Source organism: Oncorhynchus masou, chromosome 10 (genome assembly GCF_036934945.1).
Source record: "Oncorhynchus masou masou isolate Uvic2021 chromosome 10, UVic_Omas_1.1, whole genome shotgun sequence".
NCBI lineage: Eukaryota > Metazoa > Chordata > Actinopteri > Salmoniformes > Salmonidae > Oncorhynchus > Oncorhynchus masou.
Window position 1 is genome coordinate 35188806 of NC_088221.1, and position 72089 is coordinate 35260894.

At 42.5% G+C, this 72089-nt stretch overlaps 1 protein-coding gene across 1 annotated transcript; it reads right to left on the bottom strand.

Annotated features, from left to right (window-relative positions):
- Nucleotides 1-2266: 2266 nt before the first annotated feature.
- Nucleotides 2267-30399, bottom strand: LOC135547569 (zinc finger protein Helios-like). Its single transcript, XM_064976683.1, is given in 9 exon segments — nucleotides 2267-3592; nucleotides 3595-3773; nucleotides 4971-5102; nucleotides 5504-5641; nucleotides 12816-12983; nucleotides 14569-14757; nucleotides 17471-17578; nucleotides 25803-25849; nucleotides 29989-30399. Coding segments are annotated over 8 exon segments (1626 nt in total). The 5' UTR covers nucleotides 25837-25849; nucleotides 29989-30399; the 3' UTR covers nucleotides 2267-2914.
- Nucleotides 30400-72089: the final 41690 nt, after the last annotated feature.

Below are 72089 nucleotides of genomic sequence, written 5' to 3' on the forward strand. Positions count from 1 at the left end.
ATTCCAGTTGAAGTTGGTTGAGAGAATGTCAAGAGTGTGCAAAGCTGTCATCAAGGCAAAGGGTGGCTACTTTGAAGGATCACAAATATAAAATATATTTAGAATTGTTTTTACTAAATGATTCCATATGTGTTATTTCATAGTTTTGATGTCTTCACTATTATTCTACAATGTAGAAAATAGTACAAATAAAGAAAAACCCTTAATTGAGTAGGTGTGTCAAAACTTTTGGCTGGTGCTGTATATTCTAAAAAACATCTCTAAAAATGATTTCTTTGCATCATGCTTGCTTCATAGCGAGCTGTTATGTTTGTGGATTTGTTTAGACAAAGAAAATAGGCAGACATACAATAGATTTAAGACAATTATAACATAGAATAGGCCTATACCGTTGCATTAGAACACCTATAGAAATATATGTTATCAAAGATAAAGGTGTGATTAAATACAAAAATAGGGGCGCTTATTTAATAAGAATAATGCAGTGTGGGAATGTACAATGTACAATAGTATATGAGATACTACAACAACTAAAAAGTGTAAACAGATACTATTGCCTATACTTTACAGTAACAATAAGCTGTTGCAATAGAAGTACCGTATGTCCGTTGCACTATGAGTAGATATATCATTTGTCCACGTCGCTGTCATCTAAACAGAAATAAGCTGCTACTTTGACCAGGAAGGTTACATAGACCAGGCAGGAGAGCAGAAGTTTGAATTGAACAGTGAACTGTTCCTGGCCATATACATAGGGCCATTCCAATGGCCAAAGACTATCAAGACAAAAGACAGTGTCAATTCAAAATATGGTATACGCTGCAAAATAAACAGAACAACAGCGACATTACATATTTTGCCAGCAAAATATGAGTTATCTAAAGAGCAGTATGTACATTGTCTTATGCATTTGTCCAAGTGCACCTAGATTATCATATTTGATCCAAATCAGTGCCATCTTCCTTCATTGGCATTATCCTTCTAAAAAGGCTCTTCGTAAACTCTAAACCACACTGCTTTCTGTCTACTTGACAGTAGCAGTGTATCAGTTTAAAGTGCATTGCCATTTGTACTGGGCTAAATGCTTTCCACATCATTCATATCCACTGTACAGCAAAGTTCGGATCAATTCTATTTGAATTCTATCAACAAAAAAAGTAAATTCCAAATTCCAATGCCAATTTTCCTCATTGCTTTTTTTCATTGACTGAATTGAAATGGTATTGATCCCAACCCTGGAGTACTGTGGAGTACATGCACTGACATGTAATCTGCAGAAAGCAGCCTGTTCACTAAAGACACATGAGTGGAATAAAAGGCAAGTTGCGAGAAAGATATGTGAAGTTGCTATTGAACCAGGGAGTGCCTCATCCATTCCTCCACATCCCTCAAGGCATCAGGCTGCTAGTGCAAGAACAGGTTTAGGGAGGCAGGTTGCAGTGCAGTGCTTTTCCTTTCCTCTGTGAAGGGTTGTGGAACTGATAAGGTTAAAGGAACTGTTCTAAGGACAGCAGATAGTTAGCTAGTGTAATGAACAAAACTTTAATAACACATTTGTATACAATGTCTGGAAAAGTAAATCAATGTCTGAGTAAGTCTCTCTCTCTTTCTCTTTTATTTTCTTTCTTTCTCTCTTTCTCGTTCTCTCTCTCTCTCTCTCTCTCCCTCTCACTCGCTCTTCTCTCTCTCCCTCTCTCTCTCTCTCTCTCTCTCTCTCTCTCTCTCTCTCTCTCTCTCTCTCTCCTCTCTCTCTCTCTCTCTCTCTCTCTCCCTCTCACTCGCTCTTCTCTCTCTCTCTCTCTCTTTCTCTCTCTCTCTCTCTCTCTCTCTCTCTCTCTCTCTTCTCTCTCTCTCTCTCTCTCTCTCTCTCTCTCTCTCCCTCTCACTCGCTCTTCTCTCTCTCACTCGCTCTTCTCTCTCTCTCTCTCTCTCTCTCTCTCTCTCTCTCTCACTCGCTCTTCTCTCTCTCTCTCTCTCTCTCTCTCTCTCTCTCCCTCTCTCTCTCTCTCTCTCTTCTCTCTCTCTCTCTCTCTCTCTCTCTCTCTCTCTCTCTCCTCTCTCTCTCTCTCTCTCTCTCTCTCTCTCCCTCTCTCTCGCTCTTCTCTCTCTCTCCCTCTCACTCGCTCTTCTCTCTCTCTCTCCCTCTCTCGCTCTCTCTCTCTCTCTCCTCTCTCTCGCTCTCTCTCTCTCCTCTCTCTCTCTCTCTCTCTCTCTCTCTCTCTCTCTCTCTCTCTCTTCTCTCTCTCTCTCTCTCTCTCCCCTCTCTCGCTCTTCTCTCTCTCTCTCTCTCTCTCTCTCTCTCTCTCTCTCTCTCTCTCCCTCTCACTCGCTCTTCTCTCTCTCCCTCTCTAATGTGGCTGGTGTGACAACATGTCTGAGCAGTTTGCAGTTAGCAAGGCTTTTGACATAAGACAGAGGAGATGTGTATTGCATGAAATGGTTTGGGTGGTGGAGTCAGGGAAAGCCCCTTGACAAGTTGAGCTCTTCCATGGCAGTCTGTGTTGCAGCAAACAAGTGCAACAATACAGTATCCAAGACAAGGACAGTGAAACGACTTATAAAACTATAATATAACTACTCACAGTATTAGTTGCTCTTTGACAATCTCAGAGACAGACCACAACAAAACTGAATAGGTGTACTTGTTCTTTGTCCTCTTTTTCCCACACGAAGAAGTCCCTCACTTCAGATGCATATCTCAACAATCTTCAAAACACCTTAAAAAATGAAAATGTGTATTTGGCCCAGACCTTCATATATTTGTTTGGAATTATATAGTCAGTATCATTATGCTGCAGCAAATGTTAGATAGTTTTCTCTGCCTTGGTTCGATGCATTGATCACACACAGTTAGTTCCACATCACAGTCCTGGGGTGGGGATGGGGAGGGATGGCTCCTGTCTTGTCCAGCCCTCTACTGGGAGGTGTGTTCCCCGCGGACGATGTGAGATGAGAACTCGTAGCGGTCCTTACTGTGGTGGCCACAGATGTTGCACTCCAGCGGGTCCCTGTAACCATGACAGCCCATGTGGATGGTGTACATAACGTGGTCCAGGAAGAGAACACAGCAGTGCTCACACTGGAACACCCTCACCTCCCGGCCTTCTCGCCCAAACACACGCACCCCGTCCCGACTCGTCTCTGCCGCCTCTCCCCGGACCACCTCCGCTGTCAACCCCACCCCACCCATCTCAGCCCCACCTTGCCCCTCCTCTCTCCCGCCATTGGCTGGGCTGGGTCTGGACCTGGGTCGGGGGTGGGGGTTGTTTCGGTGGTTCCTGTAGTAACCCAGCCTCTCCTGTGGGCTGCTCCGTGTAGATTCGGCAGAGTCCAGCCCACTGTTGCTAGGACACTCTCTCTCCTCTCTGGTACCCTGGAGCTGGTGCTGCTTGGGTCTGGTGAGGGCGATGGGCCCGTTGGACGAGGGAGTAAAGTCAGGAAGAGGAGGGTGCAGAGGTGAAGGATGAGGTGGGGCGTCCCGGCTGCTTGGTCTGTCCATACGGTGCCCTGGCCCTGGTTCCAGGGGGTAGACGTGGTGGAAGAGGGGGTTGCCCATGTTTACCACCTCAGCCATTGAGAGGGATGGGTGTGGACCGTGTGGTGCGGATGGGGGTGGTGGACCAGAGGTCTCAGGGAGTCAGAGCCCAGGTAAGAGATGGCATTGTTGATAGCCTGGTCCATCATGTGAGCCTGCATCAGCTCTGCCTCCTTCTCATACTTCAGACTCATGTCATAGCTCATCTCTGGGTAACTGTAACTCATCATCTTCTCACCTGCACAGAGCACAGAATACATATTACCACAATGAAACTATACATACAAGTGTAAATATATACTGTAGTATACGAATATGAGTGTCTGTTGAACCTTTTCCCTTTTGAGAAGCTAAGCATTATTTTCTTGTTTTTCTTATTGCATTATCTCAGAGGTTTTGTGTTTAATAGTGGAAATCCCCATCTATCTGAATGCACTGTTTAACCCTTCCAGAACAGGGATGCGGTGAGCTGTTTTGCCCCTCTCTCGATAAGAGTTATGGCAGAGATACAGGTGTAACAAACCACAGAGTGAAAAACATGCCCTCGTCTCTCTCATCCGCTCTCTGTGTCTCGCTCTATCTAATAGTGCAGTGAAGTATACCTCACAAACAAAATCATTGTGTTCAACGCTAATATCCCCACTAAATGTTTACAACTGTTTCGTAATACAAAGAAAAATAATGTTTTTGATGATAAGTATCGATTGTAATTGAATGTAGAAATACAGTGAATAAGACCAATGGATCTGAAACCTAAAACAATCGAAAAGGCTGAAATCTGTGATTAGTGTGTTCATTTCTACCGTTAAATCAAGGTAATATTTGTGTTGCTAAACCTCTGCCCAGGCACGCAATTCCCTTTTTTGCATGCATAAACTCATCCTGTAACAGTTCGGTCAAACTGAACATAAAAAATCAAAACTGTAAACTGAATTTAACCTAACAGGTAAAATTCAATCAAAAAATGGAATTAACTAAATACCCCACAAAATACTCAGTGATATGAGGTAGATGCAAAATGTAAACAATATGGTGGGTCAATTTCTGTAACAACTAAGAGTGTTGACGTGAGAGGCTGAACTTCTCAGCTGTTTTGGTGCCCTGGCCATCATGCTGTAACAGCATGAAACACCCATGCGCATGCACAGACACTGTGTGTGACTGTGTGAGAGCGAAGTGTTGCATCTCACTCATCTCAATATCTCCGGTGCTGCTCGTGGTAACGTAATTTTGCTGAGTCTACCTTTAATAACAAATGAATATTTATCAAACACTGAAATATTTCAAATAGTGATTGTAAAGAAAAATGAAATGATGTATTGTCATTTAAATACGATAATTATATAAGCTTATATGAGTAATTGTGAGTTAGTGATCCTTGGGGTCAACACATCATTGTGCTCCCCATCACAGGAAATGATGTAATGATTCTTACCCACAAACTTTTGTGGGGTGGTGCTCTTCCTCTTCCCCATGTTACTCTGCAGTCTCTCGATGACTGGTGGTCGGTCGAAGGTTGCCCTGGCAACAGCCTCGGCCAGGGGCCTCTGCTCTTTAGGGACCTCACCTAGGGGTCAGAGGAGTGTGTGTGTGTGTGTGTGTGTGTGTGTGTGTGTGTGTGTGTGTGTGTGTGTGTGTGTGTGTGTGTGTGTGTGTGTGTGTGTGTGTGTGTGCGTGGATAAGCAGAATTAAAGTCTGCACCAACGCTTGTAGGTAGTAGGTGGCTGGTGTATGACTGTCAAATAACTAAGTAGAGTTTACAGGGTACTCGCACTTACTCTACAATAAGGAGGCAGAGAAATACAATTGGTCTTCAATTGAACTTCATGCTTGAATGATCATTTATAAAAAGAGAAGGTGCAAGGTGCAGAAAAGTGACAAACAAAGCAGATGTTTCCACATCTATACCATCAACAGTGCTGTACCATATAGCACGTCTCTGTACCAGAGCAGGACATTGACACTCACCTGGATAAGGTCCGGTGATGGAGGTGGGATCCATGGCAACACTCTGAAGGTAGTTATGGCAACGCTCTTTATGCTCCTCCAATGAAATCCTCTGTTTGTAGCTCCGCCCACAGTAGTTGCACTTGTGTGGTTTGCCCACTAAACGAGAGAAATTATATCAAAATAACAAAATATTATTTTAATAGACAGGTGGATGGACAGAGACAGAGAGTGGGCATGGTCCAAAGCATTTTTGTGGTGACGCAAATCTACAGTATGTGAACTCTCTAGGAGGTTGTAGTAAACGCATGGAACCTGTGGAGAACAGAGTCTATGTGAACTTTCTAGGACAGTGTTCCCAACTCCAGTCCTCGAGTACGCCCAATAGTACACCTTTTGGTTGTAGCCCGAGACAAGCACACCTGATTCAACTTGTCTACTAATCATCAAGCCCTCAATGACTTCAATCAGGTGAGTTGGTCCGGGGCTAAAACACAAATGTGTGCTGTTGGGTGTACTGGAGGTCTGGAGTTGAGCAACACTGCTGTAGGAGGTTGTAGTAAACAAACAGAGCCCATGGAGAAGACAGAAAATAGAGGAGGGCTATGATGCACTATGGAGTAATTATGCTCCACAGCTAGTAGGATCCCTCACACAAACCAGACTCTCCAATACAGACTTGTCCCTTTCATACGCCAACAACTGGGAGGAAAATAACTCCAACATTAGACCTAAACAACGCATGTGTTTCTCCTCAGCAGCTGGAGGTGGGAAGTGATTCATGCTGCCAGTTCCATTCAGATGGGGTTTATGCTGGTGAGACAGGCCAAAACCTCACCTAGCTTTCCCACAGAGAAGATCCATCCATTGATCCTTCCTTCCTTCCTTCCTTCCTTCCTTCCTTCCTTCCTTCCTTCCTTCCTTCCTTCCTTCCTTCCTTCCTTCCTTCCAATCTTTCCTCATTAATTTATTAATTCTACTTCATTCATTCATTCATGAATTAATTACTCATTGATGAATGAATGAATGAATGAATGAATGAATAAATTCACAATGAGTTGGCGGTCTAGACAACACCCACCAGTGACCCAGACTCTGGCCCAAAATAGGAGCAGTTGACGTGATAAAATGTATAGCAGAGGTGACTACGTCACTAGAAACTACCTGACCTGTTACTGTGGGAATAACATGTTTCAGTCTGATAACGAAGATACTTTTATCTAAAGCCACTTACAGTCACGCGTGCATACATTTAACGTCTGGGCGGTCTTGGGAATCAAACCCACTACCCTGCATTATAAGAATACAATGTTCTACCAACTAAAGTAATATAATGTCACGGTAATGGAAAAACACTCTGAACTGTCTGTCTGCTCCAATGATCGAGGCCAAAGCGCCTGCGAACTGTCACCAGCTGCCAGCCGCAATGGGCAGTTACACTTTCATGTTGGAATAGGCAACACACACACACACACTTCATTTACACAACCTCCCCCACGTGGCCTTTTGCAGATGTTGGATGTATCACCAAAATCCCGCTTTCAGCAGCTATTCTTGGACATGCAAATAGACCTCAACGCTCCCAGCCTTTAGACTCAGTCATCTATTTGGGTGACAAACAGGAACCTATTGTTTCTTGTCTCGGAAACCTTTTATTGTCTCGTATAATGTCAGAAATGAGTGACCCCATAGCTCTCCATGTAGCATCTAAAACACCTACAAGAACAACCAATCACATGCACACTACACATTTTCACAGCAATTCTAGGAATGATTTCATATTGCCATTCAACAATGTGTTTGTGATGGTTTCAGATACTGTACAACACAATCCATGCAGTGCCAATCTGTGACACATACAGCACCCAATGTCACAGGAAGGTCAAAAAGATCATCAAGGACAACAACCACCCGAGCCACTGACTGTTCACCCCGCTATCATCCAGAAGGCGAGGTCAGTACAGGTGCATCAAAGCTGGGACCGAGATACTAACATAGAGAGGATGCTGCCAACATACAGACTCAAATCTCTGGCCACTTTAATAAATGGACTTAATAAAGGTATCACTAGTCACGTTAAGAAACAACACTTTAATAATGTCTACATATCCTACATTACTCATCTCATATGTATATACTGTACTCTATACCATCTACAGCATCTTGCCTGCGCCGCACGGCCATCGCTCATCCATATATTTATATGTACATATTCTTGTACATTATTTGTAAGATATTACTGCATTGTCTGTACTAAAAGCACAAGCATTTCCCTACACTCGCATTAACATCTGCTAGCCATGTGTATGTGACTAATATAATATAATTTAATTTGATTTGATTTTGATTGTACAATCCATTGTCACTGTCTCTCTCTCTCTGTGTTTCTCTGTCTCTGTCTCTTACCCTCTCAATCTCTTCACCTGTGTCTCCCAGGGGGCAGGGAGGAACAGAGAGAGAGAGAGAGGAGAAGGGAGAGGAGCCCTTTCAACAACAGCCTTGTACGTAAGAGAACGGCATGCGAACCTACTCCGTATGCCACAGAAGAGTGCCTAACATTCCATTCAACGCTCAGGTTGTGTGGTAAGTAGGTTGAGGGGCGGAGGGGATTCATATAGTAGGTAGGCTGAGGAAGGATTCATGTAGGTAGGAGGATTCTGAGGGGTGAAAGGGGATTCATATAGTAGGTAGGCAGAGGGCCAGAGGATTCATATAGTAGGTAGGCTGAGGGGTGAAAGGGGATTCATATAGTAGGTAGGCTGAGGGGGTGAAAGGGGATTCATATAGTAGGTAGGCTCAGGGGGAGAAAGGGATTCATATAGTAGGTAGGCTGAGGGGTGGGGATTCATATAGTAGGTAGGCTGAGGGGTAGGTAGGATTCTGTAGGTAGGCTGAGGGGAGAAAGGGGATTCATATAGTAGGTAGGCTGAGGGGTGAAAGGGGATTCATATAGTAGGTAGGCTGAGGGCCAGAGGGGATTCATGTAGTAGGTAGGCTGAGGGCCAGAGGGGATTCATAGTAGGTAGGCTGAGGGGGAGACAGGATTCAAATAGTAGGTAGGCTGAGGGGAGAAAGGGGATTCAAATAGTAGGTAGGCTGAGGGGCAGAGGGGATTCATATAGTAGGTAGGCTGAGGGCCAGAGGGGATTCAGTACTGTAGTAGGTAGGCTAGGTAGGCTGAAGGCCAGAGGGGATTCATATAGTACTGTAGGTAGGCTGAGGGGCAGGGGGGATTCATGTAGTAGGTAGGCTGAGGGGAGAAAGGGGATTCATATAGTAGGTAGGCTGAGGGGGAGAAAGGGGATTCATATAGTAGGTAGGCTGAGGGGAGAAAGGGGATTCATGTAGTAGGTAGGCTGAGGGGAGAAAGGGGATTCATATAGTAGGTAGGCTGAGGGGAGAAAGGGGATTCATGTAGTAGGTAGGCTGAGGGGAGGGGATTCATATAGTAGGTAGGCTGAGGGCTGGGGGGGGATTCATATAGTAGGTAGGCTGAGGGCCAGAAAGGGGATTCATATAGTAGGTAGGCTGAGGGGAGAAAGGGGATTCATATAGTAGGTAGGCTGAGGGGAGAAAGGGGATTCATATAGTAGGTAGGCTGAGGGAGAAAGGGGATTCATATAGTAGGTAGGCTGAGGGGAGAAAGGGGATTCATATAGTAGGTAGGCTGAGGGGCAGAGGGGATTCATATAGTAGGTAGGCTGAGGGGAGAAAGGGGATTCATATAGTAGGTAGGCTGAGGGGAGAAAGGGGATTCATATAGTAGGTAGGCTGAGGGGCAGAGGGGATTCATGTAGTAGGTAGGCTGAGGGGTAGGGGTAGTAGGTAGGCTGAGGGGGAGAAAGGGGATTCATATAGTAGGTAGGCTGAGGGGGAGAGGGGATTCATATAGTAGGTAGGCTGAGGGGTGAAAGGGGATTCATATAGTAGGTAGGCTGAGGGGCGAAAGGGGATTCATATAGTAGGTAGGCTGAGGGGGAGAAAGGGGATTCATATAGGTAGGTAGGCTGAGGGGCTGAGAGGGAGAAAGGGGATTCATATAGTAGGTAGGCTGAGGGGAGAAAGGGGATTCATATAGTAGGTAGGCTGAGGGGAGAAAGGGGATTCATATAGTAGGTAGGCTGAGGGGGAGAAAGGGGATTCATATAGTAGGTAGGCTGAGGGGATTCATATAGTAGGTAGGCTGAAAGGGGATTCATATAGTAGGTAGGCTGAGGGGAGAAAGGGCCGGGGGGATTCATATAGTAGGTAGGCTGAGGGGAGAAAGGGGATTCATATAGTAGGTAGGCTGAGGGCCGGGGGGATTCATATAGTAGGTAGGCTGAGTAGGGGCTGAGGGAAGAGGGGATTCATATAGTAGGTAGGCTCAGGGGAGAAAGGGGATTCATATAGTAGGTAGGCTGAGGGGAGAAAGGAGATTCATATAGTAGGTAGGCTGAGGGGAGAAAGGGAATTCATATAGTAGGTAGGCTGAGGGAGAAAGGGGATTCATATAGTAGGTAGGCTGAGGGGAGAAAGGGGATTCATATAGTAGGTAGGATTCATATGTAGGGGCTGAGGGGAGGGGATTCATATAGTAGGTAGGCTGAGGGGATTCATATAGAGGGGATTCATATAGTAGGTAGGCTGAGGGGAGAAAGGGGATTCATATAGTAGGTAGGCTGTAGGGGCTCAGGGGAGAAAGGGGATTCATATAGTAGGTAGGCTGAGGGGAGAAAGGGGATTCATATAGTAGGTAGGCTGAGGGGAGAAAGGGGATTCATATAGTAGGTGGCTGAGGGGAAAGGGGATTCATATAGTAGGTAGGCTGAGGGGAGAAAGGGGATTCATATAGTAGGTAGGCTGAGGGGAGAAAGGGGATTCATATAGTAGGTAGGCTGAGGGGAGAAAGGGGATTCATATAGTAGGTAGGCTGAGGGGAGAAAGGGGATTCATATAGTAGGTAGGCTGAGGGGAGAGGGGATTCATATAGTAGGTAGGCTGAGGGGAGAAAGGGGATTCATATAGTAGGTAGGCTGAGGGGAGAAAGGGGATTCATATAGTAGGTAGGCTGAGGGCCGGGGGGGATTCATATAGTAGGTAGGCTGAGGGGAGAAAGGGGATTCATATAGTAGGTAGGCTGAGGGCGGGGGGATTCATATAGTAGGTAGGCTGAGGGGAGAAAGGGGATTCATATAGTAGGTAGGCTCAGGGGAGAAAGGGGATTCATATAGTAGGTAGGCTGAGGGGCGAAAGGGGATTCATATAGTAGGTAGGCTGAGGGGCAGAGGGGATTCATATAGTAGGTAGACTGAGGGGCGAAAGGGGATTCATATAGTAGGTAGGCTGAGGGGAGAAGGGGATTCATATAGTAGGTAGGCTGAGGGGAGAAAGGGGATTCATATAGTAGGTAGGCTAGGATTCATATAGTAGGTAGGCTGGGGAGAAAGGGGATTCATATAGTAGGTAGGCTGAGGGGTGAAAGGGGATTCATATAGTAGGTAGGCTGAGGGGAGAAAGGGGATTCATATAGTAGGTAGGCTGAGGGGATTCATAGAAAGGGGATTCATATAGTAGGTAGGCTGAGGGGAGAAAGGGGATTCATATAGTAGGTAGGCTGAGGGGAGAAAGGGGATTCATATAGTAGGTAGGCTGAGGGGAGAAAGGGGATTCATATAGTAGGTAGGCTGAGGGGAGAAAGGGGATTCATATAGTAGGTAGGCTGAGGGGAGAAAGGGGATTCATATAGTAGGTAGGCTGAGGGGAGAAAGGGGATTCATATAGTAGGTAGGCTGAGGGGAGAAAGGGGATTCATATAGTAGGTAGGCTGAGGGGAGAAAGGGGATTCATATAGTAGGTAGGCTGAGGGGAGAAAAGGGGCTGAGGGGAGAAAGGGGAGGGGGAAGAGGGGATGTCATATAGTAGGTAGGCTGAGGGGAGAAAGGGGATTCATATAGTAGGTAGGCTGAGGGGCTGAAAGGGGATTCATATAGTAGGTAGGCTGAGGGGGGTGAGGTAAGGGGATTCATATAGTAGGTAGGCTGAGGGGCAGAGGGGATTCATATAGTAGGTAGGCTGAGGGGAGAAAGGGGATTCATATAGTAGGTAGGCTGAGGGGTGAAAGGGGATTCATATAGTAGGTAGGCTGAGGGGAGAAAGGGGATTCATATAGTAGGTAGGCTGAGGGGAGAAAGGGGATTCATATAGTAGGTAGGCTGAGGGCCGGGGGGGATTCATATAGTAGGTAGGCTGAGGGGAGAAAGGGGATTCATATAGTAGGTAGGCTCAGGGAGAAAGGGGATTCATATAGTAGGTAGGCTCAGGGGAGAAAGGGGATTCATATAGTAGGTAGGCTCAGGGGAGAAAGGGGATTCATATAGTAGGTAGGCTCAGGGGAGAAAGGGGATTCATATAGTAGGTAGGCTCAGGGGAGAAAGGGGATTCATATAGTAGGTAGGCTGAGGGGTGAAAGGGGATTCATATAGTAGGTAGGCTGAGGGCCGGGGGGATTCATATAGTAGGTAGGCTGAGGGGAGAAAGGGGATTCATACAGCACTACTACTTACTACACCTTCATTTGCTGCCTACACTGACTGGAGGAGAGTGAGGAATGAATTTAGCCTAAAAAAGGATTTGAAAATTAGAAAAAGGTCAAAAGAGAATGAAAGAGACAGACAGAAAGACAGACAAGAGACAGAGAGACCCTCTGGTTCTGGGTAGCTGCATGTGAGTACTTCTAGGAGGACAACACTTGAGATGGTGGCGCACTGTTATCTGTCCTGTGTCTCAAAGACACGGCAGTGGAGACCACAGAGAGAGAGGGGTCTTTGATGCAGAGCTAGGACAGTGAGTTACAGTTAGAGCAACACAGCACAGGGTTTCTTTAGTCTCCCCATATATCTACAGAGAACAGAGAGTTCCTTTCTGAGGAGACTTGAGCAGGTTATAGGAATGAAAGAAACATCATGTCCTGGGTGCCTAACCACAGCCCTTGTCTGTCTGCAAACAAATCTTCAGAGAGATGCATCCATCCAACAATGAGAAACAATGATATTTGTGGGGACTGTTGCTAATCTGTCTCACACAAACTTAGACACAAGTCAGAGGAGATCATGCTTTTAGTTACTTTGAGACAGACCTGTTCTATAGCCTGATCTATAGCATCAACTATTTGACAAGTTGAGAATTTATTGAAACCAGGATATGATACTCAGTAGTAACCAGAATAAAAAAAGTTAAAGCAAGCATGACTCAATATAGAGGGAATAGGTGAATAAAGGAGTCACAGAGATGAGGAGGAAGAGGAGGATGAGGAGGAAGAAGAAGGAAGAACAGAGGCGGCAGAAAGGCTGACCTGAGTGTGTGCGTAGGTGGCCTGTGAGTGCGTCACGACGGCGGCAGGCGTAGCTGCAGAAGGGGCATTTGAAGGGCTTCTCCCCCGTGTGCAGTTTGATGTGTCTCAACAGGTTGCCCTTCTGAGTGAACGACACACCACACTGGTTACACTGGAACGGCCTATCACCTGAGAGGGCCACAGGAAGTGTTACACTGGAACGGCCTATCAGCTGAAATGGGCACAGGAAGTGCAAGCTTGCTTCACTCACAGTCCCACTTTAACATAGTGCCAGATCAGCAACACACAATAACCACAGAAACTCAGCAACCTAGTATTGAGTTGCCACATTTTTCACTGGGATTTTGGACTGAACAAACTTAAGTACAGAAATTGAGGTTCACAGCGACCCAACAACAATCAACACATTTCAATGGTAAAACATGTACGTCATTTAGCAGACTCTCATATCCAGAGAAACTTACAGTAGAATAAATATATTTTCATAATTTTCTGTTTTTTCGTACCAGTCCCCCACAAGAATCAAACCCACAACCCTGGCGTTGCAAGTGCCATGCTCTACCAGCTACACAGGACCTATACATGGCTGGACTGTGGAGGTGAACAAACCCTAAACTCGTCAATTGCTAACCTTGTCCTCAGCCTCAACTAAACAAACCCTAGCTGAGACTAACAAACGTTGCCAATATTACTTCAAGGAGGATTTTCAGTGCAGAGAAAAACAAACTGCTGTGTGGTTTCTGATGTGCACTGTGTACTATTGATACATTTGAACTAGACCTTACTGTAGTAACGACAGAGATATTTATATCTCCAGAAATGGAGTGTGGTGAGATGAGGTGTTAGCTCTGTTCCTATTCGCTCTGGGTCTCTACTACAGCGTTCTCTCTTTCTATCACCACACAGTACAGTAGGTACATCATTACAATGTTTCCGTCCCTAACCAGACCAAATGTATGGTTATAGGAGGGACAAACATACACACATGCACACACCATATGTATAAGTTAAAATGATTATGTTAAGCGTTGCTGTCAAAGTGTCTTCAGATGGAAGACGGTTTAGAGAGTCTTACATTGTGTCTTATAGTCTTGCATTGCTAAACGTGCTGTATACGTTTAGTGCCCAGTTTTACCATCGGTGAGTGTGTGTTTGTATGTCTCTATGTACATAGTTTTCCTGGTTCACAACTACACTATAGCACTCTCATTGTCATCATCATCATCATCATCATTATCATAATGATGATTCGCTCTTGATCTGCAGCCCAACAATTGAAAATCTGATCCTAAATCTATGACGACCGAGGCACAGTAATAGTGTCAGTTAAGGGCTCGGGAACAGGTTGAGGAAGATTCCTGGGATGTTTTCCCTGAGAATGATTCTAAGGCTCAACTATTGTCTTCCAGAACACAGCAAAGCTTTTCAACTCCACACCCAATGACACAAAAATAAGCCATTTCCGACTCAAGCATTATAATTTTCTTCAAACATAGGATAAGTGATGTGTCTTTAGTCTGTAAAATACATATCTCATACTGAGCTACAACGTGAAGTATCCATTATCTGCCATTTTGTATTATATATAACTAACAGGTTTTTGCAATATGCTAGATGTTAATGGTAAAACATTGACAATCCTCAGATACATCAGAGAGTATTGGGTCATTGGTGTTCAATATAGCGTACATACGGTTTGGGCTATATACTATAGAAGGGACATAAGGGGAAACAACTTTAGAGAAACATTTACCATTGGGCAGCCGAGTTCCTGGGTCAGATGACCCTTCTGACCCGGGGACCCCATCCTGTAGGTTGTTTGGGCTGTCAATCATGGGCTCCTCCAAACCCGATCCCTCTTCCCCGCTTTGGCCCATATCCTCTGTTGTGGTCCTCCTGTCCCCTTCATCTTCTGTCTCATCTTCCTGTTTGATTGTGTTTTCTAGAAGAGACCAGTATGACCAATCAAGTTATTGTTTGATGGTTTTTGGCTAATTACATTAGATTATTTTTGTGGGTCATCCTTGTTTCTCAATAGGTGTGGGAACTGAAGGTTGGGATTTTACATCTTGTAAATCTCTTTCTCTTTGACTAACTCCATTGATAGGAATAATTTCATACAATCTGCATATCATTTCCCCTGGTGAAACAAGTGATATAATGATACTCACAGTATTAGGAAAGTTTATGCTAAACCCCCTGAGACAGAGACTCTCCACATCTGACTAACAATTAAACTATTTTAATTGTAAGCAACTATAAGTGCTATTTTTAAACCTGAAATTTCTGGAATGCACATAGTTAACATGTTATGTAAAGATACACTTGGTTACTCCCAGAAATGGACTGTGTGTAGTGATGTGACATGCTCTGAACATTATTGGGGGAGAGATGAGAAACAGGCTTGTCTAGTTCCAGTCAGTCCCTGGGGAGAAGAGGGAGGGAGGAAGAAGATGAAAGAGGAAGGACGAGGGGGAGGGGAATGTCCTAGCCTAAACAGGTGCTGCTGCTGAGCCCCTGAGGTTTTCCACTTGACTGATGCTGGGTTAGAGACTGGCTGGATGGGATGTGGGGGAGGGGGAGGGGTGGGGGGTGCTGACTGACTGACTAAAGGCAGGAAGGCCTCTGCTGGTTTTCTACTGCCACAAGACGCCTAGTATCTGTGACTGACAACACACACACACACACACACACACACACACACACACACACACACACACACACACACACACACACACACACACACACACACACACACACACACACACACACACACACACACACACAGACAGACACACACACACACACACACAAACGTAGCCACAGAATAATATTCAGAGATCCAGAGATTGTACACTCCCATACAATGCATTTGTTTGAATATAGGGACCTTTAAGATTGAACATAGGTTACAGGGACCTTTAAGATTGAACATAGGCAACAGGGATCTTTAAGATTGAACATAAGCTACAGGGACCTTTATCATTGAACATAGGCAACAGGAACTTTTAAGATTGAACATAGGCAACAGGGACCTTTATGATTGAACATAGGCAACAGGGACTTTTATGATTGAACATAGGCTACAGGGACCTTTAAGATTGAACATGAGCAGAAGGTGACTCCTTGCAATCCTGTAGACACGGCTGTTTGTGATTTGTGACTGACCATGATCACAGGGTGTGTACACAAGGAGACAAAGCAATAGCCCCAAACCTCTCACACCTATATCCATCTCATACCCATGTCCCCTTAGGCTCATAGACTCCATAAACACAAGGGGAGTGTGTGGGGTGATTGCTTTAGGGATGACAACAATGTCCACTGTGGTGTTTGCTTTAGGGATGACAACAATGTCCACTGTGGTGATTGCTATAGGTTTGATGTCATCCATCTTTCTCACAACATAGGACACATAGAATGCAGGACTCCTGCTATTGTCAGCAATGACATGACAATCTCTGAAATAACATGGCAGTCTTTTCTTTAGCAATATTCCCTCTTCTATCTATATCCCTGTCTGACCTGAAGGAGCCCCTGTTTTACTAACAGCATGACATTGAGGTTATCATCCAGAACTGTATCCTGGCAACACGGAACCAGCAGATCGAGACGAGCTCTACTGGTTTTCATATTTTCCTCCCAGACGAGGGGTACGGGAGATGGGATATATAAAATGACGAGCCCTGCACTTTGCTGTCGCAGCTGGCTGTACTTGAGATGGTTGCTGTGACAACAGTGTATCATAGAACTCAGATGAATAAAATATATAGAAAGAAACTCCCAAAGCATAGGTCATGTTAACAAGGAAGAGAAACTAGTTATCCAAGCTAATAGAAAAGTGCCATCAAAAGCAAATCTGAGCTTGGGTGCCTGTCCAACCCATAGCTGTCTGTGTCTTGAACACCTCATAGTTTACATCACCCACATAGTTTACATTTCCCTCATACTGTAATTGACATTACCCTCATAGTTTTGCTAGTGGCGCTGTCGAGGCAGTTAACTGAAGTCAACGAAAAAAGCATTTAAAATGCTCTAACTTACTAATAGTTTGATTGTAAACATATAGCAAACATGTTCTGTAGTTTTGTAGTGACACAACTGGTCAATTTCAAGAGAAATTCAGCGTCAGTCAGTGTTATGTTACAACAATGGTGTCGAAGCTGAGTGGTGTTAGGCAACTTCCGGGTCAGGATGACACAGGCTGTGTCAGTGAGAACGATCCCACTCTTTAACACTGTAGTGTCCCTCTGAGACTCTCTCCCTCTTTAACACTTTAGCCTGAACCCCAAATCTGTTTGTGGGGTCTTGCAGACTCCTATTAACTATTAATGACCATAGGAGTTGGCAAGCCAGCATAAACAGTTCTGGGACCAGGGTACTAATAGTGGGGGATGCTGCGGGAAACAGCTTCCCTTTTCTGCTTCAGCTACCACATAGTGAATAGCACCCTCAGCTCTTCCTGTTTCTGTTCATTTAGGGGAAGGGAACTATGCAAGACCCTTCAGATAAGACATGCGTTGATAAGATAAACTGTTTCTCTTAACACACAAAATCCTCTTGAGTGTGGGTGTGTGCGTGTGTGTATGTTCCTCCCTGCATCTATACATACGTGTGTGTGTTTGTGTGCACGTATATGTTCAGCAACCACTCACCAGTGGGTGAATTAGGATGCTGGAGCTGCTGTCCATTGGGTGTGTTTGCCGACAGGTCCACCAACATTCTAGAGTTCTCTGTCTTCCTGGGAGGGCAGTCTCCGTTACCTGGGAGACAGACAGACAACAAGAGAGCTGGGAACATCGCTCTACATTGCATTGCACTGCATAGCACACATAAGCATACAACTCCATCTGTACAAACAGCATAACACACACACACACACACACACACACACACACACACACACACACACACACATTGCTTTTGATAGGTGTCAGTTGAAGCAATCACACCTTGCCAAAATAGTGGCAAAACACCTGATTACCTGGGGAAAATCTTAAGCTTTGTTTCACTTATGTTAAGAGGAAATCATTTAGCAAACTAGGCCAGGAGGCCCGTGTCAATATGGCTATTTGTATGATACCCTGTTCCGGATCCTAAACAGCAAATGTTCCAATGTTGAATCAACTCTGACAATTTTAAACTTAAGACTGGGCCAGTGTGTATATGGGTCCAGTTTCATTGTTAGCACTGTGTTGGGCCTCCCAGGTGGCGCAGCGGTCTAAGGCACTGCATCAAAGTTCCGAGGAGCCACTACAGCCTGGGGTTCGATCTATGACCAGGAGCACCATAAAGCAGCACACAACTGGCCATGCACCATCCGGGTTTGGTCAGTGGGTTTTCCTTGGCTCATCTAGCGACTCCTTGTGGCGGGCCGGGTACCTGCAAGCTGATAGTGCTCGTCAATTGAACAATGTTTCCTCCGACATATTGGCAAGGTTGACTTCTGGGTTAAGTGAGCATTGTGTTAAAGGTCATGAATAGCCATAATCATGTTTTACTAAAATGTGATGATATTTGGATGAAACCAGATCAAAGTATGATGACCAAAGTATAATTTTTTTATTTTGCTTCGACAATGATAAAGTTTGATCATAAACCTTTTCACTCATCATTTTTAATGTTCCATTCAGGATTATCCAAATACTGGGGAAAAAATATGTAACTTTGTACAACTTTAATACACATATACAGTAAGAAAATTTGTCCCAATACATTTGGTCCCCTAAAATGGGGAGACTTTGTACAAAAAGTGCTGTATTTATAAACAGATCAGGATAAAAAAATACATTTAAATTAAAGCTGTCTAAAACTCTTTTTTATAGTTTTACGCAATTTTACATGGGAATCAGAAAGACAGTTTGGGACCTTTAAGGAGTAGTGGGGCTTGGCAGGTCATGTTTCGGAGGATGCATGTCTCGACATTCGCCTCTCCTGAGCCTGTTGGGAGTTGCAGCGATGAAACTAGGTCGTAACTACCAATTGGATATCATGAAAATGGGGTAAAATTATAAATAATAAAAAAATAACACTGTACTTAGTGCTGATGCTGTTACACTTTGTCAGTTTCAGTGCTATGCAATAACACCTCATATTTCATTTTGAACACTAGGAAGTGTATATATAATAAACAAAAATACAAACACAACATGTAAAGTGTTAGTACCGTGTTTCATGAGCTGAAATAAAAGATCCCAGAAATGTTCCATTTGCACTAAAAGCTTATATTTGTGCACAAATTGGTTTACATCCCTGTTAGTTAGCAGTTAACCTTAATGTTACATGCTCTTATGTAAGCATTTATAAAAACTTCAGAATTGCCAGCAGACATTATCTTACTTTAATTAACGTAACCATAGACCACCTAAACTGATACAACACTTCATCTCACAGGTGGCCAAAATTAACTAACGGTACTCCACGACCCCACTCCAACATAATTTCCGAGTGGGTTCCTGCTCAAACGTAATTATTATCTTCTTGCAACAATACATTACATACAGTTGAAGTCGGAGGTTTACACACACTTAGGTTGGAGTCATTGAAACTCGTTTTTCAACTACTCCATTAACTTCTTGTAAACAAAATATAGTTTTGGCAAGTCGGTTAGGACATCTACTTTGTGCATGACACAAGTCATTACTTCACTTATAATTCACTGTATCACAATTCCAGTGGGTCAGAAGTTTACATACACTATGTTGACTGTGCCTTTAAACAGCTTGGAAAATTCCAGAAAATTATGTCATGGCTTTAGAAGCTTCTGATAGGCTAATTGACATCATTTGAGTCAATGGGAGGTGTCCCTGTAGATGTATATCAAGGCCGACCTTCAAACTCAGTGCCTCTTTGCTTGACAGCATGGGAAAATCATAAGAAATCAGCCCAAAAAATTGTAGACCTCCAAAAGTCTGGTTCAGCCTTGGGAGCATTTTCCAAATGCCTGAAGGTACCACGTTCATCTGTACAAACAATAGTACGCAAGTATAAACACCATGGGACCACGCAGCCGTCATACGTGTTCTGTCTCCAAGAGATGAACGTACTTTAGTGTGAAAAGTGCAGATCAATCCCAGAACAACAGCAAAGGACATTATGAAGCTGCTGGAAGAAACAGGTACACAAGTGTCTATATGTCCAGAGTAAAACGAGCCATATTTTGTCATAACCTGAAAGCCCGTTCAGCTAGGAAGAAGCCACTGCTCCAAAACCGGCATAAAAAAAGTCAGACTACAGTTTGCAACTGCACATGGGGACAAAGATCGTACTTTTTGGAAACATTTCCTCTGGTCTGATGAAACAAAAATATAATTGTTTGGCAATAATGACCACTGTTATGTTTGGAGGAAAAAGGGGGAGGCTTGCAAGCCAAAGAACACCATCCCAACCGTGAAGAACGAGGGTGGCAGCATCATGTCGTGGGGGTGCTTTGCTGCAGGAGGGACTGGTACACTTCACAAAATAGATGGCATCATGAGGGGGAAATTATGTGGATGTATTGTAGCAACATTACAAGACATCAGTCAGAAGGTAAACCTTGGTTGCAAACGGGTCTTCCAAATGGACAATGACCCCAAGCAGACTTCCAAAGTTGTGGAAAAATGGCTTAAGGACAACAAAGTCAAGGTATTGGAGTGACCATCAAATCTTTGACCTCAAGGCCTACACACCTGACTCAGTTACACCAGCTCTGTCAAGTGGAATGGGCCAAAATTCACACAACTTATTGTGGGAAGCATGTGGAAGGCTACCCGAAACGTTTGACCCAAGTTAAACAATTTAAAGGCAATGCTACCAAATCCTAAATTGAGTGTATGTAAACGTCTGACTGGGAATGTGATGAAAGAAAGAACCTGAAATAAATCATTCTCTCTATTATTATTCTGACATTTCACATTCTTAAAGTAAGTGGTGATCCCAACTGACCTAAAACAGGGAATGTTTACTAGTATTAAATGTCAGGAATTGTGAAAAACTGAATTTAAATGTGTTTGGCTAAGGTGTATGTAAACTTCCGACTTCACCTGTACCTCTTAAGACCTTATTTAAGATACCTTTTTTTTGCCTAATAGAGTGGCCTGAAACTCACTTTCAACAGACCAAATTATATCTAGTTTGCAAAGTGATATGTAGTTTCTATTCGACAGCAGCCAGAGTTAGGATGGCAACAACCAAAATGTTTATTCATCTGAAACCTGCACTCCAAACAAATTGGTAAATTAGACTACCTAAACCATTTAAACTGGAATAACCATTTCATCAATGGGTGCCATAAATCTAACTAACTGATTGGATTAGTTTAGAAAATGTGTATTTAACTTTGTGTAGCATAAGATTAATATATATATATAATTATTAATATATAATATAATATATATATAATCAATCAAAGAACATGCCAAAACACAGCTGAAAAAAAAACTATCCTAAAAAAAATCAACCTGCAGGAAAGCATGCTGGGAAATATTTCAATGATGGGCGTGGTTTTAAACTTGTGGCGAGGCGGCATTTGCCACAGAACTTTTCAAAATGTATTTGGGGGAAGCACATGGGGAGTGTGGCGAAGTCAGGTAGGAGACCTGCGCCAACTCCCCGTGCTTACCGTGGAGAGAGATGGACCGGGCAGGCACCGTGTAATGCCGTGAGGCACACGGTGTCCACGCTGCGTGTGCATAGCCCGGTGCAGTACATTGCAGCACCTCCTATCGGCCGGGCTAGAGTGGGCATCGAGCCAGGTGCCATGAAGCCGCCTCAGCGCATCTGATCTCCAGTACGTCTCCTCGGGCCGGGGTACATGGCACCAACCTTACGCATGGTGTCCCCGGTTCGCCAGCACAGCCCAGTGCGGGCTATTCCACCTCACTGCAGAGGCCTGGCTAAGGGGAGCATTCAGCCAGGTAGGGTTGGGCAGGTTCGGTGCTCGAGACCTCCAGTGCGCCTTCACGGTCCGGTCTATCCAGTGCCACCTCCACGCACCAGCCCTCCGGTGGCAGCCCCCCGCACCAGGCTGTCTCTACATCTCCTTCCTACAGGTGCTCCCGCCTGTCCAGTGCTGCCAGTCTTCCTCCTGCCCAGCGCTGCCAGGGTCTCCCATCTGTCCTGAGCTGCCAGGGTCTCCCGTCTGTCCTGAGCTGCCAGAGCCTCCCTTCTGTCCTGAGCTGCCAGAGTCTCCCGTCTGTCCTGAGCTGCCAGAGTCTCCCATCTGTCCTGAGCTGCCAGAGTCTCCCGCCAGCCAGGAGCTGCCAGAGTCTCCCGCCAGCCAGGAGAGCCATCAGTCAGCCAGGCGCTGCCAGAATCGCCCTTCACTCCGGAGCTGCCGGAGTCTCCCGTCCGTTCAGTGCTGCCGGAATCTCACGTCCATTCTGGACCCGGGCTAGGGTGCCCAGTCCGAGGTCGGCGGCGAGGGTCGCCGTTTTAAGAAGCCACGGAGGCGGATAAAGAGGCGGAGAAAAACTATGGTGAAGTGGGGTCCACGTCCCGCGCCAGATCCGCCACCGCGGACAAACGCCCACCCAGACCCTCCCCTATAGGTTCAGGTTTTGCGCCCCTTTGGGGGTGGGGGGTACTGTCACGTTCTGACCTTAGTTGTTTTGTCTTTGTTTTTAGTATGGTCAGGGCGTGAATTGGGGTGGGCAGTCTGTTTGTTTTTCTATGTTGTATTTTGCGTTTGGCCTGGAATGGTTTTGTTAGTCTCTGATTGAGGCAGGTGTCGTTAGTCTCTGATTGAGAATCATACTTAGGTAGCCTTTTCCCACCAGTGTTTCGTGGGTGAGTGTTTTCTGTGTCTGTGTGTTCCACACGGAACTTCTCGTTTCTGTCTTTCACTTTGTTATTTGGCATTTGTATAGTGTTCAGTTTGTATTATTAAAATGGACACATACCACGCTGCAAATTGGTCCGACCTCTCTTACTCCTCATCAGAGGAAGACGAATCTGTTTCAATCTGCATAGTCTAGCCTACTATGCGCCCTGTGCCACTTGCCAGGTTAAACGAACCGGTAACATTGTGAATTTATAGGCCATTTGTTTGTGAGAAAATGTCAACGCGATCAAATTTGGTTTATATTCTCACATTCTTTAAAATAAAGTTAATATGAACAAGTACAAGATTGCTGCAGTTTGACTGGCTTTTCATCCTCCCCAAGGACATGAGCTTTTCCAGCAGTTTTTTAAACCATGTGATCTGCTTAGAAAAACCCTGGTCCCATTGTAGCCCATAATAAACCTTTTTACAACAGTTTTTGTTTGCCATACCGCTCTGGGGCCTGTGGTGCCACCTCTGCAGGATTTTGATAAGAACGTTGTACTTTCCACAGAGTAATACTGACACAATCACACACTCACACACTCAACTCTGGTTATTAACACCAACACTGGGATTATTTTAGACCACTAAGTAATAATTTAACACCAACATAGTTAATGTAACACCTGAATAAACAGTATAAATGTTACACTGAATAATCAACACTAGGTAACACTGGCCCATTTGCTGTGTAAGTCCCTAATCTAACACAGTGCCACACCGGTCTTTGCAATCTGTTGCTAGTTCCCCAACAACACTTCCAGTAGCAAAGATATTTTCCCTGGGTGATCCACCATCCAAGTCCCAACCAGGCCCATCACTTAGGCTTAGGAGCTAACCAGGAGTACAGGATGGAACATGTATTGCTAGTGGCTACTGCATCTGTCAGCCTCATGTCCTATCCATACAGATCAGATCAGATTGCATCCTCTTAGCACCCACCCTGACACACAGGCAAGGCTATAAGATAGCTGTCCTGTCCACTCAAAGGTAGAGCTGTCCAATCCCTTCTACAGCCTGACCCCAGGGGAGCCTCTCAGCCAAAACAGAAGCAACACCACAGCACCTCCACTGACCCAGCTGTTAAATCCCACATGAGCCACACCAGAGCAAAGACAACACTTTACCAGCTAGCACATTATACAGGAAAGTACCGGAGATGTCATAGACACAATGGCCACTTCAGTCCAACAGTTAATCTTCAATCTTCATGCTTCCCCCATGGAGACTAAAACAAAATGCTAGTATTATATGTGGTAGACTAGTGTTCCATTGTTGTGATTGGCTGCTGCTGAGTGAGGCACTCTGGGAGTCGCGGTCCATGACCATGATGACACAATCCCTGGGTCTGGTCTCAGGTTGCAAGCCACGCTGAAGTTGAAGGAAATCTCAGGTGACCGACGGGCGGCTATCCCTTGGCAGTGCTGTCTGTCGTAGAGACAGGAGTCGCTCTATGACTGGATAGGACAGGCTTTCCCATTACTGTGCTAAGTGTTGATGCCTTGAAGACTCTGTGTGGTCGATCAGGTTAGGTAAAGGCACAGTACAGTGGCTCAAAGATGATATGTACTAGTAGCATCGGAATGTTGATGGTCCTATGTTTCATGTCCTTGTAATTATTATTGAAAACCTTAATGGCATTTAGCTCAAACGTGTTCATCATCTGCTATTCCACATACAATCCTTAAAATTGCAGCTCATTGCTCCCAAAGTGAACCCGTGGGCCAGATTGAGGAGTAACTGGGGCAGACAACACATACAAAACACACACACACACACACAGTTTGCTGTGTCAAAATCAGAGCTTTGACTGGCACCATAAATTAGTTGACTCAATACTGTATGAACCGCCACGACATTTCTGTGCATCAGGGCCAAAACCCAGATGACTTGTATAGACAGGGAAGGTAACCAGAGAAAGATGATGTGTGTAACGCATCAGATATAGATGGTTCCATGTGTAGGCGGCGTAGCCAAAAGGAAAATACAATTTATGAAAATGGCAAAGAGAGAACAAGACCTGATAAACATGTTGGCTTCTGTAGGCCGTTTTATGAAGTGAGTTGAGAACGTGTTTCATCAAATGATCATCAACATCTGGTTGGCTGGCTAAATTTATACTGTACTTTACAAGTGGGGAGCACTTCAATAAGCCACAGATACTGGAATGACATGAACTTTGAACAAGAGGTTTGGAACTGTGCAGGACGATTTCCCTATTTCCACACAGGCAACACAGGCAGGAGCAAGGATCTGGTTTTTCCAGTCAAACCATCAACCTCCAGACCATTCCTCCACACTGTAAGAGACAGAGATCTCATTCATCAGCTTGCCTTTAACAATTTAGAGGAGATATGGCAGTATGCTTCAAACATGGATTGGAACAGAGGGCACTATAATGGCTATATCCTACTCCATCCTACTTTTTCCTTCACACTATAACATATTTTGCTCCAGTCATCCCAAAACTATTTTCAACACCTGCAACAAGGAGTTGTCAAACTCCAGATGATCAGTGTGTTCTATCAGAGGGAATCTGTGGAGGGGAGAAAGAGGAGGGAAGTATCACTGTGCCTGGTACAGCACCACCCTACTGATAAGACATCTCTAGGGGAGCCAAGAAGTAGTTGGCCCTTTTACAGGATCAGAACACATGCAGCTCATGTCTCTCTCCTCTTATCAGATTAGTAAAGCAGAATGACTTCCTCATCTCAGCTGTGTGGAATACGTTCACCTATCCTTGCGTACACTTCCATATCTGTATCTGTCAACTGTATTTGTTAAAAAATAGTGTAGCCTCAGCCTTGCCCCATACCTTTGACCATAACTCAGCTGTGCAAAACATCACAACATCATGACATTCTCAAATGTCTGATTGCTTTAGCATAAAACCACCTTAGGAATCAATAACTCTCAGAAACAACCAGAAGTGAAAAAGGAGACTGGACTAAATACTAGTTCCAGTTGGATTATAACCAAAATGATGACAAAACGGCCTCAAAATGTGGAAAATTGATTAGAAAGACCATAAAACAACATTTTAAAGAACTACATAAAATGGTGAATAAGAGACACATCCAGCATCCACAACTTAAAGCACAATGTCACAAACCTTTTAAAGACTTTTAAGAGTTATATGTCAATATTATTTTGGTTAGAGCGTGATTGAAGAGTTGACCTACTTGCAGAGTATACATCAGTTGCCTCTGTTTCCATAGTTGGGGGAGAGCTGTAGGTATCAAAAAGAAACAGTAAGTCAGAGCACTCCAGCTGTACCACAGTGCTTACTCTCCTTCTAACCTCTTCTAAATCCTAATGGAATAAAACAGTGTATACTGTTTGGTTGGAGTGATTTATTTGTACATTACTTTAGGTAACAGTTTGTAATAGATTTAATGAATGAGCCATTATATGAATGATTATAAATATTTAGAAATGCCGAATTAGAGGATACATTGATTTTGAAACAGGCATGATTCATTTTTAACAAATATATTACAATGAAAGTTGAGTGAAAATAAATTAATACAATCTATTACTGATAACATTTGAGAATGTACAAACATGATACAGAGTTCAATATGAAGACAAAGATGCACGTGTTTTAGTTTTGGCTTTTGAGGTTCCGAAATACTTTAATCTAGCATCCCTGCATCATAAAACTCTATGGTTCAACTTCCCAAAATGCTGCTGAAGTGCTGGTGGATTGTAAAGTTTTAGCCTCTGAATAGATTACAGTGGTTCATAGAAAGTTGCGCGATTAGAGAAGTAACAAATATATCAAGCTAAAACTATATTATGGGTTATAAATGTACATAGAGTCAGAAGACAAATGTTCCCAGTTCTAGTAGTTTCAGACCCTCTGAACAAAAGGCCTTAAACTCAAATGAAATAAGTCAGAGAGAATAGTGATACGGTGCATACCACCACTGGCCAATTTCATGTCTGCGATCAGGGTGACATTTTGTAAACATGTATTATCTGTTGGAGGTTCAGGTGAGATTGTATACTATTGATGTTTAATACACAAGATAAGTACACTCAGTGTACAAAACATTAGGAACACCTGCTGTTTCCATGACATAAACTGACCAGGTGAATCCAGGTGAAAGCTATGATCCTTTATTGATGTCACTTGTTAAATCCATTGCAATCCGTGTAGATGAGGGGGGGGGGGATTTTAAGCCTTGGATTGTGTATGTTTGCCATTCAGGGGGTGAAAGACAAAATATTTAAGTGCCTTTGAACGGGGTATGGTTGTAGGTACCAGTTGCACCAGTTTGAGTGTGTCAAGAACTGCAACGCTGCTGGTTTTTTCACACTCAACAGTTTCCGTGTGTATCAAGAATGGTCCACCACCGAAAGGACGTCCAGCCAACTTGACACAACTGTGGGAAGCATTGGAGTCAACATGGGCCAGCATCCCTGTGGAACGCTTTCGTCACCTTGTAGACCCGATGAATTGAGACTGTTCTAAGGGCAAAATAGGGTGCAATTCATTATTAGGAAGGTATTCCTAATGTTTTGTAAGTGTCAGTGCATGTGCGCGTGCGTGCGTGCATGCGTGCATGCGTGCGTGCGTGTGTGTGTGTGTGTGTGTGTGTGTGTGTGTGTGTGTTTGTAATTATCCTGAACTTCTGAAATACTGAATATGTCCTTTTCTGCAGTCAAATGTCACTGCTAAATTGGACAGTCAGGGTAATAAACCTATCAGTTACAGGTTTACTCTCTCTGCTTTCCTATATGTTTTTGTTATGTCTGGTCAGGTCACCTGAGATTAAATAAAGTTGTACCTTAAGACAGTATTCACACCCCTTGACTTTTCCGACATTTTGTTGTGTTACAGCCTGAAGTTAAAATGTATTTAATTCAACATTTTTGTCACTGGCCTACATACAATACCCCATATTTTAAAGTGAAATAATGTTCTTCAACATTTTTACAAATGTATGAAAAATGAAAAGCTGAAATGCCTTGAGTCAATATGTATTCAATCCAACTGTGATGTCAATTTTAAATAAGTTCAGGAGTAAAATCGTGCTTATCAAGTCACATAATAAGTTGCATGGACTTACTCTGTGAGCAATAATAGTGCTAAACATACTTTTTTAATGACTACATCATCTAACACATACAATTATCTGTCAGGCCCCACAGTCGAGCAGTGAATTTCAAACACAGATTCAACCACAAAAAACAGGGAGGTTTTCAATGCCTTGCAAAGAAGGACATAAAAACCAGACATTGAATATCCCTTTGAGCATTGTGAAGTTATTAATTCCACTTTGGATGGTGTATCAATAGACCCAGTCACTACAAAGATACTGGCGTCTTTCCGAACTCAGTTGCCAGAGAGGATGGAATCTGCTCAGGGATTTCACAATGAGGCCAATGGTGACTTTAAAACGGTTACAAAGTTTAATGGATGTGATAGAGGAAAACTGAGGATGGATTAACAACATTGTAGTTACTCCACAATACTAACCTAAGTGACAGAGTGAAAAGAAGGAAGCCTGTACAGAATGAAAAATATTCTAAAACGTATTTTCAATAAGGCACGAAAGTTAAACTGGAGAAAAAAAATGTGGCAAAAAGATTAACTTCATGTCCTGAATACAGTCTTAGTCAATTTGTAAGTCGCTCTGGATAAGAGCGTCTGCTAAATGACTTAAATGTAAATGTTAAATGTTATGTTTGGGTCGAATCAAACTCAACACATCACTGATTACCACTCTTCATATTTTCAAGCTTGGTGATGGCTATATCATGTTATAGGGAGTTGTTTTGGGGTGGTTCGAAAATAAACGGATTAGAGCTAAGCACAGCCAATCCTAGAGGAAAACCTGTTTCTGTCAGCTTTCCAATAGACACTGGAAGACAAAATCACCTTTCAGCAGGACAATAACCTAAAACACAAGGCCAAATATACATTGGAGTTGCTTGCCAAGACAACGTTGAATGTTTCTGAGTGGCCTAGCTAGTTTTGAGTTAAATCTGATTGAAAATGTATGGCAATAATTGAAAAGGGCTTTCTAGCAATGAACAAATACTGTACAATCCAGGTATGCAAAGCTCTTAGAGATTTACCCTGAAATACTCACAGCTGTAATCGCTTCCAAAGGTGATTCTAACATGTATTGACTGAGGGATGTGAATAGTTGTATAAATGAAATATTTTTGTATTTAATTTTCAATAAATGTGCAAAAAGTTTTCAGATTGTTCTTGTTATTGTTTGTCGATGGGTGAGAACAAAAGAGTCTAGGTAATCCATTTGAATTATGGCTGTAACACAACAAAATGCTGAATAAATCAAGGGGTATGAATACATTGTAGGGCACTGTATGACTCACAAGAGGACAATAAAGTCATATTTCAGGTGTAAAAATAAAACCGCATTAAGGCCCAATCTTGAGGACAGACCAAGCAAAACATCTTCTACTGTGAACGAGCATACAGATGTCAACATTTTGGCAAATGTCTTGTGTATGATGGCCACTTTTCTCTACATACAATAATAATCACACAAGACATATGTATAACAAGTCAATAAAAAATGGCATGCACTTTGGCTACATTATCCTTCATAATTAACACTTAAATAATTGGGAAACCAATTACAATGCAAATATTTGTTTTACCTAAGACAAGGAGAGATAATATGTCTGTTTTTTAAGTGTATGTTCTATGGAAAAATAGTAAAAACTGTATGCTGAATTAAAAGTCATATGTGGTTGACTAGGCTATTCAAATAAATAAATAAATACTAAATAGTTGTTAATACTCTAAACTTTAGAGCGCTTAGCAGCCTAAGTATACAAGTTATTACATTCAGTCAATATATTTTATTTTCTACTTTTGACAATTGAGATTATAAGTGCTTCGTAAGCAATAAACGGAAAGCCCTTAAGAATTTGCACCAACAATCCGCGCCTCCGCTGTGGACACCTGTCCCTAGACGCTCAGTCGTGGCACGTGTGTTGGCTTATCTGACAGCCCAAGATCTCCCTTTAGTTTAAAACAACACATGGGTTGATTATTTTAAATTACACGATCGAAATCAAGCCATATGTTGACAGAATCAGCCGCCACCTGTTATTGTATGATTTGAGCAATCGAATGGGTAGCCCTGTCAATTTATCGATCAATCGCTCAGAAAGAGTAAGCAGAATGAGGACCTTTGAAGTTAAAAGTTCACCTGTTGCGACGAGGTGAAAACAATGCTGATAAGTTATTATAAATGTGTTACAAAGTTAGTATGCAAAGTATTCGTGTAGGAATGGTAGCCTACTAATTTTAAATGCATAATAATTTGTATGGTTCTGATAACCAGACTTGATCAATTGACAAAATGTTCAACTGAATATTACCTTTCAGTGTCTCCCCTGTGCAAATCAGGGATCTTCGTCAGTGGAAGTCGCACCTCGTTCTAAAATACAAATTACAACCCCCAGTTGTCTAATATGTATTTGATAGACAATTAATAATGTAGGGTCTACTCTCCTCTTTTTAAAAAGAAGGACACCTAAAATAAAAACGTCAGTTGAATATACCACGGTCCTGTCCTGCATACAAACTGAATAAAGTTTAGGAACATGGCAGCACACTCCTCAATACGTAGCTTTGGTAGTTACTTCCTCTGTGCTGAACTTGCCCGTCAACTTTTTCACCTCAGCCCGCACGCACCTTCCCTTTATGTACAGTATGTATCCTATAATATTCTATGAAGTACACCCTGATTAGCCAAAATGTGGGCACTTCAACAGTTATAGACTGTGTATTACTGGAGTTTGTATTTATTAAAGTAGGTCGGGGAAGATATAACTTGCTTTTAGACTAAATGAAATAAAGAAAGAAAGAAAGAAAGAAAGAAACCGTAGAATATAACTGGATCCACCGGTTCCTATGGAATTAGCCAAATAAAAGGAGTAGGGAGCAGCCTATTTTTGGCCGAGGGATTCTAGGGAATCGTAGAAGCATCGTTATTCAAAAGGAATTGGATGAGGTCTAAGAGTGAGTGTGTCAGTGGGCAGTCCTAAGGGAGATATGACAGACTGATAGTCCATGCTGTCTCGTAGTAACCTGTCATTCACATGCAGGTGCAGGTAGAAAGATATTTCAACAGACAGAACGTCTCCTCAACTATTGTGCCCATTCTGTCTCTATAGCCTAATTGAATAAAATACGAGATTATCTCCCTTGACACTGCAATTTGGGTTCAAAGCATTTCGAATCATGTCATAGAAAGATGTTGCAGAAGAGCCCCCACTGCTGCATCAACAGGTATCCGATCATTGTGCAGTCCAGAGCAGTCTGATGTTTATTAGTGAAATGCACCTGTCTCGCTGAATCCCGTGTCTGTGTAGATTGCAGCACGATCTGCATTGTCTGGAATCTGGATCAATGGTCGGATGTTGAGCGTTTATCCACGGACATGTTTTAGATCATCATCATAGCAGACAAACTGTCATCCTTGTAGGCTAAATAAATATATAATCATCGCTATTTGTTTTCTTTATTTCGTTACCTTATAATCGCAGGAGATTAAATAATCCCATCACCTATGCTGTGAAGTAAGAACTACACATGTTCACCCTTTGGAATGTCTTGCTTGGAATACAATGTAATGTAATACAGAAGTTCCGCAGGCAACAACAGTTAATCCCCCGATACTTCCTCCATCTTCGAAAGCAGAGCAGACGAGCCGCCGAGTGTCTGTTCTGGGAACCTGGTCTAACACAGAGAAACGGATCTCTCTCTCTCTGGCTGTCTGTGCTGTAGCTGCTCGGCAATCGATTACAGTACTTCACAGCCTGTTGCTTTTGTATTTAACACATTGACGAAAAGCTTAAAATAACAGTAAGGCATTTTTATTTTGAGTAAATGGTGAAAACAATGATTGAATATGACTAATTAGGATGATAATAAATAAATGATAAAAGGATCATAGTAATAATAAAGCTAATAGTGCTTATTAATTAGGCTACGGTTCATACAGCACTCATAATATATTGTAAGCAATGGACAATTAAGTATGAATAAAAATATAAAAGATACATACATGAACACACATTATAAACATATTACTATTACTATTAATACTACTAATAATTATTATTATGGGAGTCCAATTGTTTGCACATATTTTTGATGCCACATTTCCCTGCATTTAGGCCATTGCCTAAGAGTTCTAATTCATTAAAAACATGGAAACATACACAAATGCATTATATATCTTATTGGTTATCTATTCTAATAATGTCTTGTCAGAAGTGGTATAAGCAAGAAGCTCTGCATTGTACTGTAGATTCATTATTCTCCTCCTCTGCTCCCTCCTGTGGCAAAGACCAGACTTGTCTGAAATGATCTCCTGAAGTACAGCACAGTATTCAAGAGGTACGGTTGTCAGCGCATGCTCTAAAAGCTGCTGTACAATCACAATGAAAAGAAACTAAAAAAGAAACGTGAGAGAGATGTGACATTCAAAATATGTTTTCATGTTTTGTGTTGTTCTTGTGTCACAGATGAAAACTTTAGGTCATCTTAGTCACTTCCAATAAGTGGTTAGATGTTTCACTCTTTAGATTTGATGACCAAAAATTCTCCAGATGTGATATGACACCTTACTTACTGGTAATGAAAATAAGGTCATGTGAAGCACCTTTAGCCATAACGACACACTTTTGTCACAGCAAATATATACGTAACACAATAAAATACATTTTCAACATTTCATTTATATTAAACAGAACTTTTGATATGAAGAAATTAGCATAATGAATCCCCTAATAAATATACATATTTAAGCCATTAAAAATACTTATATATGTTTCTCAATGTTTATGAACGATATGGATTAATATAATACATAACATGAATGTCATAAGGTGAATTCACCAATTTGTAAGTCGCTCTGGATAAGAGCGTCTGCCAAATGACTTAAATGTAAATGTAATGAATGAATCGTATGTGCATATATCATTGGTAAAGCAGTGTGATATATCGATTGTGTCCTGAACATTTGTATTAATTAAAATATGTTTTGGATTATTATTTCAGAAATGTTTAGTAGGAACGTAGGATATTAAACTGTCAGAAACATATTTAAAATGTAATATATAGAATTAGAACAAAAAATGATTCAGATGAGAGGAGCCTATGATTCCAAAATTGAAGATTTCACACTTTTTTTGGTTGATTTTCTTTTTTTTGCTGCCAGATACCATTTGCCCTGCTGGAAAGTGTTGACCTCCGTGTTTATTTTTCACAGAAGCTCCTGGATTTTGATTTGAAGGAGTCTGACAGTCAGTAGACACCCACCCTGAGAGTGATATTAGTGTAGGGGAAGTTTCCACTGTTCATGGTGGTGTTTGAAGTGGAGGGGAAACCGTTACAAGCCCCCAAACCACCCTCACACCCCTCACACCACTCTCTCTCTCTCTCTCTCTCTCTCTCTCTCTCTCTCTCTCTCAAAATAGTCTCAAAATAGTAACTACTGTCCCTGAAAACCATGTAAAAATTAAAACATGGAGAATTGTATCACAAAACCACTCATTAGAAAAACATCTTCAAACCACAAAACCATCTCTCTTCCTAGTATTCAGCATCTAGTGTCCAACTCATTTTTTCACTTTTTCCCACACCATCAAGCTAAATAAATTTACCACACAAACAGTTATCATTAACCTCAGATGGACTCTTTCAGAAGAGAGAAAAGAGAGAATGCATGACCTCAGGTTTAAGTGAGTGCCTCTTCACACCTACGTTAAGGTCACTGATGATGTTGTGGCTTGATATTCTGTAGGGGATTGAAGGAAAGCAAAGATGTGAAATTACTTGTGCACAGTGGTGTAGTGGGGGCTATACGCCGGTATACACAATATAGCCACAGTAGATTTTTTTCAGTGGGCGTATACTCACAAAGTAACAAACTGCTGGAAATGTACAGTTAGCTACTGTAGTTACACAGTGCCTTCGGAAAGTATTCAGAGCCCTTACTTTTTTCCAGATTTTGTTACGTTATAGCTTTATTCTAAAATTAATTACATTGTTTTTTCCCCCTCATCAATCTACACATAATAACCCATTATGACAAAGAACAAAAGTTTTTTAGAAATGGTTGCTAATTTATAAAATATAAATAAATAAATAAATGAATACATTTTACATAAGTATTCAGACCTTTTACTCAGTACCTTCCTGGAGCACCTTTGGCAGCAATAACAGCCTCGAGTCTTCTTGGGTATGACGCTACAAGCTTGGTACACCTGTATTTGGGGAGTTCCTCCCATTCTTCTCTGCAGATCTTCTCATGCGCTGTCAGGTTGGATGAGGAGCATTGTTGCACAGCTATTTTCAAATCAAATCAAATCAAATTGTATTTGATTATTTTCAGGTCTCTCCAGAGATGTTCGATCGGGTTCAAGTCCGGGCTCTGGCTGAGCCACTCAAGGACATTCAGAGACCTTTCCCTCAGCCACTCCTGTGTTGTCTTAGCTGTGTGCTTAGGGTCATTGTCCTGTTGGAAGGTGAACCTTTGCCCCAGTCTGAGGTCCTGAGCACCCTGGAGCAGGTTTTCATCAAGGATCTCTCTGTACTTTGCTTCGTTCATCTTTGCCTCGATCCTGACTAGTCTCCCAGTCCCTGCAATTGAAAAACACCCCCACAACATGATGCTGCCACCACCATGCTTCACCGTAGGGATGGTGCCAGGTTTCTTGCAGATGTGACTCTTGGCATTCAGGCCAAAGAGCTCAATCTTTGTTTCATCAGACCAGAGAATCTTGTTTCTCATTGTCTGAGAGTCTTTAGGTGCCTTTTGGCCAACGCCAAGTGCGCTGTCATGTGCCTTTTACTAAGGAGTGGCTTCCGTCTGGCCACTGTACCATAAAGGCCTGATTGGTGGAGTGTTGCAGAGATGGTTGTTCTTCTGGAAGGTTTTCCTCCACAGAGGAACTCTAGAGCTCTGTTAGAGTGACCATCGGGTTCTTGGTCCCCTCCCTGCTCAGTTTGGCAGGTCGGCCAGCTCTAGGAAGAGTCTTGAGAGTCTTGGTGGTTCCAAAATTCTTTCATTTAAGAATGATGGAGGCCACTGTGTTCTTGGGGACCTTCAATGCTGCAGAACGTTTTGGGTACTCTTCCCCAGATCTGTGCCTCAACACAACTCTGTCTTGGAGCTCAACAAATATTTCCTTCGACCTCATGGCTTGGTTTTTTCTCTGATATGCAATGTCAACTGTGGAACCTTATAAAGATAGGTGTGTGCTTTTCCAAATCATGTCCAGTCAATTGAATTTACCACAGGTGGACTCCAATAAAGTTGAAGAAAAACCTCAAGGATGATTAATAGAAATAGGATCCACCTGAGCTCAAGTGTCTGAATACTTATGTAAATAAGGTATTTCAGACTGTATGTACATTTTTAGCTAAACGTATAGGGTATTGTATGTAGATTGATGAGGATTTTTATTTTATTTAATCAATTTTAGAATAGGCTGTAAGGTAACAAAATGTGGAACATTTCAAGTGGTCTGAATACTTTCCGAAAGCACTGTACATTTGACGCCAATACATCTCAGCCAAATACATTTCAACACAGTTTTTCACAAACCTGACTTTTAATAGTAGTAAAAATTCATTGTCTTCAGTCAGTTAGCATAACCACTTATTTTAAGAATGTGAAATGTCAGAATAATAGTAGAGAGAAGGATTTTTTTCAGCTTTTATTTCTTTCATCACACTCCCAGTGAGTCAGAAGTTTACATACACTCAGTTTGTATTTGGTAGCATTGCCTTTAAATTGTTTAACTTGGGTCAAACGTTTCGGGTAGCCTTCTACAAGATTCCCACAATAAGTTGGGTGAATTTTGGCCCGTTCCACCTGACAGAGCTGGTGTAACTGAGTCAAGTTTGGAGGCCTCCTTACTCTAACACGATTTATCAGTTCTGCCCACAAATGTTCTATAAGTTTGAGGTCAGGGCTTTGTGATGGCCACTCCAATACCTTGACTTTGTTTTCCTTAAATAATTTTGCCACAACTTTTGAAGTATGCTTGGGGTCATTGTCCATTTGTAAGACCCATTTGCGACCAAGCTTAAATTGACTGACTGATGTCTTGAGATTCTTCAATATATCCACATAATTCCCCTCCTCATGATGCCATCTATTTTGTGAAGTGCCCCAGTCCTCCTGCAGCAAAGCTCCCCCACAAAATGATGCTACCACCCTCCAAACATAACGATGGTCATTATGGCCAAACAGTTCTCTTTTTGTTTCATCAGACCAGAGCACATTTCCCCAAAAAGTATGATATTTCTCCCCATGTGCAGTTGCAAACCGTAGTCTGGCGCTTTTATGACGGTTTTGGAGTAGTGGCTTCTTCCTTGCTGCGCAGCCTTTCAGGTTATGTCGATATAGGACTCGTTTTACTGTGGATATAGATACTTTTGTACCTGTTTCCTCCAGCATCTTCACAAGGTCCTTTGCTGTTGTTCTGGGATTGATTTGCACTTTTCACACCAAAGTATGTTAATCTCTAGGAGACAGAATGCGTCTCCTTCCTGAGGGGTATGACGGCTGCGTGGTACCTTCAGGCGTTTGGAATTTGCTCCCACGGATGAACCAGACTTGTGGAGGTCTACAATTTTTTGGCTGATTTCTTTTGATTTTCCCATGAGGTCAAGGAAAGAGACACTGAGTTTGAAGGTAGGCCTTGAAATACATCCACAGGGACACCTCCAATTGACTCAAATTATTTCATTTATCCTATCAAAAGCTTCTAAAGCCATGACATCATTTTCTGGAATTTTCCAAGCTGTTTAAAGGCACAGTCAATTTAGTGTATGTTAAACTTTTGATCAACTGGAATTGTGATACAGTGAATTATAAGTCAAATAATCTGTCTGTAAACAATTGTTGGAGAATTACTTGTGTCATGCACGAAGTAGATGTCCTAACCGACTTGCCAAAACTACAGTTTGTTCACAAGAAATGTGTGGAGTGGTTGAAAAACAAGTTTTAACTACTCAAACCGAAGTGCATGTAAACTTCTGACTTCAACTGTATATATATATATATATATATATATATATATATATATATATATATATATATATATATATATATATAGTACCAGTACAAATTCTTGACAGACCTTCTCATTGAAGGGTTTTTCTTTCTTTTTACTATATAGCACACATTTTATCATTTTGCTCCCAAAAAAGTGTTAAATGAATCAAAATACATTTTAAAATACATTTTATATTTGAGTTGCCACTCTATGCCTTGATGAGGTTTGCACACAGGTTTGCACACTCTTGGCATCCTCTCAACCAGCCTCATGAGGTAGTCCTGGAATCCATTTCACTTAACAGGTGTGCCTTATTAAAAGTTAATTTGTGGAATTTCTTTCCTTTGTGACCTAGAAGTCCGTCACTGGCCGCGGGCAGCATTTGGTTCTTTAACGCACGCACACATTCATCACTCTTCCCAATGTGGGTCGACACACAAGTTAACTCCTCTGTCTTAGTACATACATTTCACACTTGTCAGTGTTCATATTTAATATAAGCAATATTTATTATACTTATATATGTTGTGGATGAGCGTGTTGTTTGTTTATTCTGTTCCTCTCTATCTCTGTAGCTTCCGGGTATGCTGGATAAGGACCCGAGCTAAGGGAATTGGGCTGACTTTGTAGTGCCTGTCCCGAATGGTTCATTCATCTAAATTAGGCATATTGAAAGACATTGTCAGTTGTGATGTAATTTTGTAAATGTTATGTTGTGATGTTGTTTCATAAACATGTTGCAATGTATATACTTTAATATGTTTAGTTAAATGGAAAATATAGGTTTGTCTAGGTAATTGCTTAATTAATTAATGTTAATTGTTCTGAGGGGCCCTACAAAAGGAGCCTCTCTTTCAGTTCACGGAGAGGCATTTTGGATTGAGCTGTGGATGGGGTAGCATTGTTTTTAGCTGGCCCATAGGGTATATGTTTGATGGCAGTACTGTTGTTTATGTTCCAGAATCACCTTGTAAATAAACACCCTTGCACAGAAGAACTTTTGTGGTTCTGACATCTTATTTTGATAGAGGTCAGGTTTTCCAGTACAGCCTTCTGGCCTACTCTACGTGACACTTCATAATGTGTTTGAGCCAATCAGTTGCGTTGTGACAAGGTAAGGGTGGTATACAGAAGATTTGGTAAAAGAGCTCAAATAAGCAAAGAGAAATGACAGTCCATAAATACTTCAAGATATGAAGGTAGGTCAATGCGGAACATTTCAAGAACTTTGAAGGTTTTTCAAGTGCAGTTGCAAAAACCATCAAGTGCTACAGTTCATTAGAGTTACCAGCCTCAGATTGCAGCAGAAATAAGTGCTTCAAAGAATTCAAGTAAGAGAGACATGTCAACATCAACTGTTTAGAGGTGACTGTGTGAATCAGGCCTTCATGGGTGAACTGCGGCATGGAAACTACTACTAAAAGACACCAAAAAGAAGAGACTTGATTGGGCCGAGAAACACGAGCAAGACGACCATCAGACTGGTGGAAATCTGTCCTTTCTTTCCAACCACCCTGTCTTTGTGAGAGTAGGTTAAAGTATTATATTTGCATTTGTGGTTCCCACTGTGAAGCATGGAGGAGGAGGTGTGGAAGGCATACTTAACAAGCATAGCTACAACACTATTCTGCAGCAATACACCATCCCATCTCGTTTGCGCTTAATGGGACTATCATTTGTTTTTTCAAAGGACACTGACCCTAAACACACCTCCAGGCTGTGTAAGGGCTATGTGACCAAGAAGGAGAGTGATGGAGTGCTGCATCAGATGACCTGGCCTCCACAATCACCCTTCAAGACTGTTGGAAAATCATTCCAGGTGACTACATGAAGCTGGTTGAGAGAATGCCAAGAGTCTTCAAAGCTGTCATCAAGGCAGGTAGCCTAGTGGTTAGAGCGGTGGGCCAGTAACCAAAAGGATGCTGGTTCAAATCCCTGAACCGAACAAGGCAGTTAATCCACTATTCTTTGGTCGGCCGTAGTTGTAAAAAAGAGTTTGTTCTTAACCTGTTGAAACTCTAAGGGCGCAATTTCATTTTTGGATGAAAAATGTTCCCGTTTTAAACAAGATATTTTGTCACAAAAAGATGCTTGACTATGCATATAATTGATAGCTTTCGAAAGAAAACACTCTGACGTGTCCAGAACTGCAAAGATATGTTCTGTGCGTGCCCTAGAACGTGAGCTTCAGGCAAAACCAAGATGAGACGGCATCCAGGAAATGAGCAGGATTTTTGAGGCTCTGTTTTCCATTGTCTCCTTATATGGCTGTGAATGCGAGAGGAGTAAGTCTGCCCTTTCTGTCGTTTCCCCAAGGTGTCTGCAGCATTGTGACGTATTTGTAGGCATATCATTGGAAGATTGACCATAAGAGACCACATTTACCAGGTGTCCGCCCGGTGTCCTGCGCCGAAATTGGTGCGCAAAAGTCAGCTGCAAGTATTTTTCCATGGAATTTAGAGAAGAATACAGGCTTCCACGAACGATATATCAATGAAGAGATATGTGAAAAAACACCTTGAGGATTGATTCCAAACAACGTTTGCCATGTTTCGGTCGATATTATGGAGTTAATTCGGAAAAAGTTTGACGTTGTAGGTGACTGAATTTTCGGTTCGTTTCGGTAGCCTAATGTGATGTACAAAACGGAGCGATTTCTCCTACACACAGACGCTTTCAGGAAAAACTGTGCATTTGGTATGTAACTGAGAGTCTCCTCATTGAAAACATCCGAAGCTCTTCAAAGGTAAATAATTTTATTTATTTGGTTATCTGGTTTTTGTGAAAATGTTGCGTCCTAAATGCTACTCAAAATGCTAAGCTAGCTTAGCATACTCTTACACAAATTAGTCAATTGCTATGGTTCAAAAGCATATTTTGAAAATCTGAGATGACAGTGTTGTTAAGAAAAGGCTAAGCTTGAGAGCAGGCACATTATTTTCATTTTATTTGCGATTTTCAGAAATCGTTAACGTTGCGTTATGCTAATGAGCCTGAGGCTTTAGTCACGATCCCGGATCCGGGATGGGGAGATTCAAGAGGTTACCTCTTGAAATTAGGGGGAACTATTTTCATTTTTGGAAAAATAACGTTCCCAAAGTAAACAGGCTATTTTGTCAGGATAGCCCGTTATGCATATAATTGACAGCTTAGGATAGAAAACACTCTAAAGTTTCCAAAACTGTAAAGATATTATCTGTGAGTGCCCCAGAAATGATGCTACAGGCGAAACCAAGATAAAACTTGAAACAGGAAATGAGCAAAATTTTTGAAGCTCTGTTTTCCAATGTCTCCTTATATGGCTGTGAATGCGACAGGAATGAGCCCACAATTTCTGCCGTTTCCCCAAGGTGTCTGCAGCATTGTGACGTATTTGTAGGCATATCATTGGAAGATTGACCATAAGAGACTACATTTACCAAGTGTCCGCCCGGTGTCCTCCGTCGAAATTGGTGCGTCATCTTCAGCTGCAAGTATTTTTCCATGGGATTCAGAGGAGAAAGTAGACTTCCACGAACGATATATCAATGAAGAGATATGTGAAAAACACCTTGAGGATTGATTCTAAACAGCGTTTGCCGTGTTTCAGTCGATATTATGGAGTTAATTTGGAAAAAAGTTTGCCGTTTTGATGACTGAATTTTCGGGGTTTTTTTGGTACCCAAACGTGATGTACAAAACGGAGCGATTTCTCCTACACAAAGAATCTTTCAGGAAAAACTGAAAATTTGCTATGTAACTGAGAGTCTCCCCATTGAAAACATCCAAAGTTCTTCAAAGGTAAATGATTTTATTTGAATGCTTTTCTGGTTTTTGTGAAAATGTTTCCCGCTAAATGCTACGCCCGCTAAATGCTAAAAAAGGAACATTTGCTATCTAACTGGGAGTCTCGTGAGTGAAAACATCCGAAGCTCATCAAAGGTAAACAATTTAATTTGATTGCTTTTCTGATTTTCGTGACCAGGTTGCCTGATGCTAGCTCGGCATAATGCTATGCTAGGCTATCGATAAACTTACACAAATGCTTGTCTTGCTTTGGCTGTAAAGCATAATTTCAAAATCTGAGATGACAGGGTGATTAACAAAAGGCTAAGCTGTGTTTCAATATATTTCACTTGTGATTTCATGAATATGAATATTTTCTAGTAATATGTTTTGTCCGTTGCGTTATTCTAATTACTGTCAGTTGATGACAGTTCTCCCGGATCCGGGAGAGGGAGTTCCACGAGTTAACTAACTTGCATAGTTAAATAATATAAATTAATAAAAAGTAAATGGGTGGCTACTTTGATGAACCTGAAATATATTTTGATTTGTTTAATACTTTTTTTACTACATGATTCCATATGTGTTATTTAATAGTTTTGAGGTCTTCACTAATATTCTATGCAGAAAATAGTACAGGCCCACCTGCTGGTTGTGCGGGATTGTTTAAGTCCCCCGTGTTTGGGGCATTTGTTTTGGTGGGCGCCCCGTGTTTCGTGGGGTTGGCGTATGTTCACCGTTGTTGTGCATTAAAAGGTATTAGCACTACCCTGACTTCTCACCCACTACACCCTGGACGTTACAATTAGCAATTTACCTCAATGCTGTCACACACTGTTTAAAACAGTTACTGTGTACTGGGGGACCGCATCTGTTTGATCATGCCGTTGATTAATGTAACACAATATTGTCATTGAATTAGTTGTCAATATCCAGTGGCACACAATGTGGTGATTACACATCTTGTAACCATTTCATGAAGAAATGTCTGGAACATCCAAGGTGAAGAAAGGAAGTATATGTATTAACCCTTTTTGCCAGTGATCTACTGTATACCACAGTTCATCACAGTTTGTATGTCAAAAGGAACAGTTATTGTATGATGCCATGAAAACTAACCATAACACCCATACATTAATTAAATTAATATTTTCTCTCCCACAATTACAAACTTTCTGACAGATCTTTAGATATAGTGTCTGTCCCTATTCCCTATATAGTGCACTATGAAAAAAGGTGCCAATGACTAAATGTCATCATCTCCACTGAGGTTGGACAGAATGTCTCTTCATGCATAAGACACACACACAGAGAAAGAAAGACACGCACACATACAGAGAGTGACACAGACAGAGAGAGAGAGACAGACAGACATACACACATGGAGAAAGAGAGACACAGAGAGGGGATGACACACAAACATGGAGAGAGAGAGACAGAGAGAGAGATAATGTCTGAGAGTTACAGGAGCAGGCCCGGTTTTAAGTCTTGGCGCTGCGGCTGCATATCTCACACAGACAGCGGAGGGGATTGCATTGTATTTCACACCCAGAATTCAATCGAGGGTGAGCAGCAGCATGCCATAGACCTAACATGACTTTGTCAAATGTAACGTGTCTTGCCGTCTTGTCTGAACCATCATTGTGACATGCTTTCAAAGCTGGCTGTAAATTCATTTTTTTTTAACTGTAGTTGTTCTCTCGTATCATTTGAGTCGTCCTGACACATACTCTGCAGCATACATCTCAGATCAAAACACAAGTCTCTCAACAGTCCATATACACGTATGATGCAGTTTACCAAGCTACCGATTACTCCAGACTGGAAGAAGTTAAGTAAACTATGGTTTTCTTAAGAGTAGATTTAGTGCAGCTTAACTAAAAGGTAGTTCACTACATCCAACCTATTTCGTTAAAAAAATAATATGTCAATCTGAAATGTCATAGACTACAAATTTCAAGATCAGATCATTTTGGGCTCATATGTTAACAGAGTATGTCATTTAGTCTACTGAAAATGTAATTTAGCCTACTACAAACACTACCTAGATTTCAATTTTAGCTCAATTACCAGCAATTACTATGTATTTCACTACTCCCCAAAACAGTTTTTTACCCAACTGTCTAGGCAGAAGATAGTGCTGAACCTTTCTGGAGAACACACATACTGTACGCCTAATAAACGAAAAGGAAGAGATTGTGACCAGCACCAGCTTTGACAATGATTATACTTTACAGCATTCCAAACAATGTCATCTCTGAAGTGTCACAGAAACACTTCCTTGATCCACTTTGCTATTTATAAGATGAACGTGATGACACGTCAAACTCACCAGTGGAGGCTCTTCAGAAGAGGACCATCCTCCTCAGTGAATTTCATAAAAATGTAAATAGTGAAACATTGAAAAAGGTATCCTTTTTGGATAAAGCTATTCTAAATATAATCACGTCACCAAATAATTGATTAAAACACACTGTTTTGTACTGTAGCCTTAACAGCACTCTGTAGGGTGTCACCATCGTGTAGCCGGAGTATAGCTAATTTCTGTTCTTCCCTGGGTACATTGACTTCAATACAAATCTAGGATGATCATGGTTCTCACACCCTTCCATAGACTTGCACAGTAATTATGACAACTTTCAGAGGACGTCCTCCAACCTATCACAACTTTGGCAGCATGAACTGACATTTTGTCCACCCAATCAAAGGATCAGATAATTAATTTAGTACTGAAACCATAAGCTACAATGCACTGCAGTGCATAACTATTCATATGGTGAGTAGACTCAAAGAGAGAGAAAGACAATAGTTTAACAGTTTTGAAAAAGCTAATTTCTTTAAAATTCAAGAGAATCAAGAGAAAGAGAGAGAGAGAACAATATTTAGTTGTATTATTTTTCACTTTCACTTAGCTAGTGAATGCAGGTATTGTATTTTTTATTTTTTACCTTTATTTAACTAGGCAAGTCAGTTAAGTCAGTTAAGAACAAATTCTTATTTTGTAGCTAGTTTAGCCTACTCAAACACCCCGCTCAAACAGAGAGGGATACTATGTTAGCTCAGCGGCTATGGCTATCCAATACTGGAACTCTTTATTTTATTAGATATGTTGACTATCTATGACATTAGCTAATATTGGGGAAAACAATGTAGCCCGTGTGTAGAGGTTAGCGGTTATGATATGAAGGTTCTTTCACCTGGTCACAGACAGTGGTGTGTTGTGCACTGAAGTCCACAAGCGAAGGGAAAAGGTGAGAGGAGGAGAGTGTGTAGATGCGAGAAGTAATTTTACAACTAGCAAAATTATCATTCTGTTTTTATGTGGCTGCTATGAAAGTGTGCTGTGTTTGTGTGTGATCAGAGTTGTATTCATTCCGCCCATTCTGTTGAAAAAAAATCTTAAAAGGAATCAAATGGAATGAAACAGGGATAAACATACCTGCATTTGTCCAATTGAAACTATCGCTTGCAACTTTTGGCTAATGATTACACCATAGATCAGCCAGATGCAGGCAAGAGTGTGCAAGTGTCACCTTGACTACTCAAAATGTTCTCTCAACCTGTGCACCTATGTTGTAAACTTCAATTCATAGGCTAGGTTGTAGTAACCTCATGATAGGTATTGGGAAAATTTGAGTATCATGTAGTAGCCTACACCAATCAATGTTACATTGAGCTGGGCGAATGAAATATGAATGACAGTCATCCAATATGCTCTAATAGAAATAATGCTTATAAAAAATGAAATAAAAAATGTCCTCCCTCATCTTAAATGTCACTGACCGCCACTAAACTCAGTTACATGCGTTAATAGGCCTGCTGCATTGAGCATGTGTGGGCTTTATCTATCTTTTAAGTGTCTATTTATGGCTTGGCTGACTGAATTGTCCAATTTTCCTGAATCCCAATACACACAGACACAGAGATACTCTGATACCAATGGTGATCTACTCAGGCCTGTCGAAGACACATTTTGGAGCCACAGAGGATCACAGTATGGCGCTGAAAGCCTGACTGGGTCTCTTAACGATTTTTTTTCTGAGAAACGAGATGAAACAAGATGTCAATTGAAAGTCCAACAGGGTAGTAACACACCATGGCTTCATCCCAAAAAGGGTTGCAAAATTACGGGAACTTTCAATAAATTGCCTGGTTGTCCAGAAATCCTGCTTATTCTCTGCTGATTCCAGAAATCCTCCAATCGGGATTTGGGGAAACCAGGGAATTTAGTTGTATTTGCAATGCTAGTCCCAAATGGCCATTGGTAAAGAAGTTGGTAACATTTAGTTGATTTATAATTGAGATCAAGACATTTTCTAAGTTATAAATGTCGACAAAGAGAGACCAATACATTTTTAAAATTGATTCTTAGAATGCTTGAAGACACTGGGCCGTGAAATTGCGGAACCACAACATGAGAAAATAAAGACATTAAAAACAATCAGATTTACATCTCTCTACCCACACAGAGCAAAGACAACGTCTGTGTCTCTTCTTAACAACAACCTCCCTATCGTGTGTGTGTGTGTGTGTGTGTGTGTGTGTGTGTGTGTGTGTGTGTGTGTGTGTGTGTGTGTGTGTGTGTGCGTGCAAGTAAAGGAGCTCAGGCTTGTTCTTTCTAACTGTGCCAACCATGGTGATCGTCCTCTTCAGGAGCTGCGCGCACGTGTGTGTATGCACCAAGATGATTTGGAGTAGTCCAACCTGAGGCTTGATTACTACCTGTTACAATTTTGTGGCTAATCTTTCAGCAGGTGTTGGGTGAAAGTGTCAAAGACGTGACTCGGCCCAGCACCACACATTATGGCTTGTTATATTGTTGTGTGTGTGTTTGTGTACTGAGGAACATGTAACTTGGTTCTAGAAGAAAGCCACTTTCTATTTCTTTATGTTGGGGGCTTTCAACAAGGTAAGTATTTCTTGGTGTAACGGCGTCCCCAGGCTATTGCACACATAGCACATATAAGCCTGGAATATCAACCATTCAAAGTTGGCCTTAGTGGGAGTGACCATAGAATAATATGGGAGTGACCATACTAAGTAAACATTTTGTCATCAGGCTATGTCCTTTGCTAGCAAAAACATGGTCGTCACTAGTTCACACACCCACAAAGTCATAATTATAGCTAAACCCTGCCAATTTCCACAATTGATCTAGCTAAAATGTGATTTTAAACCTAACCCTAACCTAGAAGGCCAAGTTTGATGCGTTGGTCCATCAGTCCTTCCACACATTTTTGGCAGAGGTTTCTGGGAACATGATTAGGTATAATGTCTAACATGACTTCACTTGGCGCCGGAGGGTCTTATCGGCTCTAAACCAAAAATGACATTTTGTTTGTTTTTTCGCGTTGCTCGTAACTTCTTTTGTACATAACGTCATAACGTTGCTGCTTTCATCTGTTATGACCGAAAAGAGCTTCTGGACATCAGAACTGAGATTACTCACCTCCAGTTGGACGAGGAGTTCTTCTTCAATATGTCGGACGCGAGGGATATACTACAGACACCCGCCCAGGCCCAGATCCCCCTGATTCGCTGGAAAAGGAAATGTAGGCTTTGTGGAAAGAGATCAGGATGCCTTGAGAGGATCAGGCGACGAGTGTCTAATCTGCCCTTACAAATCAAATCAAATCAAATCAAATTTTATTTGTCACATACACATGGTTAGCAGATGTTAATGCGAGTGTAGCGAAATGCTTGTGCTTCTAGTTCTGACAATGCAGTAATAACCAACAAGTAATCTAACTAACAATTCCTAAACTACTGTCTTATACACAGTGTAAGGGGATAAAGAAAATGTACATAAGGATATATGAATGAGTGATGGTACAGAGCAGCATAGGCAAGATACAGTAGATGGTATCGAGTACAGTATATACATATGAGATGAGTATGTAAACAAAGTGGCATAGTTAAAGTGGCTAGTGATACATGTATTACATAAGGATGCAGTCGATGATATAGAGTACAGTATATACGTATGCATATGAGATGAATAATGTAGGGTAAGTAACATTATATAAGGTAGCATTGTTTAAAGTGGCTAGTGATATATTTACATCATTTCCCATCAATTCCCATTATTAAAGTGGCTGGAGTTGAGTCAGTGTCAGTGTGTTGGCAGCAGCCACTCAATGTTAGTGGTGGCTGTTTAACAGTCTGATGGCCTTGAGATAGAAGCTGTTTTTCAGTCTCTCGGTCCCAGCTTTGATGCACCTGTACTGACCTCGCCTTCTGGATGATAGCGGGGTGAACAGGCAGTGGCTCGGGTGGTTGATGTCCTTGATGATCTTTATGGCCTTCCTGTAACATCGGGTGGTGTAGGTGTCCTGGAGGGCAGGTAGTTTGCCCCCGGTGATGCGTTGTGCAGACCTCACTACCCTCTGGAGAGCCTTACTGTTGAGGGCGGAGCAGTTGCCGTACCAGGCGGTGATACAGCCCGCCAGGATGCTCTCGATTGTGCATCTGTAGAAGTTTGTGAGCGCTGCTGCGCCTTCTTCACGATGCTGTCTGTGTGAGTGGACCAATTCAGTTTGTCTGTGATGTGTATGCCGAGGAACTTAAAACTTGCTACTCTCTCCACTACTGTTCCATCGATGTGGATAGGGGGGTGTTCCCTCTGCTGTTTCCTGAAGTCCACAATCATCTCCTTAGTTTTGTTGACGTTGAGTGTGAGGTTATTTTCCTGACACCACACTCCGAGGGCCCTCACCTCCTCCCTGTAGGCCGTCTCGTCGTTGTTGGTAATCAAGCCTACCACTGTTGTGTCGTCCGCAAACTTGATGATTGAGTTGGAGGCGTGCGTGGCCACGCAGTCGTGGGTGAACAGGGAGTACAGGAGAGGGCTCAGAACGCACCCTTGTGGGGCCCCAGTGTTGAGGATCAGCGGGGAGGAGATGTTGTTACCTACCCTCACCACCTGGGGGCGGCCCGTCAGGAAGTCCAGTACCCAGTTGCACAGGGCGGGGTCGAGACCCAGGGTCTCGAGCTTGATGACGAGCCTGGAGGGTATTATGGTGTTGAATGCCGAGCTGTAGTCGATGAACAGCATTCTCACATAGGTATTCCTCTTGTCCAGATGGGTTAGGGCAGTGTGCAGTGTGGTTGAGATTGCATCGTCTGTGGACCTATTTGGGCGGTAAGCAAATTGGAGTGAGTCTAGGGTGTCAGGTAGGGTGGAGGTGATATGGTCCTTGACTAGTCTCTCAAAGCACTTCCTGATGACGGAAGTGAGTGCTACGGGGCGGTAGTTGTTTAGCTCAGTTACCTTAGCTTTCTTGGGAACAGGAACAGTGGTGGCCTTCTTGAAGCATGTGGGAACAGCAGACTGGTATAGGGATTGATTGAATATGTCCGTAAACACACCAGCCAGCTGGTCTGCGCATGCTCTGAGGGCGCGGCTGGGGATGCCGTCTGGGCCTACAGCCTTGCGAGGGTTAACACGTTTAAATGTTTTACTCACCTCGGCTGCAGTGAAGGAGAGACCGCATATTTCCGTTGCAGGCCGTGTCAGTGGCACTGTATTGTCCTCAAAGCGGGCAAAAAAGTTATTTAGTCTGCCTGGGAGCAAGACATCCTGGTCCGTGACTGGGCTGGATTTCTTCCTGTAGTCCTTGATTGACTGTAGACCCTGCCACATGCCTCTTGTGTCTGAGCCGTTGAATTGAGATTCTACTTTGTCTCTGTACTGACGCTTAGCTTGTTTGATAGCCTTACAGAGGGAATAGCTGCACTGTTCGTATTCAGTCATGTTACCAGACACCTTGCCCTGATTGAAAGCAGTGGTTCGCGCTTTCAGTTTCACGCGAATGCTGCCATCAATCCACGGTTTCTGGTTAGGGAATGTTTTAATCGTTGCTATGGGAACGACATCTTCAACGCACGTTCTAATGAACTCGCACACCGAATCAGCGTATTCGTCAATGTTGTTATCTGACGCAATACGAAACATGTCCCAGTCCACGTGATGGAAGCAGTCTTGGAGTGTGGAGTCAGCTTGGTCGGACCAGCGTTGGACAGACCTCAGCGTGGGAGCTTCTTTTTTTAGTTTTTGTCTGTAGGCAGGTATCAGCAAAATGGAGTCGTGGTCAGCTTTTCCGAAAGGGGGGCGGGGCAGGGCCATATATGCGTCTCGGAAGTTAGAGTAACAGTGATCCAAGGTTTTTCCGCTCCTGGTTGCGCAATCGATATGCTGATAAAATTTAGGGAGTCTTGTTTTCAGATTAGCCTTGTTAAAATCCCCAGCAACAATGACACCTTCCATTCTGCTAGCTAACATTCAATCGCTGGAAAATAAATGGGACGATCTGAAAGCACGTACAATATATCCTACCAACGGACATAAAAAATGTGATATCTTATGTTTCACCGAGTTGTAGCTGAACGACGACAATAAAAACATACAGCTGGTGGGTCATCGGCAGAACAGAACAATAGCCTCTGGTAAGACACAGGAGGGAGCCTATACATATTTGTAAAAAATAGCTGGTGCACGATATCTAAGGAAGTCTCAGTGTTTTTCTCACCTGAGGTAGAGTAGCTCATGATAAGCTGAAGACCACACAATCTACATAGAGAGTTTTCATCTGTATTTTTCGTCTAAATACAACACAGACCAAAGCTGGAACTAAAACCGCACTCAATGAGCTGTAATCCGCCGTAAGCAAACAGGAAGGCTCATCCAGAGGCAACACTCCTAGTGTCCGGGGACTTTAATGCAGGGAAACTTAAATCAGTTTTGCGTAATTTCTATCAGAAATTAAAGCAGATGCTAATCTACAGGACTGTTTTGCTAGCACAGACTGGAATATGTTCTGGGATTCTTCCGATGGCATTGAGAAGTACAACACATCAGTCACTGGCTTTATCAGTAAGTGCATCAAGGACGTCGTACCCACAGTTACTGTACATACATACCAAAACCAGAAGCCATGGATTACAGGCAAAATTCGCAGTGAGCTAAAGGGTAAAGCTTCCGCTTTCAAGGAGCAGGACACTAACCCCGGAAGCTTATGAGAAATCCTGCTATGCCCTCCGACGAATCAAACAGGCAAAGCATCTACACCGGCTCCGACGCTCGTCAGATGTAGCAGGGCTGGCAAACTATTACAGACTACAAAGGGAAGCACAGCCGAGAAATGCCCCGTGACACAAGCCTACCAGACAAGCTGAATTACATCTATGCTCACTTCGAGGTAAGTAACACTGAAACATGCATGAGAGCATCAGCTGTTCTGGACAACTGTGTGATCAAACTCTCCTCAGCAGATTTGAGTAAGACCTTTAAACAGGTCAATATTCACAAGGAAGCTGGGCCAGATGGATTACCAGGATGTTTACTCTGAGTATGTGCTGACCAACTGGCAAGTGTCTTCACTGACATTTTTAACCTCTCCCTGATTGAGTCTGTAATACCAACATGTTTCAAGCAGACCACCATAGTCCCTGTTCCCAAGAACACGACGGAAACCTGCCTAAATGACTAACGACCCGTAGCACTCATGTCTGTAGCCATGAAATGCTTTGAAAGACTGGTCATGGCTCACATCAACACCATTGTCCCAGAAACCCTAGACACACTTCAATTTGCATACCACACCAACAGATCCACAAACAATGTAATCTCTATTGCACTCCACATTGCCCTTTCCCACCTGGACAAAAGGAATGTGAGAATGCTATTCATTGACTACAGCTCAGTGTTCAACACCAAAGCTCAGCTTTGGACCTAAGACTAAATACCTCCCTCTGCAACTGGATCCTTGACTTCCTGATGGGCCATCAGGAAGTCAGGTGGTAAGGGTAGATAGTAACACATCCGCCATGCTGATCCTCAACACGGGGGCCCCTCAGGGGTGTGCGCTCAGACCCTTCAGGGGTGTGTGCTCAGACCACTCCTGTATTCCCTGTTCACTCATGACTGCACGGCAAGGCACGACTCCAACACCATCATTAAGTTTGCCGATGACACAACAGTGGTAGGCCTGATCACCGACAACGATGAGACAGCATGTAGGGAGGAGGTCAGAGACCTAACTGTGTGGTGCAAGGACAACAACCTGTCTCTCAATGTGATCAAGACAAAGGAGATGATTGTAGACTACAGGAAAAGGAGGACAGAGCATGCCCCCATTCTCATCGACGGGGCTGTAGTAGAGCAGGTTGAGAGCTTCAAGTTCCTTGGCGTCCACATGACCAACAAACTAACATGGTCCAAGCACAAGACAGTCTGGAAGTGTGCATGACTAAACCTATTCCCTCTCAGAAGACTGAAAAGACTTGGCATGGGTCCTCAGATCCTCAAAAGGTTCTACTGCTGCACCATCGAGAGCATCCAGACGGGTTGCATCACTGCCTGGTATAGCAACTGCTCGGCCTTCGACCACAAGGCACTACAGAGGGTAGTGCGTAGTGGGTAGTGCGTAGGGCCCAGTACATCACCGGGGCCAAGCTTCCTGCCATCCAGGACCTCTATACCAGGCGGTGTCAGAGGAAGGCCCTAAAAATTGTCAAAGACTCCAGCCAGCCTAATCATAGACTGTTCTCTCTGCTACCACATGGCAAGCGGTACCAGAGCACCAAGTCTTGCTTCTGCCCTAAGACATAAGAGTCCTGAACAGCTAATCAAATGGCTACTTGCAGACTGGCTACCCCCCCCCACGCTGCTGCTACTCTCTGTTATTATCTATGCATAGTCACTTTAATGACTCCACCTACATGTACATAATTACATGAACATAATTACCTCGACGCCCCCCACACATTCACACATTGACTCACACATTGTTATTTATGGTTGGTCTTTAATTATTTGTTATTCTTATCTCTTACTTTTTGGGGGATTTTCTGAAAACTGCATTTTTGGTTAAGGGCTTGTAAGTAATCATTTCACTGTATTTGTGTACATCTGTTGTATTCGGCGCATGTGACAATTAAACTTGTGACACGTGATCTTATATAACCCCATGTAATCACGTGGTTTAATGTGAAGTTAATGTGATAACATGTGGTAACAAAACTACACATGACAACATGTTAGCACATGTGAGAAAATGATTTCATGTGATATTAATTTGAAATAAATGTGACAACATTGGGATGCAAAATTTCAACATGATAAAATAAAAGTACACGTGACAACATGTGAAAACAATCTCATGTGAAATAAATGTGACAGCTAAATACAGGTGTTCATTTGAAAGGACAGGATGATGAATACTTGTGACTCAACCTCACTTGGGATTTGAACTCACAACATCTTGGTTGCTCGCTACCTGAAGCTTCTGTTCTGCCACCAAGAATGTTCAGCTACCAAGAATACACTGCTGCACTTTGCCTAAAGTTGCAGTAAAAATACATACAAAAACATATTGTTATTTCTATAGATTGAGAGTATGCTGACATATCTGATTTCAATTACTGTAAAAAGCTGTACTGTGAGCACAGTTGAGAGTTATCCTTTTATGAGATTTGAACATTATAAACTCTCAGTCCTTGGTAACCTGAAATGTCCCATCACAGCGCAGCTACACCACCAGATTTGAGAGAACGAAAGAGATATGGGCCACAGACTAATTGGCAAGGATGCATGTCTGCACTTTGCTAAAAGCTGCCTGGAATCAACTACAATAAATAATTGTGCAATTATCACCACCACCATAACTTAAACTTATCTTATTTTCAAATGTCTTTTTACTGTTGATTTATTCCTTTACTTAACACACACACACACACACACACACACACACACACACACACACACACACACACACACACACACACACACACACACACACACACACACACACACACACACACACACACACACACACACACACACACTCACTTTTTTCTCACTATTGGTTAGAGCCTGTAAGTAAGGATTTCACTGTAAAGGTTGTATTTGGCGCATGTGACAAATAAACTTTTATTTGATTTGATTTAAACTAGCAGTGCTCAAGGACACACGACATCGTAGAGTATACATTCATTCTTTGTATTAGCAACCTCTTGGGTGTGAGTGCATACATTTTTCTGCAGTGCCACCAGGTTCCTACTCCTTGCTTGGAACATATAATAACACTCTTAAAAATAATGGTATTGTTAGGGTACACTACCGTGTTGTTCCCTGGGGTACAAAAAGGTCAAAGGTACTCATCACAGGTACACATATGACCTTACAGGGTACAGTTCGGGACATTGTTCTACCCAATATTTTGAATATAAGGTATGATCATCACGGCACTTTGAAATATAGGTGGGGCAATGTACTGGTGGGGTACATTAGTATAATTGGGGGCATGGTGATTTTTTTATAGCAGTTTAAGTGTCTGCTTTTGCAAGTTTAAGTACCTCTTTTGACACTGTTCCGAAAACGTTGTAAGAAAATGTGTCAGTAATGAGCTGCACTGTAAAGAGGTTATTGTGCATTTTCCAGTAAATTAATGGCAACTTGTTGCCAGAAGTTGCTGTGAACTTGTCATTTCTTACCTGGAAACTACTAGTTAGTAAGCTATTGTAAAATGTACAGTAACTTACTGGCAAAATATTCCCAGTAACCGAGAGGACAGTTGCTGAAACTAGCAATCATTGCCAGTAACCTACTGGTCACTGACGTTTCTGTTGACAACATGCACATCACTTGATGATTGGCAGCTATACTGTAGCAGCAGCAGCCTATTGCAGGTGTAGCTTATTGGAGGCATATTTAATTTACAGTACCACTCACAAGTATGGACACCTACTTATTCAAGGGGTTTTTCTTTATTTGTACTATTTTCTACATTGCATAATAATAGTGAAGACATCAAAACTATGAAATAACACATGGAATCATGAGGCAACCAAAAAAGTGTTTAAACAAATCTAAATATATTTTATATTTGTGATTCTTCGAAGTAGCCACCCTTTGCCTTGATGACAGCTTTGCACACGCTTGGCATTCTCTCAACCAGCTTCATGGAATGTATTTAAATTAACAGGTGTGCCTTGTTAAAAGTTACATTGTGGAATTTATTTCAGTCTTAATGTGTTTTAGACAATCAGTTGTTTTGTGATAAGGTAGGGGGGGGCAAACAGAAGATAGCCCTATTTGGTAAAATACCATGTTATGGCAAGAACAGCTCAAATAAGCAAAGAGAAACGACCGAACATCATTACTTTAAGACATGGGGCTCTGTTATAATATAATAGAGACAGTAGATCGAGCTGGTCTGTCATATTATAATAGAGACAGTAGATCTAGCTGGTCTGTCATAATGTAATAGACACAGTAGATCTAGCTGGTCTCTCATATTATAAATCCGGAAAATGTCAAGAACTTTGAAAGTTTCTTCAAGTGTCGTCACAAAATCCATCAATCTCTATGAAGAAACTGGCATGAGGACCGCCACAGAAAACGAAGACCCAGAGTTACCTCGCCTGCGGAGGATAAATTCATTAGCATTAACTGCACCTCAGATTGCAGCCCAAATAAAGGCTTCAGAGAGTTCAAGTAACAGACACATCTCAACATCAACTGTTTAGAGGAGACTGCATGATTCAGGTCTTCATGGTCGAATTGCTACAAAGAAACCACTACTACTTGGGCCAAGAAACACGAGCAAAGGACATGAGACCAGTGGAAATCTGTCCTAAGGTCTGATGAGTCCAAATTTGAGATTTTTGGTTCCAACCGCCATGTCTTTGTGAGTCACAGAGTAGGTGAACGGATGATATCCGCATGTGTGGTACCCACCATGAAGCATGGAGGAGGAGGTGTGATGGTGTGGGGGTGCTTTGCTGGTGACACTGTCTGTGATTTATTTGGAATTCAAGGCACACTTAACCAGCATGGATACCACAGCATTCTGCAGCAATATGTCATCCTATCTGGTTTTGAACTTAGGGGGACTATCATTTTATTTTCAACAGGACAATGACCCAACACACCTCCAGCCTGTGTAAGGGCTATTTGACTGAGAGGGATGGAGTGCTGCATCAGATGACCTGGCCTCCACAATCACCCAACCTCAACCTAATTGAGATGGTTTGGGATGAGTTGAACCATAGAGTTAAGGAAAAGCAGCATATGCTCAACATATCTGGGAACTCCTTCAAGACTGTTGGAAAAGCATTCCAAGTGAAGCTGGTTGAGATAAGGACAGGACTGTGCAAAGCTCTCATCAAGGCTGGCAACTTTGAAGAATCTCAAATATAAAATATATTTTAATTGGTTCAACACTTTTTTGGTTACTTCCTGGTTCCATATGTGTTATTTCATAGTGTGGATGTTTTTGCTATTATTTTACAAGACAGAAAGTAGTACAAATAAAGAAAAACCCTTGAATGTGTAAGTGTGTCCAAACTTTTGACTCGCACTGTATATCTGGCCTATATGTCACTGTTAAAAACAATTCCTTACCAGATCATCATGTCTGTCAGTGTGATGTATTTAGCTACAATAAGGTCCTGTGAATGTTACAATAACCCACTCTGTACAGTAGCTAGTTGACAGTAAGTTATTGAAAATTAATCATTAAGCTACTGGAGAATGCACATTGACCTCATCACAGTGCAGCTCTTGCGTATCACAAGCTCTTTGCAGAACTGATAGAGTCAAAAGATGGTTTCAATATTGTTCAACACTAAAACTACTTAAACGGGTACAACATTCTGACTGATGGTAGGCACAAATATACAATTTTTGTGTAATGTGTAATGGAAGTGGCATGGGATTTCAACTCTAAATGCTTACTTATCAAACATAGAACAAAACATATATTTGCAGGACAAGTATTTTCCTGACTTTGAAGAATGCCTGAATTGCTCCACCTTGCTTTTCTGGTTGGCTGGCAGGTTTCACCAACCAATTATTTCAGATCTACAGGAGTGCAAGTTTCACCATTGCACGTTCATTGGCGAAACTTTGGCACATGAGATCTATTAGAATATGGCAAATGTTAGTCAATTATTGCATTCTAATCCTGCTGGTTTTCGTGGGCTTCCTGAGACATAAAACAGCTCGGTGGGAGGGTATACAGGCTGTCGGCAATTTATTAATGCATTATTTGCCAAAATTGGTAATGGACACACTTCAACTACTTAAAAAAAGTATAATGTCATTAAGTCCAACTGTTTTGGTCGACACAAGATAGTCAAATGGAAACTCACCCTAGCAGGAAATTGTCGCATTTTCTAAGCAAGCTAAATGTCGAAAACAAATCACGGTACAAGTTAATGGAAACATAGCTACTGATAGCATATCTTGATTTAGTTCTGCTTTTACAATGTTGGCCTATTATCAGATTTAGGTTAACACAAAGCTAAACTGCATTTCCTGAATTTTGAATTAAATCCCATTCGCCACACCAAGCTGACAATAACAGCAAGCCTCCCGAGTGGCGCAGTGGTCTAAGGCACTGCATCATGTTCTAAGGCACTGCATCGCAGTGCTTGAGGTGCCACTACAGACCCGGGTTTGATCCCAGGTAGTATCACAACCAGCTGTGATCAGGAGTCCTATAGGGCGGTGCACAATTGGCCCATCGTCCAGGGGAGGGTTTGTCCTGGGGTGCTTTACAAGTAGGCTGCCATTGAAAATAAAAATGTGTTCTTAACTGATTTGCGTAGTTAAATAAAGGTAAAAAAATGGCAAACCAAATTGGTCACAGGTTGTGTGTTGCCAAGCAACCTCAACATTCTCTACATGATTCTACTAGTACTATGAAATCAATCCCATTCTCCTCTATGGCCTTAGAGAGACAAGCTGGCAACACTCTATTGGACATGCTAGGAAGGTTTTTATCAAAGGGGTATTATGCTATCATGACAATGAATGGCACATTTTGGGATTTTGCTGCATGATCTCAACCTTTCTAGTTGTTACATATTCTGTTTTTCATGTTGATCCGACTTTCAAGTGTTTCAAGTAATAATACAGAGCCCATATGAAAGTTTGCATAGAAAATGCAACAATTTCCTGCTTGGGTGAGTTTCCATTGAACTATCTTGTGTCGATCAAAACAGTTGGACTTATTGACGTTATACTTTAAACAATTAAGTAGTTGAATTGTTTCCATTACCCATTTTGGCAAATAATGCATTATTAAATTGCCGACAGCCTGTATACAATCCCACCGATCTGTTTTATGTCTTAGGTAGCCCACGAAAGCCAGCAGGGTTAGAATGCAATAATTGACTAACATTTGCCATATTCTAAGAGTTCTCATGTGCCAAAGTTTCACCGATGTACGTGCAATGGTGAAACTTGCACTCCTGTAGATTCCACCACTGCGACCTGTATGCTCTCGTCGGCTGGCCCTCGCTACATATTCATCGCCAGACCCACTGGCTCCAGGTCATCTATAAGTCTTTGCTAGGTAAAGCTCCGGGCCTTATCTCAGCTCACTGGTCACGATAACAACACCCACCCGTTGCACACGCTCCAGCAGGTATATCTCACTGGTCATCCCCAAAGCCAACATCTCCTTTGGCCGCCTTTCCTTCCAGTTCTCTGCTGTCAATGACTGGAACGAATTGCAAAAATTGCTGAAGTTGGAGACTTACAGTATATCTCCCTCACCAACTTTTAACATCAGCTATCTGAGCAGCTAACCAATCGCTGCAGCTATACACAGACCATCTGTAAATAGCCCACCCAATCTACCTACCTCATCCCAATATTGTTTTTATTTACTTTTTGCTCTTTTGCACACCAGTATTTCTACTTGCACATCATCTGCACATATATCACTCCAGTGTTAATTTGCTAAATTGTAATTACTTCGATACTATGGCCTATTTATTGCCTTACCTCCTCACGCTATTTGCAAACACTGTGTATAGACTGTATGTTTGTTTATTCCATGTGTAACCCTGTGTTGTTGTTTTTGTTGCACTGCTTTGCTTTATCTTGGCCAGGTCGCAGTTGTAAATGAGAACTTGTTCTCAACTGGCTTACCTGGTTAAATAAAGGTGAAATAAAAATAAATAAATAAAATGACAAAATGTGTTGTACTTACTATTTCCTTACTGAGCTCTGGGTGAAGGTGAGGTGGATATGAAGGGACAGTTTGTAGCCAGCTTACTGGAAATGCTCAAACCAAGACAGACAAAGGTCAATGAATGAGAGTATTTTCAGAGAAGCCAGTAGAATGATGGTACCTTTGGTTGTTAAAGGGTGAGCCACAACATCTCTCCAGTGGTCTAAACCGACAGTAGCGTGTAGACTACAGGGCTGCTGTGGGCTTGGTATAGACTGCTTGGTGGTTTGGGATTGAGTCATCTGCCTCCTACATGATCTCTGAGTGAGTTTGGCTCAATTTCATTCCCTGCAATCCATACAACTGCACATGGCTGGGACTGACATAAACATGGATTGCATTAACAATTAAACTGTATATAACCAATAATCTGTCAAATAGAGCCAGTAATGTGTGATTGAGTGGGTCCATTAAGAATCACAATGTATTTGTGGTAGATATAACAATTCAAAGTGTCATGATTGTCTGAGAGGGAGTTATCAAAAAAATGTTTTATGGAAAGTATTATTTGAGGTTTCCAGGTACAGTGTACACCTATCATCTTCTTGCTTTGAGTCATCAATGCACTTCTCACACTTGCCTGATGCAAAATCGTGTAAAAAGCATGATAAACCGTCATAGTAATTCAACACCAACCACACTGTCACTTGTCAATGTGATAACCACAGATAGCATTTAGTGAATGTTAGCACATGGGGGCGTTTACTGTCTGAAGACCCTATTTTCACAGAATTTGTGTATCTGTTGTTTGGCTTAACCACAGGCCTATATATCCTGTTTCCGACCCCATTGAAGCTTACTTTAGATCACATCAGTGATTAGTTATTAACTGAGAAATACATGGGAAACATTTTGCCTTATTGTAGAATTATGCCTTGCATGTGGATATTCTAATTCCTTCACTCAGTGTTCTATTAACGCCAGACTTTGTTATATTTATGTCCTATATGTGTGTGTCTTTATTTTCCAAAGAGCTACATTGTGAGATGATTTGGAGTGTAAATGTCATGATTTGCAGTTTACGTTTTTTTCTTCATATATGCAATTTTTTTTTAGAGCCAGTATGCAGCAGCGAGGTGTGAAAGTTACCATTAGGAACTTTAGGAAAGGTACAGGGCAGTGGTTTCTGCCCACACTTCTTCCTACAACAAAGTCTTACAGCGTCTTACTGTATAACAGATTCCAGTCAGCTGTGTGAGGGAGGCTCTCTCCATTTCTCCACTGGAAACCGTTGGGGTGAGGGAGGACGGAGATCCCACCAGAGAGGAAGGTATGGTGTAGCTCCTATAAGCAAATGGAATACTCAAGTCTCTCACTTTCCTTGAATCTACACAATAGGTTTAATGTGAAATGCAGGATATTACCCATGCAGTAACAAGCCACAATACATAGAGGTAGAAAAGGCAGAGAGGAAACGGATATGTTTATTGTCAGGGTGGCACGCTCATCTGTACATTCTGATGTGGTCTGCAGTTTGCACCAGCTCCACACAGACCATCTCAGCCAGGCTGAGCAGTGTAGTGTGGTACTCACACCTCTTACTGTAACTACCCTACCTGCCTATGTCTTCCTCCATAGAACCAAAAGCTCTGATTCAAGGTGAAACTTCAACATCAGCAAAATATGCAAAACAGAAGCTTTTGGAAGGAAACTGCTGGCTTTGGCAGTTAGTTTGAGAAAAATGTGATAAATATCATATTTTGTTCTGCATTTGAATTCGTGTCAAAGTCTGAAATCCAAGGATCTTTTTAGACTTGGATCTTATTTTGAATGAAGATGCAATGAATTGAGCACTTGGTGGATGGTGTACTAAGAGGAACCAACCAGTGCTTAATGTGAGCTAGATCCTGCCAGAAGAGAATCCGGCACCTCTCCATTTTGGACTGTTTCATTCCCGGACCGATTTGGCCAGATCTGGTACCTCTCCTGGCATGAAATATAAATGTCCCTTCTTGCAGTGTCAAAATTTGAATTAAAGCAATCAAAGTTCTTTCGAGTTGCCTCTTCGTTAATTGTCCCCTGTGAAAAATGAGATTGTCAGCCTGATGTTCTCAGAGTTGATTCGGTTGGGTCGTCCCGGGCTTATGATTTGCCTTACATTGTTACCTATGTTTGAGACAAATGCGTGGCCATGGCTGTGTGAGTAGCACGCCTGTATCTCTCTCACTCTCTCTGCTCTGATAGACATGAGCCTCCAACTCTCAGCTTTCCAGCAATGCACTTCATAATTTATTTCTTTATAGAATCATAGAATTGCATGAAATGCATTTCTAAAAGGCATTTTTTTTTCCCTGAACCCTAAGCTGCATTTTCCCCAAGTGTACATGCCTCTACTCTACTGCCCTATGTCACTACGCAATTGTAATTGTATGCACACAATGCTTTATTATAAAGGTGTTTTCTTCTCAAGCGTTTCGGTACCTCAGAGCTCCCAAGGTCACTTTTTGTTCCGGCACCTTCCGATTTACAAATTAAGCACTGTGACCAACTTTAAAACATTCATTGGCTTGCTGTACAGGAAGTTGTTTTATGACAGCTCACTTACAGCTGGGGTCACACTAACGTCTGCCTTCTGTGATCTTTGAAAAAAGACAGCTGTTAGGTTTCATTATTGTGTCCTCAGACTCCTGTCTGTCATCATGTTGAGGCTAGTAGTTCACACGCAGCAGGTGTGTATGCTACCTCCAAATGATGTTCATTTTGGCCAGGCAGACGGGGATGACAGGAGAACCGAGGGGATTTGGGAGACAGGGCTCAACATTGTTTCATCATTTTATTCAGCGTAAAGCTCCAATCTGCTTAACCCTTAGTCTTTAATCACTTTTAAGAACATGGAAAGTGTCTCAAAATTCCTTGTACCCTATATTTTCATTGTATTGCAATATTTTCAAATGTTGCCACAGCAACACCTCAGTGATCCAGTAAATAGTGTACTGCACTTAGTTTTTCTGAATTTCTGAAGCTAAAAGCTACCGATTTTGAATGAAAGTGACAACTCTTCTTTAATGAATGCCTTCTCTCCTCTGGTGACCACATTGATATTTGCACTGGAAAAAAATGGAGGAAATGTAATAACCACTTAAATCAATTCACGGCAGGCAGGTAGGTGAATCTGGCACACGAACCCAGTCTGGGTAGAAAGAATGGCCAATATGAGTGGTTAATGCTGCTGAATGCTTTTGTAAGCAGAGCAATGTCCCTGAAAAATTGCTTTAATAAAGAAGTTGCAAAATATTTGTGCTGGTTCACCTTCCTGATCTTAATGAATGAATATGCTGTTCCCCCAATCCTAATTACATGTTTTGGGAACTTTTGTAACAAACAAAAAAAGTGACAATTTTTGCAACATTAGGGGAATGTTTTGTGTACCTGAGGAAAAACATTTTATAAATGTCAGCACAACTGGACAGATTTTGTGTTTTAGGAACCTAGTCTATATCTTGTAATGTCTCAACACTGTTTTCACAACATATGTTTTGGGAACTTCAAAAGAACATAACACATATTTTCTGGTAACATTCTTGGAACGTCAGAAGAAAAAAAAAAAGAAATAAAAATACCTAATGTGTTGCATGACGGGAATCAAGTTGTCCAGATATACAGAACTTTCAAAATACAAAAATACAGCCGGTATGATGCACAGTTCGCTTGGTCCTGTCGAGGCCCTGAAATGACCATTACAGACAACATCAACACTCGCTTCTTATTTTCTTACCATGTCAGCCCTTTCCTTGCTTCTATGAGGTGACAAATGCAGCATGTTCCAGTGTTAACACTCTGCTCGTCTCGCCCCCTAGCCCCCTCTCTCCCTGTATTCTGTACAGACATCACTTCATGGTGTATCTCTCTTCCCAGCACCCGGCAGCATTGTCAGGTCTGGTAATTGAGTCTTATTGTTGCCATTGAGGTGTTCTGTTCCACCTTTGATTGTGCATTCATTGGGGTTTCCACATCTTTCACCCCTTAGTCATTCATGCAACAACAATGTTTTCCGTGAAATACCATAAGAAAATTTTGTTTAGTCACCAATACATCAATGATAGGTTCACTATTTAGTAATTTTAACTACCATTTAATCCAATAGCTAAAAATACAATATACACATTTCAAAAGTGTTATTTTTTAAGTGCTGAATAGAAAAAAAGTAGTACATGGTAAATATACACTGAATATATATTATATATCACAAAATTTTGAGTTGCACCCCCCCATGGCAGTGCATTGTACACTACACTATAATTTCAAATGGTAGCACATAAAGTGACTCTTTCCACTTTGTCCTGTTGAAGCACACTGGTCGATGGAGAATGATGATGTAGTGATTTGGTTTTTCCTTCCAACATAAATTTTTGTCAAATTGATACATTTACAAATATAGAATTTAGTGTTAAGCAGTTATGAAACTACCGTATATATGCTAACTAGGCACTACATCATTGTGGTTATCAGTTTTGATCAGTTTGATTCAGTAACAGTTAATTGTACTGTGAAACAAATGGCAAAAAAAATCATGTTAATGTCACATTTTGAAAAGCAGATAGTTAGATTGAATTTGTCTCCAAATGTTATTTTTTACCTTTATTTAACTAGGCAAGTCAGTTAAGAACAAATTCTTATTTTCAATGACGGCCTAGTAACAGTGGGTTAACTGCCTGTTCAGGGGCAGAATAACAGATTTGAACCTTGTCAGCTCGGGGATTTAAACTTGTAACCTTCCGGTTACTAGTCTAACGCTCTAACCACTAGGCTACCCTGCCGTCCCAAAATAGTGATTTGGTGCAGTAAACAAGTGAATTTATGAATTTGTTTGTTGTACCCAGTCAATTAAGAATGTGCAGAGCTTAGAGTTCTGAAAAGTTCTGAAAATGTACCACATTCACCAAAGTGATAAAAAAAATGTAATTCCGTTGGTACAGGTGCCACAACATTGACACAGACAACACCCAGGATTAGTCTGCAGTAAATCATCAGAGCAGGCATTGTTGTTGTTTGTCAGTTGAATCAATTTGTAGAAGGAAGGTTAGGGATCAATCTTCATTTATCTTTGATGTATCTGCAAGGAGAGGGACACATGTTCCTGTCTAATACCTCCTATGTTTTGTTACAGTTCAACAGTTTTCATCAACCTGTTCTCTGAATAAATGCTGTTACACATAGATAGAAGTAAAGAAAATATTCCATCTTAAAATGTTTGATTTGAAGGAGAGCTACGGTAGCCTAGCTACACCCTGCACAATTTTATAACAATTCAACAAAGCATATTGTCCCACTGTTCCATAGCAGTAACCCTTCCCAGAGCCTGCAACGGGATTTAACACAAACAAAAACACTGAAAATAGAATGTCTGGAAAACTCCTAAAGACAACAGACCGATGCAGATTGCCCCAAACATTGTGATTTGTGTTGGCTCCAACTTTCAATTTACACAATCTATTGCTATTTCCTTTGGCCACAGAGAGAGCAGTCGCTTCACCGTAGCCGTTGTGATGGCTAATGATCTGTCACAGATGTGCACAAACCAATTAGCCTCTCTGACCTCGGAGATGCTGTGTTTGTGTGTGTGTGTGTGTGTGTGTGTGTGTGTGTGTGTGTGTGTGTGTGTGTGTGTGTGTGTGTGTGTGTGTGTGTGTGTGTGTGTCCAGGATGGTCGGGCGGCCACCCCCACACCCTTATCTTCACTCGTCCTGTCAAAGGCCAACCTTCTGGAGATGACGAGGGAGGAGGCAAAGGGGTAGGTGGGGGGGGAGTAAGAGGATGATGTAATCTCTGTCACACACTCTGGGAAAAGAAGCAAAGGAGGGGAAGAAGAGGCAGAGGGGGAAGGGAGGAGGAGGAGGGGAATGGAAGAGGAATAGTATGAGGATGAGAATGACAAGGAGGAGAGCTGAGGGTGAGGAGGCGAGGTGGTATACAGGATCGAGGAGGGGAGGGCAGTGAGGGGGTGATTCTATCTGTGTCAAACATTTAGGGAGGATAGGAAAGGAGGAGAGGAGGAGAGGGGGGAGGTGTCAGGAGAGAAGAGGACAAGAGGGGAGTGACAGGGTGAGGCAATCTGTGTCAGCCAGTCAGGGAGGAGAGAAAAAAGGGAGGTCCATCGCCACCATGCAGGGCCAGGCTGTGACACACTCTGGGGATGGATGAGGTAATGTGTCGGCCTCTGAGAGAAAATCATCCATACTTACCTTCCCCTCATTGGCAGTTGGTGACGTTTAAGGACGATTATTGTTTTTGTGAGCATGGCCTTATTACTATTATAGCAAATTGGATGCCTGTCATTCATATTCCATTCACCCAGCTAAATGTAACATCGATAGGTTTAGGCTACTCAGACTCATACTCAAATGTTCTCTATACCCATCATGAGGTTGCTACAACCTAGCCTATGAATAAAAGTTTACAATGTAGGTGCACAGGTTGAGAGAAAAATGTAATTAATCAAGATGACAGACAGTGACAGATTCAATAATGCCTTGCACACACTTGCCTGCATCTAGCTGATCTAGGGTGTAATCATTAGTCCAAGAGTTTCTAATGGATACATTCATGTATGTTCATCCCGGATTCTTTAGGTTTGCTTCGGTTTAAAAAACATTTTTCAACAGAATCGGCAGAATGAATACACCTAAGACCACACGCAAACACAGTTCACTTTCATAGCAGCCACATACAAACAGCATGAACACTTTGCTTGTGGTATTATTCCTTCTTGCAGCTGCGCACTCTCCTCCTCTCATCTTTTCTCTTCGCTTGTGGACTTCAGTGCACAACATATCAGCTGTCTGTAACCAGGCGAAAAAACCTTTCCAAGCCAAACCTTTATATTATATCTGCTAACTGCTACACCTAGCCTATATCATAGTCACCATTGCTAATGTCTCATAGTCAACATAGCTTCTAGAACTAAGGCATTAGTAAACCCGCTACAGTAATGCAGTACAGTGTACAGTCAGCAAACAGTTTAACAGTTACATTGGCGGGCCCGGCTGGCAATAAATTAATAAAACCAAAAGCTTACCTTGACTTTGAAGAGTTCCAGTGTTGGATACTCATAGCCAACTAGCTAACATAGCATCCCTCTCTGTTTGAGACGGGTGTTTGAGTAGGCTAAACTAGCTAGCTGTAGTGAAAGTGAAAATAAATATAGCTCCCTTTCTCTTGCTTCACCTTCATTTTTAAAGAAATTAACTTGTTCAAAACTGTTCAACTATTGTCTTTCTCTCTCTTTGAGTCAACTATTCACCACATTGTATGCACTGCAATGCTAGCTAGCTGAAGCTTATGCTTTCAGTACTAGATTAATTCTTCTGATCCTTTGATTGGGTGGACAACATGTCAGTTCATGCTGCCCTGAAAGCTCTGGAAGCATCTTAATTACTGTGTAAGTCTATGGAAGGGGATGAGAACCATGAGCCTCCTAAGTTTTGTATTGAAGTCAATGTACTCAGAAGAGGATGGAATCTAGTTGTCCTCAAGCCACACCATGGTGCTACCCTACAGAGTGCTGTTGAGGCTACTGTAGACCTTCATTGCAAAACAGTGTGTTTGGATCAATTATTTGGTGATGTGTACATAGATTTAGTATAGCTTCAGGATAACTTTTTTTAAAGTTTCACTATTTACATGTTTATGGAATCCACTGCTTTGCCTAGAGAAGCATAGTGCTCCTAGACGTGGGGTTGAAGAGTAATACAGATGGAGATTATATCTTAGAGATAGAGAATTAAGTGTGGTCAACATATTACATTTGTTAAACTTGTAAACTGTTAGGAATTAGGAGAGGTTTGAGAAAGAGTTATGATTAGGTAAGGTTAGACATAACGCTAGAGAACCACCATCTAGAACCATTTAAAAATCGGACAGCTGTATTATGCACTCAAACAGATTGATGGCTGCTGGGAGACATGGAAGAAATTAGAAAGAGAAAACAGAGACAGACAGAGAGAGCGAGCGAGACAGATTGCTGTCATCGACATCTGAGAGAGAAGAACATTTGAATATTTATTCCATCGTCACAGACAGACTTTGAAATATATTCAGTCAGCATGGTGGAATTTTAGTTTGATGTTTTTCAGGGTCTGGTGGCTCTCCCCAAAGATAGCCTTCAGAAAGGACCGTACGATACTCTGCTTAGGTGTTGGAGAAGAGGACTTGCTTCACAGTGACGTAGTGTGGTTTCACTGTGTATCCTAAGTGTCACTGCCAGGGGTGTCATGGGGCACAAAGTATGAGAGGATGGAGTGTTTTTCAAACACCTGAAACAGATGTTTCCTGCATTCTGGAGCCATAATCATTATGCCTAATTCTATGTAAAACATATGTCTATTTATCTGCATAGGTTATCGAAGAATACTTCTTTACCTGTTAAGTTGTAATTTTAATAAATTATGCACAATGGCAACCATAACCTACCTGTCTTTATGGCTAAGACCCATGAACAGACAGCACCAACAAACATCATCAGTCCACAGTCTTGTCATCAATAACACTACTGTAGAGCAATTACACACCATGGACAATTTACACAAGAGAAAGGGTAGTCAATTTATCAATATGTACTGCTATCTTTGGTTATGGACATACCTGTCTATGGTATATCATATACTGTCATAGTGAATATAATATCATTGGTGGAGTGAATATTAGTTGATAGATACTAATGGAAGACATTTTATTTTATTTGAATGTGCTTAGAAATGATCTGGAGTGCCTACTGCTCCCCCTTAGAAATGATCTGGAGTGCCTACTGCTCCCCCCTTAGAAATGATCTGGAGTGCCTACTGCTCCCCCCTTAGAAATGATCTGGAGTCCCTACTGCTCCCCCCTTAGAAATGATCTGGAGTCCCTACTGCTCCCCCCTTAGAAATAATCTGGAGTGCCTACTGCTCCCCCTTAGAAATGATCTGGAGTCCCTACTGCTCCCCCCTTAGAAATTATCTGGAGTGCCTACTGCTCCCCCTTAGAAATGATCTGGAGTGCCTACTGCTCCCCCCTTAGAAATGATCTGGAGTGCCTACTGCTCCCCCTTAGAAATGATCTTAGAAATGGAGTGCCTACTGCTCCCCCTTAGAAATGATCTGGAGTGCCTACTGCTCCCCCTTAGAAATGATCTGGAGTGCCTACTGCTCCCCCTTAGAAATGATCTGGAGTGCCTACTGCTCCCCCTTAGAAATGATCCCTGCTCCCCCCTTAGAAATGATCTGGAGTGCCTACTGCTCTTAGAAATTATCCCTACTGCTCCCCCTTAGAAATGATCTGAGAGTCCCCCTACTGCTCCCCCTTAGAAATGATCTGGAGTGCCTACTGCTCTCCCCCTTAGAAATGATCTGGAGTGCCTACTGCTCCCCCTTAGAAATGATCTGGAGTGCCTACTGCCTTAGAAATGATCCCCCTTTAGAAATGATCTGGAGTGCCTACTGCTCCCCCTTAGAAATGATCTGGAGTGCCTACTGCTCCCCCTTAGAAATGATCTGGAGTGCCTACTGCTCCCCCTTAGAAATGATCTGGAGTCCCTACTGCTCCCCCTTAGAAATGATCTGGAGTGATCCCCCTAGAAATGATCTGAGTGCCTACTGCTCCCCCTTAGAAATGATCTGGAGTGCCTACTGCTCCCCCTTAGAAATCTGATATCTGGAGTCCCTACTGCTCCCCCTTAGAAATAATCTGGAGTCCCTACTGCTCCCCCTTAGAAATGATCTAGGAGTGCCTACTTAGAAATGATCTAGAGTGCCTACTGCTCCCCCTTAGAAATGATCTGGAGTCCCTACTGCTCCCCCCTTAGAAATGATCTGGAGTGCCTACTGCTCCCCCCTTAGAAATGATCTGGAGTGCCTACTGCTCCCCCTTAGAAATGATCTGGAGTGCCTACTGCTCCCCCTTAGAAATGATCTGGAGTGCCTACTGCTCCCCCTTAGAAATGATCTGCTCCCCCTTAGAAATGTGCCTACTGCTCCCCCTTAGAAATGATCTGGAGTGCCTACTGCTCCCCCTTAGAAATGATCTGGAGTGCCTACTGCTCCCCCCTTAGAAATGATCTGGAGTCCCTACTGCTCCCCCTTAGAAATAATCTGGAGTGCCTACTGCTCCCCCTTAGAAATGATCTGGAGTGCCTACTGCTCCCCCCTTAGAAATTATCTGGAGTCCCTACTGCTCCCCCCTTAGAAATGATCTGGAGTCCCTACTGCTCCCCCCTTAGAAATGATCTGGAGTGCCTACTGCTCCCCCCTTAGAAATGATCTGGAGTGCCTACTGCTCCCCCCTTAGAAATGATCTGGAGTCCCTACTGCTCCCCCTTAGAAATGATCTGGAGTGCCTACTGCTCCCCCCTTAGAAATGATCTGGAGTCCCTACTGCTCCCCTTTAGAAATGATCTAGAGTGCCTACTGCTCCCCCTTAGAAAAATGATGCTCCCCCTAGAAATGATCTGGAGTCCCTACTGCTCCCCCTTAGAAATGATCTGGAGTCCCTACTGATCTGGAGTCCCCCTCCCCCTTAGAAATGATCTGGAGTCCCTACTGCTCCCCCCTTAGAAATGATCTGGAGTGCCTACTGCTCCCCCTTAGAAATGATCTGGAGTGCCTACTGCTCCCCCTATCTGGAGTCCCTACTGCTCCCCCCTTAGAAATGATCTGGAGTCCCTACTGCTCCCCCCTTAGAAATGATCTGGAGTGCCTACTGCTCCCCCTTTAGAAATGATCTGGAGTGCCTACTGCTCCCCCCTTAGAAATGATCTGGAGTGCCTACTGCTCCCCCCTTAGAAATGATCTGGAGTGCCTACTGCTCCCCCCTTAGAAATGATCTGGAGTGCCTACTGCTCCCCCTTTAGAAATGATCTAGAGTGCCTACTGCTCCCCTTAGAAATGATCTGGAGTGCCTACTGCTCCCCCTTAGAAATTAGTGCCTACTGCTCCCCCCTTAGAAATGATCTGGAGTGCTCCCCCTTAGAAATGATCTGTCCCTGATCTGCTCCCCCTTAGAAATGATCTGGAGTGCCTACTGCTCCCCCTTAGAAATGATCTGGAGTGCCTACTGCTCCCCCTTAGAAATGATCTGGAGTGCCTACTGCTCCCCCTTAGAAATGATCTGGAGTGCCTACTGCTCCCCCTTAGAAATGATCTGGAGTGCCTACTGCTCCCCCTTAGAAATGATCTGGAGTGCTCCCCCTTAGAAATGATCTGGAGTCCCTACTGCTCCCCCTTAGAAATGATCTGGAGTGCCTACTGCCCCCTTAGAAATGATCTGGAGTCCCTACTGCTCCCCCCTTAGAAATGATCTGGAGTCCCTACTGCTCCCCCTTAGAAATGATCTAGAGTGCCTACTGCTCCCCCTTAGAAATGATCTGGAGTGAGCTCCCCCCTTAGAAATGATCTGGAGTCCCTACTGCTCCCCCTTAGAAATGATCTGGAGTCCCTACTGCTCCCCCTTAGAAATGATCTGGATCTGCTCCCCCTTAGAAATGATCTAGAGTGCCTACTGCTCCCCCTTAGAAATGAGAAAGTCCCTACTGCTCCCCCTTAGAAATGATCTGGAGTGCCTACTGCTCCCCCTTAGAAATGATCTGGAGTGCCCTTAGAAATGATCTGGAGTGCCTACTGCTCCCCCTTAGAAATGATCTGGAGTGCCTACTGCTCCCCCCTGCTTAGAAATGATCTGTGAGTCCCCCTATCTGGAGTCCCTACTGCTCCCCCTTAGAAATGATCTGGAGTGCCTACTGCTCCCCCTTAGAAATGATCTAGAAAGTGTGCCTACTGCTCCCCCTTAGAAATGATCTGGAGTGCTCCCCCTTAGAAATTATCTGGAGTCCCTACTGCTCCCCCTTAGAAATGATCTGGAGTCCCTACTGCTCCCCCTTAGAAATCTGATCCCCCCTTAGAAATGATCTGGAGTGCCTACTGCTCCCCCTTAGAAATTATCTGGAGTGCCTACTGCTCCCCCTTAGAAATGATCTGGAAAGTGCCTACTGCTCCCCCCTTAGAAAATGATCTGGAGTGCTCCCCCTTAGAAATATCTGGAGTGCCTACTGCTCCCCCTTTAGAAATTATCTGGAGTGCCTACTGCTCCCCCCTTAGAAATTATCTGGAGTCCCTACTGCTCCCCCCTTAGAAATAATCTGGAGTGCCTACTGCTCCCCCTTAGAAATGATCTGCCTACTGAGAAATTATCTGTCCCTACTGCTCCCCCTTAGAAATGATCTAGAGTCCCTACTGCTCCCCCTTAGAAATTATCTGTCCCTACTGCTCCCCCTTAGAAATAATCTGGAGTGCCTACTGCTCCCCCTTAGAAATGATCTAGAGTGCCTACTGCTCCCCCCTTAGAAATGATCTGGAGTGCCTACTGCTCCTGATCTGGAGTCCCTATCTGCCTCCCCCCTTAGAAATGATCTGGAGTGCCTACTGCTCCCCCTTAGAAATAATCTGGAGTGCCTACTGGCCCCCCCCTTAGAAATGTTTCAATTCAGAACACTCAGGTTTCCATGGAGTTCGGGTCACAGCACCTGACGAGCATTAAGTCATATAAGGAAGGTTCTGCCTGACAGAGACAATGGACCCATATCTTCATGTCATGAAGAAGGGTATAGAGGGAATAGCAGAGAGGTAGAGGAGAAATTTGTTTAGATTCAAGTTGCATTAGCAACACACACACACCATCATGAACAGATATATATATATACATATATAAATGTAGCTTAAACTAGGATGAGTCATGTCCATATGTGTAAGTGGTTACTTGTGACATGGGTTGTGATTAGAACAAGGAGTGAAAGTGCCGATGTGCCCTCAACCGGGCCTTTGTCGGACGTCGATGAAGACGCTTCTGCTAGCCCCGGCCTGCTACTTTATGAACGCTGTGTCTCCCGCTTGCTAGCGTAGCAACAACTTCCCTGTTTCATCTATTGCTGTTCACTGGACCCTATGATCCCCTGGCTACATAGCTGATGCCTGCTGGACTGTTCATTAATCACGGTACTCCACTTTGTTTGTTTTGTTTATCTGTCTGCCCCGTCCTCGAACTCAGGCCCTGTGTGTAGTTAACTGACCCTCTCTGCCCATTCATCGCCATTTTACCTATGGTTGTTGTCTTAGCTGATTAGCTGTTGCTGTCTTACCTGTTGTCTTAGCTAGCTCTCCCAATCAACACCTGTGATTGCTTTATGCCTCGCTTTATGTCTCTCTCTAATGTCAAAATGCCTTGCATACTGTTGTTTAGGGTAGTTATCATTGTTTTATTTTACTGCGGAGCCCCTAGCCCTGCTCAACATGCCTCAGATACCTCTTTTGTCCCACCTCCCACACATGGGCTGACCTCACCGAGCATAACTAGTGCCTCCAGAGATGCAACCTCTCTTTTTTTGTGCTGGTTGAGGGCAGTCACGTCTGGAATGAACCAAGGGTGATATCTGTTCTTAGTTCTACATTTTTTGAAAGGGGCATGCTTATTTAAGATGGTGAAGAAAGTACTTTTAAAGAACAACAAGGCAATCACATTCTTACAGCCTCAACAGCCTTGGTTTCTCAAATGACTGCCTCGCCTGGTTCACCAACTACGTCTCAGATAGAGTTCAGTGTGTCAAATCGGAGGGCCTTTTGTCCGGACCTCTGGCAGTCTCTATAGGGGTACCACAGGGTTCAATTCTCAGGCTGACTCTTTTCTCTGTATATATCAATGGTGTCGCTCTTGCTGCTGGTGATTCCTTGATCCACTTTTACGCAGACGACACCATTCTGTATACATCTGGCTCTTCTTTGGACACTGTGATAACAAACCTCCAAACGAGGTTCAATGTCATACAACACTCCTTCCATGGCCTCCAACTGATCTTAAACGCTAGTAAAACTAAATGCATACTCTTCAACCGATCGCTGCACCCTCCCCCCCTACTAGCATCAACACCCTGGACGGCTCAGACTTAGAATATGTGGACATCCACAAATACCTAGGTGTCTGGCTAGACTGTAAACTCTCCTTCCAAACTTATATTAAGCATCTCCAATCCAAAATTAAATCTAGAATCAGCTTCCTATTTCGCAAACAAAGCATCCTTCACTCATGCTGCCAAACATACAGTCGTAAAACTGAGTATCCTACCGATCCTCGACTTTGGCAATGTCATTTACAAAATAGCCTCCAACACCCTACTCAGCAAACTGGATGCAGTCTATCACAGTGCCATCTGCTTTGTCACCAAAGCCCCATATACTACCCACCACTGTGACTTGTATGCTCTCGTCGGCTGGTCCTCGCTACATATTCGTCGCCAGACCCACTGGCCCCAGGTCATCTATAAGTCTTTGCGAGGTAAAGCTCCGCCTTATCTCAGCTCACTGGTCACCATAACAACACCCACCCATATCTCACTGGTCACCCCCAAAGCCAACAGCCCTTTGGCCACCTTTCCTTACAGTTCTCTGCTGCCAATGACTGGAACGAATTGCAAAAATCGCTGAAGTTGGAGACTTATATCTCCCTCACTAATTTTTAACATCAGCTATCTGAGCAGCTTACCGATCGCTGCAATGGTACACAGCCCATCTGTAAATAGCCCACCCAACTACCTACCTCATCCACATATTGTTTTTATTTACTTTTTGCTCTTTTGCACACCAGTATTTCTACTTG